General features: G+C 42.5%; 1 protein-coding gene across 3 annotated transcripts; it reads left to right on the forward strand.

The window, feature by feature from the left end:
• Positions 1–14,634: 14,634 nt before the first annotated feature.
• Positions 14,635–42,345, forward strand: TNFAIP3 (TNF alpha induced protein 3). 3 transcript variants are annotated; one of them, XM_061623960.1, is made up of 10 exons: positions 14,635–15,173; positions 16,114–16,191; positions 22,036–22,348; positions 30,429–30,619; positions 32,093–32,240; positions 33,128–33,298; positions 34,046–34,226; positions 36,443–37,362; positions 38,579–38,808; positions 39,857–42,345. In XM_061623960.1, the coding sequence occupies exons 3-10, from the start codon at positions 22,051–22,053 to the stop codon at positions 40,139–40,141; spliced, it is 2,424 nt and encodes an 807-aa protein (XP_061479944.1). In that variant the 5' UTR covers positions 14,635–15,173; positions 16,114–16,191; positions 22,036–22,050; the 3' UTR covers positions 40,142–42,345. The 3 variants fall into 3 exon arrangements, with proteins under 3 accessions (XP_061479944.1, XP_061479943.1, XP_061479945.1); XM_061623959.1 differs by lacking the exon at positions 16,114–16,191; XM_061623961.1 differs by lacking the exon at positions 16,114–16,191 and having other exon boundaries at positions 22,231–22,348.
• Positions 42,346–72,089: the final 29,744 nt, after the last annotated feature.

Below are 72,089 nucleotides of genomic sequence, written 5' to 3' on the forward strand. Positions count from 1 at the left end.
CCCCCTCCCTGCCCTCATGTCCCAAGTGTCCTCCCTCCCACGTGGCTGCTCCTCTTCACTCTTCCAGCTGCTACTGCCTCTTACTTGCTGCCTTCTTTCGACCCACCAAAATGCTCCCCCACCCACAACTTGACATGCCTTTCCTCCCTCTAACTCTGTCCCCTCCCTTCACATTACTTCGATCACTCATAAGAACATAAGAACATAAGAAGAGCCTGCTGGATCAGGCCAGTGGCCCATCTAGTCCAGCATCCTGTTCTCACAGTGGCCAACCAGGTGCCTGGGGGAAGCCCGCAAGCAGGACCCGAGTGCAAGAACACTCTCCCCTCCCTTCCGGCAACTGGTTTTCAGAAGCATGCTGCCTCTGACTAGGGTGGCAGAGCACAGCCATCATGGCTAGTAGCCATTGATAGCCCTGTCCTCCATGAATTTGTCTAATCTTCTTTTAAAGCCATCCAAGCTGGTGGCCATTACTGCATCTTGTGGGAGCAAATTCCATAGTTTAACTATGCGCTGAGTAAAGAAGTACTTCCTTTTGTCTGTCCTGAATCTTCCAACATTCAGCTTCTTTGAATGTCCACGAGTTCTAGTATTATGAGAGAGGGAGAAGAACTTTTCTCTATCCACTTTCTCAATGCCATGCATAATTTTATATACTTCTATCATGTCTCCTCTGACCCGCCTTTTCTCTAAACTAAAAAGCCCCAAATGCTGCAACCTTTCCTCGTAAGGGAGTCGCTCCATCCCCTTGATCATTCTGGTTGCCCTCTTCTGAACCTTTTCCAACTCTATAATATCCTTTCTGAGATGAGGCAACCAGAACTGTACATAGTATTCCAAATGCGGCCGCACCATAGATTTATACAACGGCATTATGATATCGGCTGTTTTATTTTCAATACCTTTCCTAATTATCCCTAGCATGGAATTTGCCTTTTTCACAGCTGCCGCACACTGGGTCGACATTTTCATCGTGCTGTCCACCACAACCCCGAGGTCTCTCTCCTGGTTGGTCACCGCCAGTTCAGACCCCATGAGCGTATATGTGAAATTCAGATTTTTTGCTCCAATATGCATAATTTTACACTTGTTTATATTGAATTGCATTTGCCATTTTTCCGCCCATTCACTCAGTTTGGAGAGATCTTTTTGGAGCTCTTCGCAATCCCTTTTTGTTTTAACAACCCTGAACAATTTAGTGTTGTCAGCAAACTTGGCCACTTCACTGCTCACTCCTAATTCTAGGTCATTAATGAACAAGTTGAAAAGTACAGGTCCCAATACCGATCCTTGAGGGACTCCACTTTCTACAGCCCTCCATTGGGAGAACTGTCCGTTTATTCCTACTCTCTGCTTTCTGCTTCTTAACCAATTCCTTATCCACAAGAGGACCTCTCCTCTTATTCCATGACGGCTAAGCTTCCTCAGAAGCCTTTGGTGAGGTACCTTGTCAAACGCTTTTTGAAAGTCTAAGTACACTATGTCCACTGGATCACCTCTATCTATATGCTTGTTGACACTCTCAAAGAATTCTAATAGGTTACTGAGAGAGGACTTTCCCTTGCAGAAGCCATGCTGGCTCTGCTTCAGCAAGGCTTGTTCTTCTATGTGCTTAGTTAATCTAGCTTTAATAATACTTTCTACCAGTTTTCCAGGGACAGAAGTTAAGCTAACTGGCCTGTAATTTCCGGGATCCCCTCTGGATCCCTTTTTGAAGATTGGCGTTACATTTGCCACTTTCCAGTCCTCAGGCACGGAGGAGGACCCGAGGGACAAGTTACATATTTTAGTTAGCAGATCAGCAATTTCACCTTTGAGTTCTTTGAGAACTCTCGGGTGGATGCCATCCGGGCCCGGTGATTTGTCAGTTTTTATATTGTCCATTAAGCTTAGAACTTCCTCTCTCGTTACCACTATTTGTCTTAGTTCCTCAGAATCCCTTCCTGCAAATGTTAGTTCAGGTTCAGGGATCTGCCCTATATCTTCCACTGTGAAGACAGATGCAAAGAATTCATTTAGCTTCTCTGCAATCTCCTTATCGTTCTTTAGTACACCTTTGACTCCCTTATCATCCAAGGGTCCAATTGTCTCCCTAGATGGTCTCCTGCTTTGAATGTATTTATAGAATTTTTTGTTGTTGGTTTTTATGTTCTTAGCAATGTGCTCCTCAAATTCTTTTTTAGCATCCCTTATTGTCTTCTTGCATTTCTTTTGCCAGAGTTTGTGTTCTTTTTTATTTTCTTCATTTGGACAAGACTTCCATTTTCTGAAGGAAGACTTTTTGCCTCTAAGAGCTTCTTTGACTTTGCTCGTTAACCATGCTGGCATCTTCTTGGCCCTGGCAGTACCTTTTCTGATCTGCGGTATGCACTCCAGTTGAGCTTCTAATATAGTGTTTTTAAACAACTTCCAAGCATTTTGGAGTGATGTGACCCTCTGGACTTTGTTTTTCAGCTTTCTTTTTACCAATCCCCTCATTTTTGTGAAGTTTCCTCTTTTGAAGTCAAATGTGACCGTGTTGGATTTTCGTGGCAATTGGCCAGTTACATGTATGTTTAATTTAATAGCACTGTGGTCACTGCTCCCAATTGGTTCAACAACACTTACATCTCGCACCAGGTCCCGGTCCCCACTGAGGATTAAGTCCAGGGTTGCCGTCCCTCTGGTTGGTTCCATGACCAACTGATCTAGGGAATAGTCATTTAGAATATCTAGAAACTTTGCTTCTTTGTCATGACTGGAACACATATGCAGCCAGTCTATGTCCGGGTAGTTGAAGTCACCCATTACTACCACATTTCCTAGTTTGGATGCTTCCTCAATTTCATATCTCATCTCAAGGTCTCCCTGAGCATTTTGATCAGGGGGACGATAGATCATTCCCAGTATTAAGTCCCTCCTGGGGCACGGTATCACCACCCACAACGATTCTGTGGAGGAGTCTGCCTCTTTTGGGGTTTCGAGCTTGCTGGATTCAATGCCTTCTTTCACGTATAGAGCGACTCTGCCACCAATACGTCCTTCCCTGTCCTTCCGATATAGTTTATATCCAGGGATAACCGTATCCCACTGGTTTTCTCCATTCCACCAGGTCTCCGTTATGCTCACTATATCAATGCTCTTCTCTAAGACCAAGCACTCCAGTTCTCCCATCTTGGTTCGGAGGCTCCTAGCATTAGCGTACAGGCACTTGTAAGCAGTGTCTCTCTTCAAGTGTCTTTGGCACTTGTGGTTAGGCCTGTGGTAATTTTGCTCTTCTGAATTTATATCCTGTGCCCCTGCTCTCACAATGCCTACTTCTAGGCCTACCCCTTTTAAAATTTCATCATTTCTTTGGTTTTTATCCCAGGGGGGAGGTTTATTCCGAACCGGACCTTTCTCAGCTCCTGTCGGGTTTCCTCCCTCAGTCAGTTTAAAAGCTGCTCTGCTACCTTTTTAATTTTAAGTGCCAGCAGTCTGGTTCCATTCTGGTTCAAGTGGAGCCCGTCCCTTTTGTACAGGCCCGGCTTGTCCCAAAATGTTCCCCAGTGCCTAACAAATCCAAACCCTTCCACCCGACACCATCGTCTCATCCACGCATTGAGACTGCGAAGCTGGGCCTGTCTGGCTGGTCCTGCGCGTGGAACCGGTAGCATTTCAGAGAAAGCCACCTTGGAGATCCTGGCTTTCAGCATCCTACCTAGCAACCTAAATTTTGCTTCCAGGACCTCACGGCTGCATTTCCCCATGTCGTTGGTGCCAACGTGCACCACGACCACTGACTCCTCCCCAGCACTGTCTACCAAACTATCTAAACGACGGGCGATATCCGCAACCTTCGCACCAGGCAGGCAAAACACCTTGCGGTCTACACGCCCATCACACACCCCACTGTCTATGTTCCTAATGATTGAATCACCCACTACAAGGATCCCTCCACCCCCTGGAGATATATCCTCAGCACGAGAGGATAGCTGCTCATCCCCCAAGGAATGGGTCCCTTCTAAGGGATCGTTTCCCTCTTCCTCAGCTGGATGCTCTCCTTCCCCGAGACCATTGTTCTCCATGATAGCAGGAGAGCTATCATCGTTGGAGTGGGACACAGCTATAACGTCCCTGAAGGCCTCCTCCACACACCTCTCTGTCTCTCTCAGCTTTTCCAGGTCCGCCACCTTGGCCTCAAGGAAATGAAGTCGTTCCCGGAGAGCCAGGAGCTCATTGAACCGAGAGCACACCCACGACTTCTGTCCAACAGGCAGATAGTCGTACATGCTGCAGGCGGTGCAAAACACTGGAAAGCCCCCACACCCCTGCTGGCTTCTTACCTGCATAGTTTTGTTTAAGGTTTATTACGTTAATGGGTTGGAGACTGCGGTTTAGTTGAGGTCAGGGAACAGACGGGCAGAGTGGGGGGCCCTGGCCTCCTCGCCCTGCTGCCGAACTCGCTCTGCTGCTTAACTCGCCTTGACACTTCGTCGGCTGGGGCTCCCTCTAGCTCGTGGAGCAGAACTTGCACTATATTCTACTAGAATTCCAGAACTGGCTTGTATGTCCTTGTTGAGTTGGGGGTTCCTGGTGATGTCATAGCCTCTCTTCTTAATCCCGGTGGCTTTCCTGGGTGATGGGTAAGGGTCGCCTGAATAGCAGCATCTATTCTGGGGGAAGCTGAAAACTTGGAGCCGGAGCCTGGCCCCCAGCAGCTGAACAACGCGGGCCCCGCCTCTGCTAAAAGAGGGCACCAGCATCACTGCATACACAGAGCAACTGGAGGAGCACCTGGATTTCGTCTGTTGCTCTATAGGTTTGCGTGAACCGTGTGTTTATTACATATTTATTGCGCTTTATTTTCCTGCCAGGCGGATTTCTCTCTTCTGCCTCTGTTTTTCCACCTGCATGCGAATCTTAGTGATAGCCAGAGTGGCAGCAGCAGGAGGAGCAACAATTAACATGTGGGGGTCACTAACTTTTTTTGAGGTTACAGAGGATATCCTGTACTCATAAAGGTTGGGAACCACTTGGTTAGGGAATTTCCTCATACTTCCATGCAAGGCCAATCTTTGGTATTCCTCACCCAGGAAAAGTTGCAGTATTGCCAAGTGACTCCTGGAAGACAAGGCAGATGAACTGTGTTATGAAATTGAAAAACTGCTTTGTCGTCAGAAGGGATTTCCTTTCTTGACTCTTATCTTTCCTTAGAAATGAATCATATTTTTCCCTCTTCCCAGGGCCGTTCTAGACCTAAAAAATCTCCAAAATGTTTGGATAGTCATGTAATTGCAATCAGGATGGAAAGTTTTAATTGTTTTAATCAATACATTGATACATAAAATGCCTCTTTTTAATAAGTAGGGAGGCAAATGCACTGTTAATCAGTGGGCCTGTGAACTGAGGGCAATTGTTTTCATTTTGAGGTTAAATAGGTTCTCGTGAATCAGTGTAAGAAAGAATGAAAAAGAATATATCAAAGGTGCCCTTTCCTTCTACCAATGGTAGCTTTCATTTATCTAGTTGCAACTTATTTACACTCCCTTTAATATTTCAGAATGGAGCCTGTAATGTACTTTAAAAGGCATCTTACCTTTTAATTGATGAATAATTGTTTACATTTAATATATTTGCATACGTAATCACTTATTAATCAACTATTAATCTATTTAAAAGGAAGGATAGATATTTAGCAGGCTTTTCAGTCAGATCAACCTAAGATTTGGTACTGAGTGTAATGGTTTCCAAATTCAATCTTGCGCAACCACAGCTTGTAGAAGCCCATTGAGCACACAAGATACAAATATAAAGTTTAAAAACTTTACTGAATTAGAAATAAGAATAGGAAATAGACATTAGATAACAATAGCACAATTATTATATTTCCTTGTTGCTACAGGCCCAGGTGACTTCGGTGGCTAGAAGTGCGTTTTACAAGCTTCAGCTGGCAAGACAGTTAAGGCTGTTTCCGGACCAGGATAGCCTGACCACTGTTGTCCATGCACTGGTAACTTCCAGGCTGGATTACTGTAATGTGCTCTACGTGGGGCCGCCCTTGAAGTTGGTCCAGAAGCTGCAGCTGGTGCACAATGCGGTGGTATGACTGCTCACTGGGGCAGGGGATCACCAACATGTCACTCTGCTGCTGAAATAATTGCACTGGCTGCCCATTCACCACCAGGTCAAGTTCAAGGTTCTGTTTTGGTGTACTAAGCCCTATACAGCTTGGGACCAGGATACCTGAAAGATCATCTTACCTCTTATATACCCAGCCAATCACTGTGCTCTGCAGGTGAGGACCTCCTACAGATACCTTCTTACCAGGAGGTCCATTCCGCAAAACATAGGAAGCAGACCTTTAGTGTTTTGGAATTCCCTCCCCTTAAATATTTGACAGCACCATCTGTGTTATCTTTTCGGCACCTGCTAAAAACACAGGAATGCAGTTCCAGGATTTTTTTTCAGAGCAGGTGCAATGACATCATCTGTCAGAATAATTGTTGGTCCCTTCTTGTCCTGCCAAGTGAGTGAGGTGATAATGAAGCTTTCAAGTATTTGTTTGTGACAGATTAGCCTGGAGGAAGTCAGAGAATGAGGGGAATAATCAAGCAGAGGCTGGCTACTACTTTCCTTTTATGGGGTCCCTCCCTACTTCATACTTGCAGTTAAAATGGTAACACGACTTTGCAAGATTTTTTGCATTTCTATTTAAAGCTAAAGGCTACATTTCAGCTGACTGAAATTTTTTTGTTAAAGCTCAATGTGTTTTACAAATTGAACCTATGCAGTCAGAAGTAAGCACCACTGAGTTCAAGGGCACTTAACTCCCAGGTGACTATGTATAGTCATGCCACATGGCTGATCAGATTGTTCCAGCCAAATTCAAACCTGCTAACAGCTGCACCCTTTGCCAGCTCACTATTCTGTGATTGTTAGCTGATCCTAATGAACTGGGTATCATGTTTTATGCTGCTGCTCTTTGGATATGTGTGTGTGTGTGTGTATCAGGAAAGGGAACCTATCACCCTCCAGATGTTGTTCGACTACAGCTCCCATCATCCCTGACAATTCACCATGGCCACACTGTTACATTTTCCCCTCAGATATTATACAGCCACAAGAGTAGCTGTATACTGTAGCCAGCGTGAATTTTTCACATTCCGCAATGTTAAATTGAAAATACCCCCATGCCATTCTGATGCTTCCCATAAAATGTAAATGTACTGCCTTCAAGTCGATTCCGACTTATGGCGACCCTATGAATAGGGTTTTCATGAGGCTGAGAGGCAGTGACTGGCCCAAGGTCACCCAGTGAGCTTCATGGCTATGTAGGGATTTGAACCCTGGTCTCCCAGGCTCATTTCAAAACAAAACCTTACAAAACTTATAGTCCTGAACTCAGAAACACTTGCTTAACAACCCTCTCAATTTTCATGGCGATACACAAAACAGTCAGAGAGAATCCAGAGTTCAAAGTGTAAAAAGAGAGAGAAAAACCCCAGAGCGCTTTTGGACTTTTTTCTGTCCGAGTTCTCATAATCTGTTGAAATTAATTAAAAATCAGCCATGTTCACAGAGTACCTGTAATCCTAATACTGGCCTTGCCCCATACTCTGACCTTCATCATTTGCAGTTTAAAAGTTAGAAAAATGTCTGGCTGATTTTTAATTAATTTAAGAAATTACCAAATTCTTCCAAGCTAAACAGCAAGTGGACTGGAGTGTGAAAGACGAATCCAAATTGTGTTTGCATTTTGACAAATTTGTAGGGCAGTACAATATCTCAGAGAGGAGGTCAGGTCTCCTGTTGCTCTGGTGCATTCACTATAGCTGCCCAATTTCCCTGCTTTTAAAGGTTTGATAGAAATATCTGTGGGCTATAGGTACGTTCTTAAACTGCAAGGTTTTTTGCCTGTTCATGAATATATATATATAGCAACACATCATGCATCTGAAAACACAAACTATACTCCATGAAACTCATGCCACAATAAATCTATTAGGCTACAATCAAAACCTGGCTGGACAGTGGCAGGGCTTATCCTAGCTGGGGCGGAAGTGGGGGCAGACAAATGTCTGCATCAGCTTGCAGCTGGCACAGCAATCAGGCCCAGCTCAAGTCTGATGCTATTATATGACAGCAGTAGGCCCAGCTCTGGATCCAGCAGATCAGCCCCTCACCTCATCAAAACACCCAGTTTTGAGGCTTTCTGACAGCAGCACAGTGATGTTGGCATCATTCTGTGAACACAGGCTGGCAGGTTTGGATTGCAGTGCCCGTCTTTAAGGTGCCACAAGAATATTTTTCCTGCAGCAGACTAACATGTTCCCTCCCCCCTGCCTTTTGGGAAAAAGTCTTATATTTAATCTTTCTCCATAGTTTAGATGTTCAAATAAGTTATTATTTCTTCATGAGCCAAATAAAACTAATGAGGAAATGCTACATTCTTTCATTTCTATATTGTTCATATTGCCTATTCAACAGTACATTTATACATGATACCTTTGGGATTATCTTGAGATCGAAGGTTTCAGTCACATGCAATAAAACAGGGAAGAGGCAATTAACCTAAAGCAGAGCGCATGCACACATACACACACACAAAATTCAGAAACGGTCATTTTCATTGGTGATCACTAGTGACTTACTCGAGTAAGATTGTCTTCCAAGATAAGGTCTTTAACAGTGGGTCCATAAGTGACTGTGGAGGCCAATTCTGGATCTACACAGCCACAGTGAGGACATAGGTTTCCAGATGAAAGATGAGGATTTGTTTGACATGCCTTCCGCTTAGCTCGTTTGTCCCGTTCGCCCTGTATTTGTGCTTCTTCAAAGTACACAGCACCTTTGATAATAGCCAACCTCCATCTGGGACGTTCATGGGCCAAGACTTCCCAGTTGTCGATGTTCATGTTACATTTTTTTAGATTGGCTTTAAGGACATCTTTAAACCTCTTTTGCTGTCCACCAATGTTCCATTTTCCATCCTTAAGTTGGGAGTAAAGTAGCTGCTTTGGAACATGGTGATCAGGCATTCGAACAACATGGCCAGTCCAGCGAAGCTGATGTTAAAGGATCATTGTTTCCACACTGGTAATCTTTGTTTCTTCCAAAACGCTAACATTAGTCCGTCTGTCTTCCCAAGTAATTTGCAGAACGTAAGGGATTTGTACCGTAATTTATTGGTCCATAGATGGCCTTTGTGGCATTAGAAACATCAGGATTGGTTTGATGAGAATGATAGTGAGATTGAACATATCATCGACAAGAAAAGGAAAACCTTCCAGATATGGCAGAAAGACATTAACTGTGCTGCTAAGAAAAAAATCTATGCCAGTGCAAAGGCTGAGGTCCAAAGAAGAACTAGAGAAGAACTCCTGGTGGATAAAGAAAGCTCAAGAAATCCAGCACGTTGCAGATGCTCATGATGCACTGGGCTTTTTTAATGCCACAAAGGCCATCTACGGACCAACAAATTATGGTACAAATCCCTTACATTCAATGGATGGTAGCAAACTTCTTAAGGATAAAGACTCTATTGCACTGTGCTGGAAAGAGCATTACCACGACCTCCTCAATCGTAACTCTATCGTGGCTGATGAGGTCTACTCGCAAAAAATAATAATTCAGAAACGGTACAATATGAGAGTCAGTGTGGTACACTGATTAGAGGGACTGAAATCTGGAAGGCCAGGGTTCAAATCCCTATCTAGCCATGACATTCACTGGAAGATCATGGGCCAGTCTCACAGGGTTGTTGTGAGGATAAAATATGGGGGAGGGGGAGCATCATATATGCTATTTAAGACCTTTTGTGGAAAGGTGAGATATAAATGTATTAAATAAGCAAACAAACATTGTGACTATGACATAAGAAATATATTTAATTACTGAATCAGAATATTTATATTTTTTCTCAAAAAAGTATTACCATCATTACAGTCTACATAAATAGGTCTCTTTCCAGTCTTACATTTCCATATCATATATTCCAGTCACCAACAAAACAATTCAATCTATCAGTAAACTCAGCATTATGCAAATTATTGTAAATTACATCACAATATAATTTAAACAGTATTCTCTAGTATTCTCTAGGATGCACCCCCTAACATGGTGAAGGGGTTTGAGAGTGTTGAAGAAACAGAGCAATGCCATCAGGAAGCCTGGTCGGTCCAGTTGCTCAGGAACCTATGGAGCATTCTAAAGCCTCCTGTGACACATTTGCTAAACACTTTGCCGATAAAATCGAGTGCCTGAAGAGCATGATTCCGTACGCCGTGGATACAGGCAGTGGGCCAGAGTCGGCCAGTTGCATTCCGGTCTGGTGGGATCGGTTTCAGCCTCTTCCCTCTGAGGAAGTGGACAAGGTGCTCTCTACTGTGAAGCCAACCACTTGTTTGCTTGATCCTTGCCCTTCGTGGCTCACTATGAGCTGCAAAGAGAGACTGGGCGAAGGAATCAAGGCAGTGGTAAATGCATCCTTGGAACAGGGTGCAATGCCATCAGCCCTCAAGGAGGCAGTGATTAAGCCCATCTTGAAAAAGCCCTCCTTGGATCCCCAAGAGTTGAATAACTTTCGCCCGGTCTCTAATTTACCATTCTTGGGCAAGGTGATTGAGCGAGTGGTGGCCAAACAGTTACAGACACACTTGGATGAAACGGATTACTTAGATCCTTTCCAATCGGGCTTCAGGACTGGACATGGAACTGAAACAGCCTTGGTCGCTCTGGTGGATGATATGAGGAGGGCGTTGGATAGGGGAGAATACACATTCCTCGTCCTCCTGGATCTCTCAGCGGCTTTCGATACCGTTGACCGCAGTATCCTTTTAAACCGCCTAGAGGGACTGGGAATAGGGAGCACTGTTTTACGGTGGTTCCGTTCCTATCTCTCAGACAGGCATCAACGGGTGGTATTGGGGGATGAGGTTTCAGACCCTTGGCCTCTCAATTGTGGAGTGCCACAGGGTTCTATACTCTCCCCCATGCTATTCAACATCTATGTGAAACCGCTGGGAGCCATCATCAGGAGTTTTGGGCTGCAGTGTCACCAATATGCGGATGACACTCAGCTCTATCTCTCATTTAAGTCCTCACCAGAGTTGGCTGTGAATACCTTGTCCAAGTGCCTGGAGTCCGTAAGTGGATGGATGGGAGAGAACAGACTGAAGCTGAACCCCGACAAGACCGAGGTGTTGCTTGTGGGTGACAAGGGAAGTTTGGGAGATTTAGACTTGGTGCTTAATGGGGTAAGATTACCCCTAAAGGACCAGGTCCGCAGCCTAGGGGTCATTCTTGACTCCCAGCTGTCCATGGAGGCTCAGGTCTCGGCAGTGAGCCGGGCAGCTTGGTATCAATTACATCTGATACAGAGGCTGCGACCCTACCTTCCTGTGCATCTGCTCCCACAAGTGATACATGCCCTGGTCTCCTCTTGCTTACACTACTGTAATGCGCTCTACGTGGGGTTACCCTTGAAAACGGTCCGGAAATTGCAGCTGGTACAGAATGCAGCGGCACGCTTGATAAAGCAGAGCCGTCACCGGGATCATATCACTCCAGTGTTGGTAGACCTACACTGGTTACCAGTTGTTTACCGGGCCCAATTCAAGGTGTTGGTGTTGACCTTTAAAACCCTATATGGTTTCGGCCCAGTTTATCTGAAGGAACGCCTCCAGTATCACCAATTATGCCGCCAGACAAGATCAGCCTCAAAAGACCTTCTCTCGGTCCCACCAGTCAAAACAGCTAGGCTGGTGCGGACCAGAGAGAGGGCATTTTTGATTGTGGTCCCCACCCTCTGGAATTCACTTCCTTTTGACCTCCGACATGCCTCCTCCCTGATAGGTTGTCGCCGAGCCTTAAAGACCTGGCTATTCAGGCAGGCCTATAGGATTTCTGGGGTGGATTAGTTTTTATGTTGTATTAATTGAAGGATGGTTTTAGATTAATTGATGATTGTGGTTTTTTATTTGTATATTGTATTTTATACTATTGTACGTTGCCTAGCGTGTCCGTTAGTTTGGACAGATAGGCGACTAACAAATAAAATTGTATTATTATTATTATTATTATTATTATTGGAGTCTAGACCAAGAGGCTAGACTCCTAGCAGGGGCACCCAAGGCAGAATGGTCAAAGCTGAGACACCAGACTAAGATGCATCCAAACTCAGAGGAAGGCAATGGTAAACCACCTCTGTACTTCTGCATAAAATCTCTCCAATTCCTCTTCTTCTGCGTTTGCTGTCGGAGCATAGACTTGGATGATGGTTGTGTTGATAGGTTTTACATTTAATCTCATTGATATCACTCGCTCAGACCTTGCGTAAACTTTTACAACGGTTAACCGAATATAAGAGGATTGTTATCAGTGCAATACAGGACCAAAATTGTTCGGTTAACCATTGTAAAAGTTTATTAACCCCTGATGAAGGCCTGATGAAGGCCTGATGAAGGCTGAAACGCATTGGGCTTCTTTGAAAAATATTCTGCAATAAAACCAGTTTGGGCTTTTTTGAAAAAAAATCTCACAATAAAACCAGTTTTCTATAAAATACTTCAGCATTCTGGTCTTTGACCCCCTTTTAATGAATTTCAACAGATTATGAGCTCACAGAAAAAAGTCCAAAAGGGGTCTGGTTTCCCCCCCGCTTTTTAGACTTTGAACTCTCGATTCTCACTGACTGTTTTGTGTATCACCATGAAAACTGAGAGGGTTGTAAAGCCAGCATTACTGAGTTCAGGACTATAAATTTTGTAAGGTTTTGTTTTGAAATGAGCTTATGGGAAGCATCAGAATGGCATGGGGGGGTATTTTCAATTTAACATTGTGGAATGTGAAAAATTCACACTGGCTATAGTATACAGCCACTCTTGCGGCTGTATAATTGTCTTTCTACTGGGGGGGAAATCCTCCCTATAAATGGTAATGTACACATTCAACTTTCAATGTAGTGAGGCTTTAGAATGAAGTTTGGAAAGTTTGTATACTCTAGATTCATAATTTGCCATTTGTATAACGGCATTTCATTTCAAGCATTTTCTAGTCATTCAGTAATAGCCTTACCTGACCAGGTTTAACAATAACACATTGCCTCTTACTGGTTAGAAAGTCATTTCCTTACTGGTTGCTTGGTTATCTTCATTTCTCATACCCTCCAGAAATAAAAAGGAATAAGGAAAACCCCATTGTGCATGCTGTGGCTGTGCTGTAAGTTGCATGTGCATGGTGTAATGTTCAAAGACCAGATGCACTAATTTAGTGGACCTGACACTTTGTTAATTTAATGAACCTGACACTTTATTGCCTAGACTGGACTTATATCTCTAACTAATTTACTGGCTTCACCAAGTGGCAATTGTAATAAACACTTGGTGGAACAGGTTTGCATGCCAATGACACTTTTTGTCTTGTGCTTCATTTTTAAAGGGGAGAGTGTCCTGTCTGTGTTCACAATTATGCTAGAGTTTTGAACAGTAACTCAAAGTGCCTTTAAGACACACTGCTGTTCTGTACTTTAATCCTGAAAATATAGAGCAAGTCCTCGTACCTTGCTGTGAATCTTGGACACACTAAATGTGCTGCCCTTGTTTTTGAGAGCTCTGAAATGTGCAACATGGCTGCAGCACGGTAACCCCATCAATGCATGTGTTCATTAGCTTACCAATGTCAGGATTCTGGGGTGTAGTTGTTCAGGGTCGGGGGGTGTCATGGACCCCTTCCTCTTTGGGGAGCAGGGTCCAGCCAGGCCTCTATGTACAAGTCAATCATCTTGAAAGGGGAATGTGTTAGCCATTGAGAAGAGTCCTTGTTCTTTCATGCCAACTGGAGCTAATCAGAGTGAAAAGAGGTGAGTCAGCCAATAAGAAGACTCTTCTCAGTAGCTAACACACAGCCTCTTTTCATGCTGATTGGCTCCTCGGGACATCTGTTGTAGTGGGGTGTGCTTTAAGATGACACGGAGAGCAAGGATGATGAAGTGGAAAGGAATTGTGGCTGTGAGGGGACATGGTGCAGCTATCATGTCTATCATGAAGGCACCCTGCACTTCTGAGTTTGCCACTACACTACTGGCCAGGATAAACAACAAAACAAAAAGCTTTGTGGCACCTTAAAGAGTAACACATTTATTACAGTGCAAGTTTTCATGGGCTAGTTTATCAGATGCATCAGTATGTATGTACATGTGGTTTGGAGGGGACTGTAAAAAGTGATCTCAGAAGGAAATTAAATGCATCTTGGCTGTTTGTCCCTTTTTGCATTTCATTTTCCTCTGACCTCCATCCTCTAAATTCACTCCCCCCATCATATGTACATAAGCTTTCTAATTCTGGATTAAATTTAATGCATCTGATGGGCTGTGGTTCAAAATGTAACAGATTTTAAAGGGTGTGTGCGTGTCTGAGAGACTCTGTGTTTTATATGCAATATAGTATGAGAACACATTATTAATATTATTTTGTTTATGTGAATGCTGTTTGGTGAGGAAAACAAATAAAACTTGGGGGGGAGATTAAATAGATTAAAGTACTGACCGGAAATAAAAGAATTAACGGTGGGGATAGGGGAGGGGGAAGCCCAAGGCGAATCATGTGGGAGAACCCCAGCCTATGAAACGAAGACAAAGATTTCTAAGGTCATTCGTGTGCGTGATGACGGCAATGCGGGTAGAGGAAGAGATCACGTGCTGGTACGCTCCTGCGCTAACGTCACTGCTCGCAGAGCGCCACCTAGAGGGTCTGTCCGCCACTCGCCTGGTTGCTACCTTCGAACTGGCAGCAGCTGTTGTTCTGGCAGCAGCTGTTGTCACATGTCGGAAAGTCCCTCGCCCTTGTGTGTCTAAGTAGATGTGGAAATCCCCAACGCCGGGTGGGTTTTTTTTTTTTTTTGTAAAACGGAGGAGAAGAAAAAACCACACACACAGAGGCTGGCAGTATCTTATCCCAGCTTCTAGCAAGCAGGAGGAGGAAAAAGAACCACAACAACGGGGTGAGGGGGCAGCTGACAAAGGCGCCTAATAGTGACCAGACCCCAGCCGCCAACCATTCCAGAGGATTGCAGCCCAAGCTAGCTTTCGTCTTCTTCGGGATGGGTTTCATGGCACCCCCGAGCTGCATCGTCCAAGGCCTGGCTCGTTTGTATTGAGAAGGATTATTAGCGGATTCATTCGAGGGGCTTCTCCCCCTCTCTCCAAGCGAGTGCGAGTAAGTTATTTGTCCGGTTCTTGGTGGCTGTGGACTGCGTTGCAGTTTGGGGCTTGCTCGGGAGGTCGGTGGTGATGATGACGAGCCAGGATGGCTGCCTCGGGCTTTGCCTGTGCATGCAGATGCTGCTGGAAAGATGCACGATTTCCCCCGTCCCAGCCCTGCGGTGCATTTCTCACTGCGGTCTGCTTAAACGACAGGGAATTAGATAGCATTTTACAGAAAATACGTTCGTAGTTAATTTACTCCAATTGATTAGGCACAAAAAGCGAGAAGGTTGATTCTGTTCATGCTTCGGTAGTTTCGGTTATTGTGTATTTCCATTTTGTTAAAAATGCTGTCTTACTTTCAAGACAAGACTTTAGTCTTGTTTTTGTGCACGATATGGTTACCATTTGTGTAACACTTGGAAAGTGCTAGCGTTCCTCGCGTCGGAAGAGCTCTGCGAGCGGAGATAGGTCCTTCATGTGCCGTGGCTACAGATGGGGATCCAAGGCGTAGAATGGGCCACAATCACGACAGAAAAGGGCTCGGACAAGCAGGAAAACGACTCAAGACTATCTAAATTGGGGATAGCTGTGCGATAGTATGGAAGAGAGAGATAAAATAGTTCGGATGCATTCCCCCTCCCCATTTATAGAGGTGTATGCGCGTTTTTGGAGTCATACAGAACTCCTAATCAGGCATAATGGAAAAGCAATTTTCAGCAAGAGGAAGCGCCGCGTTTGCCTGCAAATGCAGTTCAGGCCTTTGGGGAACAAAAGGGCAAGGAGTAATGTTTGCTTGTAAGAGAGTGTATGGGTGCAAGCCATTTGGCTTGGACTCTCTTTTCCTAATGTCAGCGTGTGGGGGGGGGACTAACGGCAATTGACTTTCTTTCCTCACGGTGTAATCTGCACATGCTCAGAAGCATTGTTCTTTATTACTTTACCTATTCTAGTGTTTAATACTGAAAACAACTTCTGGGGTTGAACTCTGGTGCAAATTAGCCCTTGCAACAAGTGCTACACACATACAGGTAATACTTGTTTGTTGCATAAAGTTACATACCTGCATGACAGCATATACAAATGGTTATGAAATATGTATTACCCACTTTTTAAAGTAAAGATTTGGACACTATCATACATGCATGTTTAAAGTAAGACCATTAGCTTTTTAATGTTAATCATTATGTATCACACTGCAAAAATAACATTTCAGGGGGAAAACAGGAATACAATCCATTCATACTAATCAAGAATTCTTCTAGCATCCCTAGGCTGTGATCCTAAACATACTCACAAGGGAACAGCCAGATGAAACACGTTCAGATTTATTTCTGAGGAAACATGTAGGATTGCATTGTCAGGATTTGTGTTCTTGTTTTGGTTATTTAAAGCAATAACCAATCCCTCTAACTTCAGGTGAATTATTTTTTAACATCTTCCAACAGGGGTTACATTCATGAGTCTCCAAACTTTCAATAAAGAGTTGAAATTCCAAACCAGATTACAGATCGCATCCTGCACTAGTGATTCCCAGCTGGAGGACTCTAGAGGTTTTATAAATGGGTCCCCAGCCTTTGCTTTAACAGCTAAAGTGGTGGCGATTTTTCACTTGCACATCCACGGTTGGAAGTGGAAGCTATTATATTCCCTAGTTGTGTTTGAAAATGCTTTCAGGGAAGTGACTAGTATATATTTGCAATGTTTAGACCCAGATTAAGCTGAGGAATACAGATAACTAGGAGATAGCCAAACCATTGGTTGTCCTAGCTCAGTGTTGTCTACATGCTAATTCACACTAACAGGCAATAGCTCTTCAGGATTTCAGCCAGTTTTCCAGCTCTGCCTAGAAATGTGAAAAATCCCATGTAGGGCTTGGTATGTAAAGCATGTGCTCCACTGTTGATGTAAGGCTGTTCTCAGGAGGGCCTGAGGAGATTTGCAAGACATGTAATTTGTAGTCACATCTGACCATTCCAACACCACCAAGATATGCAGCCTGGCACTTTCTGTCTGTTTCACTACTAGCTATGGAAAGATCTGTCAGTTTCTGATCTCTCTGTTTCTCATTTTTCCAGTTTTAAATTCAATTCTCCACATTTCAGCAGTATGTGAATTTTAAAAAAATTCTCATGAAAATTCTCTAGCATTTCAATACAAATTTCTCCTAGTAAACACACTTTGTAGACAGTTTTCACTAATTACACATTTTTGCAAGCAATTTCTCATCATGTAATGCATTTTTGTATGTTATATTCATTTTTATGTACTCGTCCTCTAACATGTATTTTTGCAAATATTGTTTGGATGGCGAACTGCATTGCAAAACTGGACCAGGTATAAATTTCGAAGGATGGCTGTGTTTTGGGTCTCATCTTGTTTTGGAAAGTATGAATTTGATAGATTTGGCTTAAAATGCTAATTGAATTGAATTTCTCACGCATCCCTATTCACAACACACCTTTTCACAACCTGAGTACAAAAATAACATATTGAGGGTAATTTGACCCGAAGCAAAAAAAAAAAACTCCTTAGAAGAAAAAAACAACTTGTAAGCCACTTTGTTACCCACCCATAAACTGCAATCCTAGACACACTGATCTGGAAATAAATCCCATTGATATCAGTAGAACTTTCAGATAAACTTGCTTGGAACCAAGCTATAAAATGTAAAGCCATCTTTGGTACATAATATGAACAGTTACAGTTGAAAAGCAGAGTTTCATCTTGCATGATAAATTTGAGGAAGTAATTGCAAAATGGTGGGGTCAAGACCTTGTCTGGGGGTAGAATGTCTGGTTAGAACTGTACCGTAGGTGTTTGGGACAGTTCAGTGCAAGGACAAAGGCCTGAGGATATCTTTCAAGTGGAGGGATAGGTGTGCCTGGGGAATGAGGAATGTGAGGGTAATCTGGCTTCAACGTATCTCACCCCATAGATTGCCAGGTTTGATTCAGCTGAGCTGGATGGATGGATGTCCCATTACTCCCACACTGATCCATGTGCTTCTCATGCTCAGTGGAAGAGGACAACCATCCCACACAGGAGTGTACTGTTCTTTAGTCAGGGGTAGAGATGTGAAAGCCTGGGAAAAATCCTAGAGGAGGTGGGAGGTTTTCCCCCCAAAAATTTTTTTTTCTGTTTTTTCCCCCCAGTCCTTCAAGGGTATTTGAATGCTGCGCTCCCTTGCTAGAACCTCTAGACAATATGATCCACTGCAGGAGTCAGCAGAAAAATATATAGTTCTGCTACTGAACTACCATAGTAAAAAGCACTGGGAACCACTGCAGTAAATGCTTTGTTGTTTGTAACTGTGTGTGAACCCCAGGTGATTTTTTTTAACCATACAATGAAGTCTTGACTAGTGCTTCATAAATTGAGGGTGTCCCCTTCCAAGGTGTCAGTGGCCGTTTCTACACAACAGTTTATTGTGGACTCAGTGCTGTTCATGTGAAAATATCCTTATCAAAATGCCAGCCCATATCCCCCCTTCATTTAATGTGGATTTATTGTTTGCATGCATGTTTTTTTTAACTTGTTGAATTTTCTGTGGAAACATACAATCCAGATTAAAAGGTAAAGGTGTCCCCGCACTTGTAGTGCAAGTTGTTTCAGACTCTTAGCGTGACGTCTTGCGATGTTAACTAGGCAGACCGTATACATGGGGTGGGATTGCCAGTTCCGTCCCCGGCCTTTCTTTACCCCCCAGCATATGCCGGGTACTCATTTTACCGACCACGGATGGATGGAAGGCTGAGTGAACCTCGACCCCTTTTACCGGAGATTCGACTTCCTCCTTTCGTTGGAATCGAACTCCGGCTGTGAGCAGAGCTTTGGCTGCGTTACCGCCGCTTACCACTCTGCGCCACGGAGATTAAATAGGCCAATAATAATGGACAGCATTTTGATGAGGATGATGTCATGCAGAAACTTGCATGCATGAACACCATCGAGTGCACAATACACTGCCATGTGGCACCCAAACGTATAACAGCTATTTTGCCTATTAGTTTTACATTAGTTTATGGGTACAATGACCTCTCAGGAAAAGGGTTTTGTTGTTGTATTTTAGCTTCCAAAGGCTTCAATCCTGTGCAGGTTTTGTTTATTTCATTCTTTTCCTCCATGGAACTCATAGTATCATGCATCGGGTTCCTAGGCCATCTGGCACTCTGACTAGATGCAGCCCTGCCAAACCTGGCTTTTGAAGTCCAGGCTTTGGATTTGTCTGCTAATGTAAGAGGAGGAGAGGCAGTTTTCACTCATTCTTCTTTTCCTGTGCAACCCTCTGCGCTCTCCCTGTCCCCAAATTCTGTTCCAAAGACTTAGGAGACGATCCAGAACACTGTGGAAGCTGGTATAGTAAAGGGAAGTAGGACTTGGAGAAAAGTGTCGTCCCCTCATTTTACACCAGAGCCATCAGCTGGAACAGAAGCTGTTCTGCTTGTGGAACACTAGTATTGGATTCCACCTCGTATGCCAGATGTAGGGTTGCCAACTGACAAAAACAAACACATCCCTGGGCTGTCCTGCTTCTTGTGCTGTTAGTTATATGAATAAATTTGTGGGGTTAAGATTTCCATAGCATGGAGATAAACAGTATCACCTGCTAATTAATGTATGCACATTAATCTACTAGCACACCTCCAGTGGCTAGTTGAGAGCTTGGTAACCTCAGCCAGTATGCCCCAGTTTTTCACTTGGTTGGTAGAAAAATCTTGAAAATGGCAAGCATTTTATGCTTCCATCTTCTTTGCAAAGTTTGATTTAGTTTTTAAGATGTTATTTCCTATTGGTGAGATTTCTGTAGACAAGCTGGTAAAATATAAGTGGGTAAAATTGACTGGCTAGGAGCCTATGCATTATCTTCAGTAAACATGGGTGGGATCAGACTGATTGTTGGATAACTTCTAGATGTGCTCTAGTCCATGACACAAGATGCACTAAGGAGGAGAAGAGCAGCTGTTGGCAGCATAGGAATGTTAATTAGTGTTCTAATTGAACTTAACAAATTGGATAGTCTATTATTGCTTAATACTGGAAACAACCAGTTGTTGGCCTAAGCTTACATCCTTTACTGATGTAATCGTCCTTTATTGATACAAACTTTACCACTGATTCAAAATTGCACCTCTGACTTGATGTGGGAAGTATATACACATCTGTTAACTTTCACAGTTCAAAACACACACACAATGTATACCTGTAGTTTGGTATGTCTAAATATGCATAGCATTGTACAGAGTGATGACTAGTCCTGGAAGAAAAGCTTTATGGAAAGGGAAATAGCATTGAGATTATAGTTATGGGGCAGGATTAAGACTGGGTCATCACTGAAATCAATGGGACTTAAGTTAAGTGATATCTGTGGGTGTACTAAATCTGGAAACAACCCAGTCTGTTGGTTACTGATTCTTTTTCTATATTTTCTTATTAACAGCTTATTTATTTATTTACAACCTAGTTCTAAGAACATTTATTTGGAAGGAAGCCACCTTTATCTTACTTCATCTGAGTGGCTTGGGATTAATAGTTTGTATAGTTTCAATATTTTTCCACTTTAGGGCAAGTAGTGTACATCCTCAACTGCTTCTATCCCTCCGGCCTTAAGATCTTGTTCTGTTAGACATGATTTAGAACAAAAACAGGTTTTTGTCATTTAATGCATTTAACAAAATAATGCATTTGAAAAGAAAATATTCTGTTAAATTTTTAATAGCCAAAATACTTATGCTTGTTGCTGCTGTTATGCTTTGCATGAGGGGTGGGTCACTTTAGGAAAGAAGAGAAGAATGAGGATAAAGGGTAGGGGAGTGGAAATACATCTTTTTAGCCACATTCTTTGTTACTTTGTTACTGTAGAGAGCAAATGAGAGGCCTCAAAACCTGCAGTTAAATACCAATTCTTACTGTTCTTTTATCATTTGTTTACTACTCTAAACAAATAGCCTTAATAAGAAACTTATTTATTTATTGTAAACATTTCTTAACAACCCCTCACCTGAAATTCAGGGCAGTATGCAAAAGTTTGAATTAAAATTGTTCACATATCATGTGAAAATCATATTTAAAAAGAAATAAAGAAACAAGATAAAAGACAGGCTAAAACATAAAGCTAAGGAACAAAGAAGGCAGTTCAAGCTAAAATAATCTATATCGCCTGGGCATTCTTATGCAGTGCTTAGAGGACTGAAGGACTGAAACATTTTTAAAGATTGTTTGATCTGGTTACTCAAATACCGGATAGGTGTTTTCCTTCTCCGTAAATTGTGACAAGTTATCCATGTCATCTGAATACATTATGTGGGGTTTCGTGCTGCATATTGTAAGGCTATTCATGCAAAAGTCAAGAAGCCAAGCTATGCATGCTGCAGGCAAAGTCTCCCCACCCCCCAAAAAAGATCCAGCAGAAAAAACCCAGGGGCACTAGTCAGTCTGATCATAAGGAGAGTATGGAATGGAAAAAATGCATGGGGGGATTCTAAGCGAAGAGGAAATTCTTTTGTCATCTGAATAGATTTACAGCTGAGTAATCCTGGCTCTCCAGTTCTGCACAGTTGGTCACACCCCAATATATTATCTCTAGAACTGACATAATCTGAATGACACTCCTTAGATCCAGATTTCAGTTCCAGTAGCAGGTGACTGATTGCTTAGAATAAACCAATAGTATATTAAACTGGTAATTGTAAGACATCCATTCCAAAGAAGCTTCCCATTGCTTCCGATGTACTTGTATCAAAAAGGGTGCTGAGGACTAGTTTCGTAATTTAACATAAATCATGAAAAAGTGTGTGCTTTGTGCCAAATTTGTGGTGGGGAAGGGAAGGAAGGTGTTGTTTTAGTTCTTTTACTAGTGTTGTTTCCTCTTTTAGGTTTCTTCTTGCAAAATGGCTGGCTCACAAATCATTCCTCAAGCTTTATATTTGAGCAATATGCTGAAAGCTGTGAAGATAAGGGAGAGAATGCCCGAAGATCTTGTCAAGTGCACCAATGGAATAATCCATCATTTTAAGACTATGCATAGATATACCATAGAGATGTTCAGAATGTGTCAATTTTGCCCTCAGTTTCAGGAGATTCTTCAAAAAGCCCTTATTGACAAAGCAACCCAAGCATCACTAGAACGTCAACGGAAACTGAACTGGTGTCGAGAAGTTAAAAAACTGGTGCCATTGAAGACAAATGGTGAGTCAAGGTTATTTTACCATTGTTCTGACAGGACAGATATATCATTTGCTTTATTTGTTGCACTAATGGACCTTGAATAACTGCTGCTCAGTTAAAATTGCTTTAAAAAATAAAAGTTATAAAGGGTCTGTTTTTCTCTTCTAAGTGAAATGTACGCCTAATGTCAAACTGGCACCTAGATGTAAGTTATGTTGATTTGATGGACCTATGTGCTAGACATTGAATGTTGCCCTCAAGAACCAGAATGTCTTAGGCTTACATGAAGCACTTTGTACTTTCTGAACAGTAGTGCAAAATGTGAACAAAAGGCATTATGAGCACTAATCTGAATTGTGTATATTGCAGCCAAAGAAAATATATAGGTGACTTGAACATCCTCTTTTTTGTGTGTTTCCAGCACTCTCCAAACTAGTAAGCTGTGCATGCCCTCCATTATTGTTCATGACACTACCTTGTACCCTCCAAAGTTGCTCTTATTGACCCAGGAGGTGTAACCGATTGGCTCTTAGTGTTGTTTTTATCCATGCCACTATTAAATGTGTATTTGGTCACATATTTGTAACAGCGTTCTTTCAAGGAGCTCAGGACACTGCATATGGGGATTAATTCGATTTGGATGGCTTTAAAAATTTGGGGCCTAATTTCAGAAAATTAGCCTTTACTGATCTGAAGGTCACTTTAAATTATCCCACATGGTAGTAGTTATCATGTGATAAGCTTTAACACAGGTGGGTCACTATATTCTTGCCTTGTGGTTGTGTGGAGTAAATCGCCATATAATAATAATAATAATAATAAAATTTTATTTGTTAGTCGCCTATCTGTCCGAGCTAACGGACACTCTAGGCGACTTACAGCAATGCAAAATACAATATATAAATCAATATACAGTCAACAAACCATAACATCAATTCATCTAAAACCACCTTCAATTAGTACACCATAAAAACTAGTCCACCCCAGAAATCCCATAGGCCTGCCTGAATAGCCAGGTCTTTAAGGCTCGGCGAAAACCCATTATGGAGGAGGCATGTCGAAGGTCCAAAGGGAGCGACTTCCAGAGGGTGGGGGCCACAATCGAAAATGCCCTCTCTCTGGTCCGCACCAGCCTAGCTGTTTTGACCGGTGGGACCGAGAGAAGGTCTTGTGAGGCTGATCTTGTTTGGCGGCATAATTGGTGATACTGGAGGCGTTCCTTCAGATAAACTGGGCCGAAACCGTATAGGGTTTTAAAGGTCAATACCAACACTTTGAATTGGGCCCGGTAAACAACTGGTAACCAGTGTAGATCTACCAACACTGGGGTGATGTGATCCCGGCGACGGCTCTGCTTTATCAAGCGTGCCGCCGCATTCTGTACCAGCTGCAGTTTCCGGACCGTTTTCAAGGGTAACCCCACATAGAGCGCATTACAGTAGTCTAAGCGAGAGGAGACCAGGGCATGTATCACTTGTGAGAGCAGATGTACAGGAAGGTAGGGTCGCAGCCTCTGTATCAGGTGTAATTGGTACCAAGCTGCCCGGCTCACTGCTGAAACCTGAGCCTCCATGGACAGCTGGGAGTCAAGAATGACCCCTAGGCTGCGGACCTGGTCCTTTAGGGGTAATCTCACCCCATTAAGCACCAAGTCTAAATCTCCCAACCTTTCCTTATCACCCACAAGCAACACCTCGGTCTTGTCGGGGTTCAGCTTCAGCCTGTTCTCTCCCATCCATCCACTTACGGACTCCAGGCATTTGGATGGTGAGCCACTCCATGCAAACAGCTGACCTTGCGACAGAAAAATACAAACATTCATGTATGTTTGAATTTGCTTAAGATGTCCTGATCTCAATTATCTTGAAGGCTTGAAAGGCAAAGTATACACCAACATAAATAAAAGGACAGCCAAACTAGTTTGAAAGTTTCATAAAGCTGAGCCGTATTAACTGCTTTCTGCAGTTTAATACCAATTGAGTATTAAATTAATGCTTGGAATAATGGAGAAGATTCAATTAGAATATTAGCTGGTGTCTTCTGTATGCCTGTGCTGATAGGACTTCATCGTAATAATTTCAGATCAATGCATTGATAGATCTCTTCACTGGAGCCCTCCAGAGCCGCCTCTGATTCATTGGGTCCAAAGCTCATTTCACAACCTGGTCCCTGTTTCCATTGTAGTGATAAATCCAGCATAAAGTCTGAAGCAGCAATTAGCACATTTCTGTGGGGAGACAACGTGAGCTAGGTGCATATCTGGAATGCCCATGCACATGCTGCTTTAGACATGACATCAGAAGCATGGAAAGAGGATTTACGTCGCTCACACATCCCGTTTTTGACACTTCATATATTATTTGTGGCTACCAACAGCTTTCTGAGTAGTCATTCATCATTTACATCTCCCAAATTCTCCAATACCCTAATCATACAAGTGATTATATGTAATTAATATGCGACAAATGCTATCAGGAAGGAGCAGCTAGTGTGGTGGGGAGATGCAGCAGAGCTGCCCTCTCTCAACACTGTTGCTTACCTGAACAGTGCAGGGTGGGAGCAAAATCAGGCTATGTGGGTATACCAGCACAGCTAATCCAGTGCTGCTACCAATGTACCTGTGCAGCCCCAACTGTGCCCCTGCACCTCCCAGGTAAGCAGCAAGATGAAGAGAGTGAAAGCACGCGTGCACATAGGCCATTATTTTTATTTATTTTGCCAGATTTCTAAGCCAGATTCATTTTGCCAGATTTATAAACCACCCTTGAATAAAGGGTAATCCCTAGACAGTTTTTAATATACAACAACTGCATCAATAAATATTTTGTGGGCTCCTTTTGGAGGGAGGGCTGGAAAGAAATTAAATAAATCATCAATAAAAATAATAGTATAAAATCATACCAAGTAAAAGAGCAGTAGATCAGCAGAATAAGACCCTGGCACTAGATAAAATCAAAACCACCCAGCTAATCCAAAAGCCTGAGAGAATAAGTGTTAAACCCCAGAAAGTGGACCAGGTCCTCTTATTGGACTGTGGGAGCCTTGGGATGCTTCCAGACTTGCTGTTTTGGGGTGGGATTCAATAGCATCCCAGCAAACTCAGGTTGCACAACTAAAACCATTTGGCACTCCTGCGTAACAAACCCACTTCCCCCCAAAATTGGACTTTTTGTGATAAGGAAATTGGCAAGAAAATAAACTGGAAAGTGTGGGATGACACTTGCTTTGATGCAATGCTGTCTAGCCTCCCCACAGAAAAATCAGAGTGAATGCTCATTAAACAGCTACGGTCAGTTAATCTCCTGCAAACAGATCAGGATGAATGCTCAATAAACAGGTCATCTGAAAGCGCCCTTCCTGTCAACAGTGGGTGTTGATGAGAACAGAGCCCAAGGAATTACGGAGGCTTTACTTCCAGGTCAAGGGTTAAAACTGACAGGTTAGTCCAAAACAAAGGCAATCTCGTTTCATGGGCTGCCTTATTTAACTGAAGAGAAAGTCACTTTCCTATACTTTTATTCCTCTACTTTCCTTCACTGACAAGTGTCTTTACTGAAGCCGTGAAACACTGTTCTTAGCCTGAATGGTTCTGAGCTCTTCAAAATCTGGACTATACTTGATTATTTCTAGTGTGAGTGTGTATATATTCTGTTCTAACTGTGTGGACTAGTAAACTGTTATGTTTTCCTTCGTTGGCCTGGCTTGCACAACACAGTGAGCCAAACTATGATGTCTGCAGTGTGGTAGGTAGTTTTGATCCTCCTCAATTGTGATTAAGCTCTCTCATCCTTAACCATGAGCTGTAGCCAATAAAAGGACCAGGGAGGGGCAAAGGGACTGTTACTTCCTGTCTGGGAGCCCAAGCATTGCATTCATTGTTTGGCTTGGCATTACAGTCTGTTCAACTGTGCACATATTGGACGAGAGTGTAGCAGTCGTAATAGTATGTCTACTTCGCATAACTTTAACCACTACAGGTGCTTGCAGAGAGAAGGGTGTTTTTTTTAAAAAAAAAACACCGGATTTAAGAACATAAGAAGAGCCTGCTGGATCAGGCCAGTGGCCCATCTAGTCCTACATCCTGTTCTCACAGTGGCCAACCAGGTGCCTGGGGGAAGCCCGCAAGCAGGACCCGAGTGCAAGAACACTCTCCCCTCCTGAGGCTTCCGGCAACTGGTTTTCAGAAGCATGCTGCCTCTGACTAGGGTGGCAGAGCACAGCCATCACGGCTAGTAGCCATTGATAGCCCTGTCCTCCATGAATTTGTCTAATCTTCTTTTAAAGCCATCCAAGCTGGTGGCCATTACTGCATCTTGTTGGAGCAAATTCCATTTCTGGGAATGGTTCCTGGAAATCACAGACATGAATTTGTAACTCTCTAAATTTGTCATGGAACAGTTTCTTGTCCCTCCCGGCCCCCACAATAAGACTTAAGAGAACACCCTCTTCATGGCCCTTTGAGAGTAAAAAAGGAAATTTGCAAAACTGCCTGATCCACCCTCTTTACACATGCAAAGCAGCATTTGCATGCAGCGTTGTGAGCATCGAAATGATCTCAATAGACATTCTACTGAGTCCTGCCCCTTCTGCACTGGCTATGCCTATGCTGCACACCTAAAGCCTGGAGAGAACTTCCCATGACTGACAATGGATGGGCATGTTACAGTGCACCTGGCCTAGAAGGACTTGGGGTAGGGGCTCAGTAGAGTGATACACAGGGGACCTCTGCCATACCTGAAGGGTTCTGTGTACATGGGAAGATATGGTTTCTGCCTTAAATAAATAATAAAAGAACTAATAATAAAAGTAATAGCAAGCAATTTCGTAATAGCCAGTAGTTTTTGCATGTAGCCATTCTTGCAGTAACAGATGCATTCGTAGAGGATGCAGCATTGACCGTTTTGAGAAGAAAAAAATGTATCTATTATGTCAGTACAAATAATTGTAACAAAAGCATAGAAAGATTCCATACAGTTTTGGAAATTAGGGTGATTTTAAACATGAGGTGAATTTTTGGAATTAGAAAGGAACACAGTTGTTGATTTTAAAAAAAAAGTAGAAGAAAAAGATTGAAGGAAACCATGTCATTTAAAAAGATTCCAACATCTACTGACTAGTAATTTCACTTCTCTAATGAATAGGCATTCCAGCTTACCCTAACCACACCCACTTGGAAAGTCCAGTGTGTACTTCACAGTTCAAATGTCTCTTCATCGGAACAAGAAGTACAATAGCTGTTACTCAATTGCTAGTCAAATAGCTTAACACTGGGGAATTCCAAATGCTTAGGGAATTTTGAACTGGTGGTTCTCAATAAAGAACTGAAAGCAAGCACACACAAGGGGGGAAAAACTCTTATCTTTGCTCTAGAACTTGCAAAGGGAAATTCTTTACAGAATGTAATAATTGTCCCAATTGTATGCCATATTTTTTTTTCTGCTTGCTAAGTCATTCGGTTGTAAATTAGGCCTGCAGTGAATGTCTGAGGAGTTTTCTTTTTTGATCCTTGCATTTAATATCTTTTTGTTTTGTTTTAAATATGATTACCCAAAGACAATCCTACAAGCCCACTGCTGTGAATGCCCTTTCTGAGGTGCATCAAGGATAATTGTATTTAAAATAAAAAGAGCATAGTAGTGGTAAGTGAGGACCAGCCCCATTATTGAAAATGTTTGGGCTTTAACACTGGGAGAGATGCTGAGGGGTGGAGAGCAGACAGAGCCATTTGTTGCAATGTTGCCCAACCCTGTGCACCCAAAGCTAGCCTGCTGCCATTGGGTGCAGTGGAAGGCAATGTCCCCTAGCCTATGTTGAAATAAGATTGCTAGCCTGATTGGCTTGTGTACGTGGAAAGGGGGAGAGAGACACCAGTTTTTATCCAGCTAAGTTTTATTCAGATTAGACCCGTTGAAATCAATAGAAATAAGTTAATCATGTTAATTTATTTTAGTCAGTCTACTCAGAGTAGGACTAATGTTCGATAAACCCCACTGTCTTGTCCTTTGCCTCAGACACCAACATGCTTTGGTGCCAGTCCTGGTGCTGGAAAAAAAAAAGAAAAGGAGCCCACTCTGATAGCACCATCTAGTCAGGAGTATGAAACTGGGATTTGTTTGGGTACTATTCACAGGCATTTGGTGCCGTTTTTCAAAAGTGGAATGAAACATTTGTGTATGTTACCACAGCAAAATAAGTTGCCCTTTAAAAACCAGGTGAAGGATCAAAAGGGGATGGTCATCTCTCTGTGTCATAAAGGGCCTCTTCAGTTCCCTGACACTCATGTGCCCATTCTTCTGTCCCACAGCATCCAGATAACCTCTTAAATCTGTTGCTGCTGCTTTTAATGAAACACATTTGTCCTTGCCCCAACCCCAACAAAAAATGGCCATCATTTTGGAGATTTTTGGTGGGCAGGGATGAAACTGAACAAGGGTAAAACGGTTCTCACTGCAGCCACTTTAAAGAAGGCAATCTGCAGCACCATCTGCTGAATATGATCTTCCCCATCTCTTGCCTAGGCCAGCAGCAGCAGTGTGCCGGATCCAGCAGGATCTATTCCCTTTTCTTGGCAAGTTCTTTGCCAACAAATAAAAGGGGATACTAATTCCTCAACAGCACTTTCCCCCCCTTGAAGAGTACAAATTTTTAAGCAAGGTTTGTGTTCTACTGCAATTCCTCTCTCCAAAACAATCCCAGGCAATTATTTCCAGGGTGAGGGCATTCTGCAACGAAGCCCATATCCGGAAATACCTGGCTGGAGTGCTCTCTCCCTGGAGAGAGTACATAGTGCTGCAGCAGTGGATATATTTGGGGACGACTCGTAGGGCATGCATTGCTATATTTTTGTGAGTATCTTCCATGAGGGCTAGAAACTTGTGTGCATAGTATATAGGACTGACAAACCAAACCAGCCATATTCATAAGATGCAATTTATGTCTGAGGAAAATGTAAAATGACAATTTCTCATAAATAAGTTCTCATTTTCTGCAACTCCTCTAGGAAGGAAAATTCAGTGCCTGTAAAACCCAGTGTTGATTCTGTTGAATTATGTCAGTGCCACACACTTTACAAGGAGTGGTGCCTTTTGGGCCAAAATATCCAGAAATTTATCTGATTGGTTAGATCTTAAACAAGTGTAAACGGCAATTGGAATAGGGAAATCCCCCTAGCTATGTCATTAATTAAATGGACTTAAGCTTTGTAATTGTGTTCAAAACTAAAAGCATTTTTCTCTTGAATACAGCATATTAGCTATTGGGGACTAGCTAAAAATTAAACTCACAGAGCCTGGTCCACATCCACAAATGGGATCTGTACACACCTAGCACTCTAGGTTTATTTTTAGATTAACATTATTAGAGGATTAACAGTTGCATTTGCATTGATATTCAGTATTAAGTGCAGATAGCCTGAAAGGAAAGTACATCTGCATTATATACTGTAAACACTATGGTGTGTGTGTGTGTGTGTGTGTGTGTGTGTGTGTGTGTGTGTGTGTGTGTGTGTGTGTGTGTGTGTGTGTGTGTGTGTGTGTGTGTGTGTGTGTGTGTGTGTGTGTGTGTGTGTGTGTGTGTGTGTGTGTGTGTGTGTGTGTGTGTGTGTGTGTGTGTGTGTGTGTGTGTGTGTGTGTGCGTGATTTCTGCACATAGAAGGCAGAGCATGAGAGAGATTTCTGCACATAGAAGGCAGAGCAATGCATCTGTTCTTGCTTCCTGCATGTAGCGGCATCCCATTGTAGTTGCACATTTAGAACTATTGTTACACATTTACAAGATGCCTACAATACTAGGTAGGGGAATGATGGATTAGAAAAATGCTCAGTTTACCAAAATAGGAAGCAGGAGGCAGACAACCATTTGCCCCCAAAATTCAGAGAATGATAAGCTAGAGTAAAAATATATCACCTTTGGAGGGATTCAAGAAACTGTAACTGCTTCCCCAGGGGACTCCCAAAGCATCGCCAATTCATATGGAACCAGAGATTTTATTTTGAAGGAACATAATGCATGTATGCTATCCAGTATGATTCAGCTGGCTTTTATTTATTTGTTTATTCCTATGCATTTTTTAAAAAACCTAACCCTTTTCATTTTTCTGTAGGGGATGGGAATTGCCTAATGCATGCTGCATCACAGTACATGTGGGGTGTCCAAGATGTTGACTTAGTCCTGAGAAAAGCATTGTTTAGTGCCCTCAGAGAAGTTGATACACGCAACTTTAAATTGCGCTGGCAACGAGAGACACTTAAATCACAGGAATTTGTGGCAACAGGACTCTGCTATGACACCCGGGTAAGTCAGTCTGATTTATGTAGCAAAGAATGTTTCAAACCTTGGTATAGTTGGACTGATCATGATTTCCTGTGTACAATTACACAAGATGGAAGACAATTATGGCAGTGAGCTTAAGAAAGTAAAATTGCAGGGCTGTCAACCAGTTAAAACGTTATAGTCCATTAACTTTATTGGATTGCCCAATTTATTAACAAAGAGTTTCACTACTGTGGAGTTTCCAAATTAAGTAACCTCCCTGGAGATGGGTTATTTCCATGGGCCGCCCACATCTCCAAAAGTTGGCATGTCTCTGCTCTTCCTGTTATGGAAAGACACTGTTGGGAATGCTGCTGTACCACACAAGGAAAACAAAATATACCCACCCTGTCTTCTAGGAATATACAGCTAGGCACAGACCTCATCCAAGAATCTACTTTACGTGGGGCTGCCTTTCTTCCTTTGGCTTCTCGATGCAAAAATATGCTGGTTGAAAGGAGAAATCATCCTCTGGGTGTATAATGTCTTCTCTCCAGCACTTGCTAGCCCCTCTCTCTGCAGCCCAAGTAGGCTATAGACCAGTCTTCTCAAGGCTGGTGCCCTCCAGTATCTTAGACTACAACCAAGAGCTGCTCCTGTAGTAAGGTGGAGCCACTCTCCTGACACTGCTATCACTGCTGCTTATCTGGATAGGGTGGCAGCAAGGGAGGGATTGTGCAGTTGTATTGGTGGGAATGCGAGATTGGCAGCGGTGGTCCCGCTGGTTTAGCTGCATAGCCCTTACATTGCTGCCACCTCATCCAGGTAATCTGCAGCAACACCAGCATTGGGAAGGCAGCTGTGGACCACAACATGCACTGTTGCTGGCCCCAGCTCCCATCAACCCCAGCCCGTATGGCCAATGGTCAGCCATGGTAAATGGCCTGCGATAATGGGAGTTATAGCCCAAAATGCCTGGAGGGGCACCAGGGTGGAGATAGCTGTTATAGACTCTTATCTTTCAGCTCACAGAAGTAAAGTGGGAATCAGCATTGCGGTTTCTCAGTCCTGGAACTGGAAGCTTGAAGCTATGGTCTGAAGGCACATAAGGCCAGCTCCTTGCTGAAGCTAAGCAGGGTTACATCTGCTCAGTGCCTGGATGGGAGACCGCCCGGGAATCATATGTAAGCCGCCTTGGGTTTCAATCATGAAAAGAAAGGCGGGGTATAAATGTAATAAATAAATAAACTTACCTGATCGCTTGTGAGAAGTAATATTTGCCTTTAGGAGAACAGGCCAGAGAGCATTTTTAAACTTGAAGAGTGAATACAGCATGAAATCAACAGCAATCTTGCCCATAATCAGTTAGTACTTCAAGTTCTGTACAGCAGGAATGCATATATTATGAATTAACTTTCTCGGTAGTAGTATAAGGAAAAATACTTGTATGGGAAGTCCAACTTTGCATGATAATGACCCAAAGCTATTTACATATATCTTTTTCCCCCACATTAGAACTGGGAAGACGAATGGGAGAATCTCATCAAAATGGCATCAGCAGAAACATCAGTTGCCCAAAGAGGCCTTCAGTATAATTCACTGGAAGAAATGCACATATTTGTCCTTGTTAACATCCTACGGCGGCCAGTCATAGTTGTTGCAGGTAGAAATGTATAGCTATAATTATGAACTTTGAAGTTCTGTTTTAAAGACACATAAGCCCCTTTCCTTTTTAAACATTCACTTCATATAATAAACAATTACATGGGGAAAAGGGGAGTGAGGTTGTGCCAGCTGTCACAACAGTCTTTTTTCCCCCTTGTTGTCCGCATGTTGGTGAAAGTCTGCAATGAGGTAGCCTGCCCAACATGCTTAGACTCTCCCTCTGATCTCGAACCTTGCTCATGCAGTGTTCACACAGAGAATCTTCAGATGCTGGGCAGGCTTCCTGCTGCAGACATTCCCCCAGCATGTAAAAGTCAGGGGCAGGATCAGCTGAAATGGTAGCGACATCCCCCTCACAATATTGATAAAGCACCTGAAAGGGCCTTTACATATGTCTTGGGTCTCACATCTTCACAATGTTTTCACGCAAATGTTCCTTGATGATGCATGCTCAAAAATGTTAAAATTTTGCTTTAGAAGTAACATTTGCAGTGGGTGGTACAAATTTTTAGTGTGTAACAGCCAACCATCCAGGTAGAGCATTCAGATGCTGCTTCAGTGTAGTAGCGATAGAGGTGGGCATGCTCATGGGAACAAAGAATCTTTCAGACCATTTGACATAAATTGCCTCATTTCTACAGATTATCCTATAAATTGAGAGAGCATTACCCTGCTGGGTATATACAACTTTTTTTTTAAAAAAACCTCTCTTGTGAAAGCCACTTAGGCCATTTTTTACACCAACCCTTCCAGCTTCAATATTTTCTCACAATAAGTTATTAGTGTTCTTCTGATAGTTTGAAAATTAAAATGAACACATCTCCTTGCTTTGCTGCTGACAAGAGTCTTGTTGTTTAACTAAGCCTATTTTTTTTCTTAAAACAGATAAAATGCTAAGAAGTTTGCAGTCGGGTTCAAGCTTTTCCCCTCTGAATGTTGGTGGAATTTACTTGCCTCTTCACTGGCCAGCAGAAGAGTGTTATCGATACCCCATCATCCTTGCGTATGACAGTATGCACTTTACCCCTCTGGTCATTTTGAAAGAGAATGGCCCAGGTAAGGATCTGCAGACATTACCCATATATTCTGCACTGTGCTGATATTTTCCTGTTTTTTCTTCCCTCCAAACAAACCAACAATCACAAGTCTATTTTGATCTCATTTGACCACTAGTGGGGAACCTGCAGCCTGGGAAACACAACACTGTGGGGCCACTCTTGCTCTCCAGACCATTTATTTATTTTATTTATTTATTTTATTCGATTTATATACCGCCCACAGCCCAAGGGCTCTCAGGGCGGTGCACAACATGGATAAAATACAATAACATCACAAAAACAGCAAAGTATACTTTATTAAACAAGTAAACAACCTGATATAGATTAAAAACCATCCCTCTGGGAATCGCTTTCCCTTCTGCGTTGTGTGTAGAGGGCATGAAAAAGAAAGAGATGGGGTGGCACAGAGAGAGGAAAGCTATGCAGTGCTGCAGACTCCACTCATTCTTGGCATGCTGCTGGTATGCAATCTCCAACAGATTACCCCCCAAAGGATAATGGAGAAAAAGTTTCACTTGTATGGGAAATACTTGGTTTGGACAGTTTACTCACCTCATCTGGAGTGGTTCATAACCTTTGTTGTTTTGTAATCCCAATCAAATTTCTTAACTAATCCTCTAGATTTAGTCAGGTGCGTTGTTTCTGGTAAGGGTTATCAAGCTTGGATTCTTAATAATTGCTGACTGATATGTTGTGCCTGTCCTCATTTGATTCACCTCAGCAATCCTTTTTTTCCTGTCCATAGAGATCCGGGCAGTGCCATTGGTTAGCTGTGAAAGAGGCAGGTTTGAAGACCTGAAGGTGCATTTTCTAACAGACTCTGAAGAAAGGGAGAAAGAAAAGCTGCTAAGAGACTACCTTATGGTGATAGAAATTCCCGTGCAAGGTTGGGATCCTGGAACCACACATCTCATTAATGCTGCAAAGTGAGTCTGATTCTTCTCCCTGTTCAGCATTATAACTTACTGATAAATCTTCTTCAGTGGACAGTGTATTCAGCCTCACTTTCAGGTGTCCTCTTCAGAGAGTGCATTCTCTGTTTCTTCTGTGGCATTTAAACCTGGGCAATTCAAAGATTCCATCAGAACAAAAAACATTCATGCTGGCTCTGGAAGATACAGAACTGGTGAACATCTGAGCCTCAGTTAGGAAACCAGTGGATGAATTTTCAGAGAATTCATTATTTATCACATTTGTATCCTACCCCTTCTCCAAGAAGGTCAGGCCAAGATGAGGTAAGAGACAGTGAGCCAGTTTGGATGATCATAATTCAGCTTAAGAATGTATTTTCTGAAAATTCGTTCACTGGTTTTCTAACTGAGGCTCTGAAGTAGGATCTTGACCAGTTCTTAGCTAGCTGAGGTATGAATGAGCCTTTCCTCCACACATGAGCCCCTTTACCTCACCCTTGGTGAGAGCCACACATAAAGCAACAAACCTCAAATTACTTAACCAGTTTCCCATTTCATCCTAACGGAAACTATGACTATCAACTTTGGAATAAGGCAGGATATTAAATCAACTTCAAAGCATGTTCAGTATCCTAACTTTGTTTCAAAGCTGTTAACCATAGTTTCCCAGTTTGGATAAAATGGGAAACTATGATTAATTGAAGACTTCTTGAAGATGACTTGACCAAGGCCATCCAGTGAGTTTAATGGTTGAGGAGTGACTTGGGTCACTTCTCAATGACCTGTTTTTTGAGCATTCATTCTGATTTGTTTGCAGGGAGATTATACAGTATTACATCAAGCAACTGTCATCCAACACTGTTTGGGGCATTTTCCCATTGTTTTTCTTACCACGCCAAAACCTCAGATTTATTTTTGGGGGGAGAACTGGATTTCTTTGAATAAGACTGCCAAATCCTACATTGTGCAACGTGAATTTGCCAGCATGCAGTTGAATCCTACCTGCAAAATAGCCACAGTCTGGAAGCAGCCTTGGAACTAGGTCTCCCCAATCAAAGTTCAACTCTGCCACAATCAAGCTGTTCAACCTTGGAGTCGCCAGATGTTGTTGGACTCCAGCTCCCATAATCCCCAGTTATCTTAGCCAGTGGTCAGGGATGATGAGAGTTGTAGTCCAACAACATATGGGGATCCAAGGTTGAACAACAGTGCACTCCAGTATTCCCATTACTAGATCATCCGTTCTACTTCAACTGTCCTTTGCTTTTCTGGGGTAGTATGAAATAACTTCTCACCATTCCCTCCAGTTTGGGAACTCAGAAAATCTAGAGCAAAAAATTCTAAAAAGGCACTCATACAAAAACAGTTTAGAAACAAAGTACTTAGTTCCAATTTAGTTCTCAGGACAACTTTATCATGAAAGAAATGGGCAAACACCCCTAGAGCATATCTTTCCATGGGATTTCAAAATATCTACCAGGAAGGTGAAAAAATGTGGGAAACTAGTGTTATAAAAACAGCTTATGAGTAAGCATAAATATTATCATCCTGATCCAAATCCCTTTGCATTCCCTAGCACAAACGAGGCTTAAATTCATTCCAGCTGCTCATTTGCTTCAGTGAATGGGGTTGCTAAATAGTCTTCAAGGGCAATAATGCATTCCAGTAATCTAGCCTGTAGATTGCCAGGACATGAACAAACCATGGCTAGACTATCTTTGTCTAGGAGGGAGCAGAGTTGATATACTAGCCTAAACCAGTTCTACCAAAAAAAACCTTTTTATAGAGAGCAGTGTTCAACAAAAGTGTGATATGTTCCCACCTGCAGTCTAAAGTGGTCCAGTCCAGAATTCTGCCACTGCTTATTGTGTAATAGATAGAATAGATTCATAGAATGGCTCTCAGCAAAGATTGAGAGTCAGGTTGTTTCCCACTAGGACTGAGACAGAGGGTCATTATCCTGCTAAAAGGGGCATTAAAGGCTATTGTCAGCTGTTTTCTTTTTCCACAAGCATGGGAACAGTACCCCTTTCCCCTTATTGTCACACCCTTTCCCATTGTTCCATATGTCCTATAGCATCGCCCAACTTCTTGCCGTGCAGTTTTTAATTATGCACTCTTGCTGGTGGAAGAGAGCAGCTCTTCCTACTCTCGTTCCCCCAAGGTTGCATAAGTTTGCTGCCTTTTCTCCATCCAGGGATACCCAATTCCATATGTCTTTTGCTTTGAAGGTTGGATGAAGGGAACTTGCCCAAAGAGATTAACCTAGTGGAAGACTACTTTCAGCTGGTGCAGCATGAATATAAGAAGTGGCAAGAAAACGTTGAGCCTGTTGGGACAGAAGCGGGCACGAGGAACCGGCTGGAGTTGAACTTACCCCAGCTGTCGCTCGTGGAGGCAAAATGTGAAACTCCCAATTGCCCTTTCTACATGTCTGTGAGCACCCAGCCTTACTGCCACGAGTGCTTTGAGCAGAGGCAGAAAGGAAATAAGGTGAGGCGGCAGAACCTCCGGATGGGGTCTGAGAACCTCCGGGCAAATAAATCTGCTTTGTCTAAGGGTGAGCATTGTGAGCCTGCTGCATGGATCTCTGAAGAGCCGATGTCGGGGCCTCGCTCTGCGCCCCCCACAGCACCGAGCCTTTTTCTGTACAGCGAAACCACCGCCATGAAGTGCAGGAGTCCCGGCTGCCCTTTCACACTGAATATAAAATACAGTGGGCTCTGTGAGCGCTGCTACAACAACACCATGGAGCTCAGCCCTTGCAGTCGCCGAACTGACCAGGAGCAGTCAGACCAGGTGACCTGCACGTTCTGCCTTAAGGACACCAATAGGACCTTCAATGGCATGTGCAGTTCTTGTTTCAAAAGAACTAGAGACCATTTGTCAAATGCCAGCTCAGGGGTCATGCCTTCAGGCCATCAGAGATCTGCTTCTGACCCCACCCATCTATCGCAGAGCCTCCTTCAGCATTCCTGCTGCACACCAACCAGCAACAGTGCAGCAGAGCCTCCTCCATATCTTCCATCCCAAACACTGGAAGAGTTGAAGGGGAGTAGTAAATGCAGGAAACCTGGCTGTAGCTTTTTTGGGACTCCTCAGAACGAAGGCTTTTGCACACTGTGTTATTTTGAGTACCAGGAAAATAAAGGTGAGTTAAGTGAATGCACTTCTGCTCTACTTTGTCCTTGCAGAGATTTAGACTGGGAGCAGCACAAGTGGTGGAACTAAAAGTGCTTCTGCTCAATCTGAACTTGCAAGGGACAGAAAGGTGCAAATACAAGGAAGCAATGAGATGGAATATAATTCTGAAGCATTTGTGATGTTGTACCACAAGGTGGAATGTAAATCTGCAGTGGAAAAGCTAAACTTACTTCCAGCTGCATGAATCATTTACCATGACATTAACAAATTCCAGTGCCCTTTTCATGTTTTGCTGAAGTACACAGAATGGCACCCAAGGCGTGTGTGCTTGTTGCATTGGGGATACATTTAGTTACTGGGGCAAGTAAGGTCCCCAGAATCCTTTCTGAAGTCTTGCTAGAGCAAATATGCTATTTAAAAATTCACTGGCGAGGGGGAAAAATCACAATAGAACAAGTTTGATAGTATCCTGTGCAGGTATCCAGTATGGCAAAACTGTGACAACTGCTCACTGAACAAACTATTTAAACTTCAACAAAAAATTACCCAGTTTGCATTTTGGTTGGTGGGCCAGATTGGGTTAAGAGAAGAAAATTCTCATTATAGGGAGCTTTTAATAACAGGAAAACAACTGGTTATTGAATAACTTGCTTGAACATAGGAAGACCATCCATATAGCTCAGTATTATCTACACTGACTAGCAGCGGTTCTCCATGGTTTAAGGCAGGAGTCTTTCCTGGGCCCACCTTCAGATGCTTTTACTTTTTAGGATTGTCATATGTTCTCTGTATTTAGCCACTGTGTGACATGCAGAAATTCAGAAAGTGATGCTTTTCTCCTCACTACATCTCAATGCTAGGTGGAGCATCATCTGCTGAAAATTGCTGCATGCTACACAGCGGTGAAAATGCACAGGAGCCCTACAAAATAATAATAGGCAATCCTAGGAGTATATCTCAAAAGGGACCACTTCTGGTTGCTACAGTCCATGTAACATTATATTCAGTAACAGTCAAGTGATGGGAAGAGGTGGCGCATGGACAACTGTCTCTTTCCTACTCAGTTTTCACACTTTAGTTTGATCACTGGAAGCCCTGGCTGAGTGGTAAAGCATCAGGTCCCAGGTTCAGTATAGTCAATACTGTGCTAGATAGACCAAGGGTCTGACTCGGTGTAAGGCAGCTTCCTAAGTGACCATCTCCTTCCTGTGCTTTCATCATAGATGCTTCACTACTTCATCACAGAAGGTCTCAGCAGACTTCGCCTGCCTTAGGGCATTTGGGAACCTCTGCTGCCACGTACCAGAACACTGTTTCCTGTCTGGGTCGAGAATGCGCCACAGTAGGGAGCACGATGCTTGAGGGATACTGCCAAAAGTGTTTTATAAAAGCACAGAGCAAGCGGCTCCGTGAAGCCAGAAGGACTGAAGACCAGTTAGTGAGACAATCAGAGGTCAGTAACTGTAGGGAAATCTTCCTTCCCAATTTAACCTTGTGCCTTTCTCCCTAGAAAAGTCTTTGAGTCCATTCAGAGAAAAATATACACTCCATCCCTAGATAATAAACTAGTGACTTATAATTGTCTAGGATTCTGGAGGCCAATATAAATCAATGGATAACTGCACATTCCTTGGGGAAAAAATTAAATCAAACATTCTGCTTTTGTTATCTAGCCAAAATAATGTTATATTCAAAGGAATGGGGTTATTTCTGTAAATTCTCATTTTCAGGAGAGTTAACTCCTGTTGATATTACATCCCTGTATTTACCTAATTACTGATGCTGCCCTCTCATAATACAGTGGGATGGAAAACATTTATAGGCTGTATATGGGACAGAGAAAGAAGTCTGGCCTCTTTCAGAACTGGAAGGCTTGAGTTTTAGATTAGCCTAACTCTGAACTCTTTCAGAAGATGTAGTCCATGTGGCAGGGCAATTATTCATTCATTCATTCTTCTTCATTTTGAAGCTATCAACATTTTCAAGAAAATGACACATTTTTCAAAGTTCCTGTTCCGTTTGTAACTATAAGAGACCAGAAGTGTATCACCAGGTGCAGTGGAGCTGTTACATTATTAGCTTCCTGGCAGGTGTGTCGCTGTTGCTTATTGTGAAGGAGAGGGAGAGGCAGCAGAGAGGTCGGCATGGTGCAACCACACCAGCAGGAGCACTGGATTAACTCCACTGGTGCATTTCCACTGTGCCAACCTCATCACCACCCCCTCTCTCCTTTCTGGAAAGCTACAGCAACCCACATGGCAAGCCGTTTCTGATGCAGGCTCTGTCAGTGACTTATCTAGAGTGCTTGCACAATGTGGTCAGAAGCAGTATGTTTGTTTTCTAACTGAAAGGATAAGCAACTGCAGTTAAAAGTTCTCTCCTTCTGCATTCGTTTGGGAGCTTCCTGTCAATAATGTGACATGAATAAAAGTAGCTAAAGCTCAGATAAATTCTGGGAGTGTTGCCACAATTAGACCTGACAATGTTTTTAATGTTTTCAGCGAACAGGACAACACAAAGATTTATGCCAGACATCATCAAGCTCTCAGACGCACAAGTGCGCCACAGCCTCTTGCAGGAACAACTTAGCTTCCAAGAACAGGGAACTGTGTCAGGAATGCCTGCATGTTGGGCAACAGGCACAGCCTGGGGGACCTCGGGGAGGCCCTCCAGCAGATGAGCTTCCCAAACAGCACTGCCGAGCCCCTGCCTGTGATCACTATGGCAATAACAAGTGCAACGGCTACTGCAACGAGTGCTACCAGTTCAAGCAGATCTATGGTTAGCAAGAAAGAATAAATGCTGTTTTTTGCCTTGCAAAAGGAAAATGGTGCTAACATCCAAAACACTCAACTCAGTCTCATTCACAGTCTGTGAAAAAGGACATGTGACATTGTGGGAAAAACAATAAGCTGAATATATATATATAGACACACACCTACCAAATGCACATTGTGGCACATAGAACAGTGTGCTCTCCAGAATTCTCTATTCTGGGACAGAAAAGCAGTTTGCTTTCAGTACAGATACAGGACGTTTACACCAAATACTTGACTACAATCTCCTTTCTACAGTACCCTTTGCCTTTGTTCTGTGCGGAATATGCAACCATAAGAGATAGTAGATGATGTTTCTTGCCATCCCCCTTTCTACTGGGACCTCTCTTGCACTCTGTCTGAATAATTAGTGTTCCAAATGCAAGGAAACTTGACTGAGGTCCTGAGATGAAGAGCTTTCTGCGCTGCAACCTGGGGCTAGTTGCCCTTGAAAATGCTGATTTCTCTTCTACACAGAATCTGGTGGAAGCAAAGAATGAAATTAGGGTATTAGCAAGATGTGGGAGAAACCTTTAAAACCTTTGATTGCTTGGATTTTCTTTTTTTAAAGTAATTGGATAATGTTCGTTTTTTCTTTTTCTGAACTAGAGCTTCATGTGTGTAGAAGAACAATAATCCTTAACAATTTTACCACCTACTGTTGATGAGTGTTTTTCTATTTAATGTTATGTCTGAGCTTGAATGAGGGTATAGCTCAGCCTTTCCCAACCAGTGTGCCTCCAGATGTTGTTGGACCACAACTCCCATCTTTCCTGACCATTGGCAATGCTGGCTGAGGCTGATGGGAGTTGTGGTCCAACAGCATCTGGAGGCACACTGGTTGGGAAAGTCTGGTATAGCTACTAACCCAGCTGTCATAATTTAGAAATGTGAAAGACGCTTGGGCAGGCATCAATTCCTTCTAATACAGAAAACCCCTCTAAATATAGATGTTAATACTGGTTGGCGTAGAATGGGGCTGACAGAGTTGAGAAAATGGGTTAGGCCAGCCTTTCCCAACCTTTGGGTCCCCAGATGTTGCTGGACTACAGCTCCTGTCAGCCCCAGCCAGCATGGCCAATGGTCGGGAATTATAGGAACTGTAGTCCAGCAACATCTGGGGGTTGGGAAAAGCAAGCTTAGGCTGTAATAATAATGATGATGATAAAAACCATCATTAGAAGATTCCTAAGGGTGCAGTCCTAGCCCCACTTATCTTGGGAGGAAGCCCCACTGAATTCAGTAAGACTTGCTTCCCAATATGCATGATAAGGTCTGTGCTGCTAGTCTAACTGCATGGAGGACTGGGTCTTGTCATGCCTAACTCCCTCACCAAACCAGTGTAGATCCTGTGGTGGTGGTTGCCATATCAGGAATCAACCGAGCTGCTCTCTCTGCTTACCTGGTATTGCACGTTAGATCCAGATGGGAGCCAAGCTGTCCCAATATTTGCAGAATTCAGTGGGAAGTAAGGCTTTATTGAGCTGCTGCATTCTCAGACTGTGACCCCCTCAAGTGTGGCAGGAGCTGGCTCAGCCCCTTGCCTTTTTCTCCTTGGTTGCTCCTCACTATTATTTGATTTGCTGCTGTGAAGGATGTATGAGCGAATCTGATCTGATATTGGGAGCAGAGTATGTTGAGCACAGCTCGGAAAGTGCTGCTTCTGCACAAACCGTGTTCATTTTCATAGTGTTTTGGATCAGTTTTCAGTCATTGGTTTCTTGCCATTATCTCAAAGCCACTATCTGCCAGATCTGCAAATGCTAGGTGCCAAAAAAATGGTGTTGGTAGCCCTGAGGTCTAGAACTTTGATTTCTTTCCCCACCTGGCTTATGAGTCTCTTCCTTCTGCTGTATGACTTGGTAGCAAAGAGCAAGCGTGCAAATTGGTGCTTCTTCTGCTTTGCATCTGTATATATAATCCTCCAGTAGCCCACTCTTTCCCAGCTCTCTTCTCTTGTTGAACATTTTAGATAACAATTTTGTAATCTTTGTTAAATGTGAAGATGTGTTAAAATATTTATATATTATTTCAAAAGTTTGATTTTTAAATTTGCACATTTTTTTTTAGTATGATTACTTTTTATTTCACTTTCCCTCTGAAACTCTGTGCAAGTGTGTAACTGGGGGAGAGGAAGGGAGAGAGGGAAGGGGAGAAAATCCAAAAGTAAAAATAAATTATTTAAGGATTCATTTGGTTTTTATTCTTACAATTGTTAGGAAATGTGTGTCATTCCAATCTAGCAACAGTTGTCCACAAGTAGGTAAATGTGTCTGCTTATACTTTTGGCCTATCGGTGGGTGGGCAGAGGAAACACCCGAACATGAACATCCAGCATGCTAACAGATTATCAGGGGCAATGGGTCCAAGAGCGCTATTCACCTATTTTGCCTGCAGCAGAGGAAGGTGAGTAAAGCAGCCTTTGCTAATTTGGGGCTCAGTAGCTCTGGCAACGGTAGCAAGGAAAGGACAGGAGAATAGTATGTAACAGACCATGATAGGAACACGGGGGGAAGGGGGAAGCGAGAGAGTGTTCTCAATCTGTTCCATCAAATTATTTGAGCTGCTTTGAGGTTAAAGCTATGTTTTCAATCTGGAGGATATTTATTTATGTATTATTACATTGTTATCCCCCCCCTTTCCTCCAAGGAGCTCAAGGTGGCATACATGGTTCACTTCCCTTTCCATTTTATCCTTACAATAACCCTGTGAGGTAGATTAGGCTGAGAGACTGTGGCTGGCCCAAGGTCACCCAGCAAGCTTCCTGGCTGAGTAGAGATTTGAACCCTGGGCTCCCAGATCCAACACTCTAACCACTACACCACACAGTCTCCAACCTAGGACCCTTTACCCCTGCACTCTGCCCTAAGAACAGAAATGATAATTACATTTCTGTAATTGTAGTGTTACATAGTAGTATTATTTAGGCATTCATCGAACATGGAGGGAGGGCAATATAGAATAAAGGGGGACACATGCATCTGCCCTAGGGTTGCCAGGTTTATGGCCTGAGACTGATCCTGTATCTTTAGGAGAAGAGAAAGTCAGCCAAGTGCGGGTGTTCCTGCAACACAGTAATGGGAAAAACCGCAAGGTGGAATTCTCCCTTCCCCCTGCACAACTTTTAAAGATACAGAAGACATCTTGGCTGCCAGGCCCAGCCTCCAAGAGGTCTTCTGTATCTTTAAAGTTGTGCAGGGGGAAGGGAGAATTCCACCTTGTGGTTTTTCCCATTACTGTGTTGCAGGAACACCTGCACTTGGCTGACTTTCTCTTTGCAAGATACAGGATCAGTCTCAGGCCATGGACCTGGCAACCTTAATCTGCCCACATCTTGTCCCTGCTGCCCCCACCTCACCTTTTCCACACTGAGTGGGGAGACTGGAGGGGAATTCACACAATCAGCCAAGTTTGCTTATAATCTGCCATGTGGTTGGAAACCCTGATTGTGTGAAGTCCCCAGTCATGAAAAGGATTCTAAATTCATTCAGTTGAATGTCTGAAGAATTCCCCTTTAGACTTTGGGCCTCAGTATGAGAAGGTTGGGAGTGGAGCTAGTAAGAGCATATGGAGAGCCTTGCTGGATCAGGCCAAAGGCCCATCTAGTCCAACACCCTGTTCTCGGTGGCCAACCAAATGCCGATGGGATGTCTGTAAGAAAAATCACAGTGCAGTGGTACTCTCTCAAATTCTCAGTACTGCTGAGAATCCCAGCAGCAGGTATTCAGAGATGGGTGTGTTTCTGCCAGCGCTCCATATTTCCCCACACTCCATCATTAGCCCTACCACAGTAGGGTTAAAATATGAAACTATGCATTGTTGATCTTGCAATTTATTGATGACCAATTCATGTCTGCAGGTACATCACTATATAACACATCGCTGAATATAACTACTTACCATTGCAAAGACTTCGTAAGAGGTATCTGTGATGTTGGCTCAGGGATGGCATTTTCACACTGTCATGGGGCTGACACTAGTACCTGGCATCCTTGGGCAGTTGCTGGGGTCTTAGGTCCCTGGCGGTCCTTAGCACTTCTGTTCTAATCAAGTGGATGGATGTAGTTTCCATTATTTCCCACAGTGCCGCATAGTAACACTACATTGGGGTCATTGTGGGAACTTAAAATGGTGACTACACCCAGAAGTACCCAGAGCACTGCAGCCTCCCAAGGCCAACCAGCTAGCCCTGAGTCTATAGCACATTCTGTGTTAATTTATCAGCTTCAGACAGGGACTTGCCTCACGTAGTAGTAAGTTCTACAAAGTACCAGTTCTACTTTGAATTTCCACTTTTTCTAGGAACTAAACGTTCATTTAGCTTTGGAGAGCACATAAGACTGCTTAGAGCAACAGTGGCAGCCATGTTGGGGCTTCAGATCTAAGAGCCAGAATTGTTCCTTTGGTCACTGAGTTGGATCTTAATCCGATTCCAAAGTGCCCTTCCCTTTCTTACAAAGTCCGTGTACAGACACTCAAAATGCATTTTCCTTGAATGCTTTGTCTTGTATATAAAAGTGGAAAACGTAAATGCTTAAAGAATGTTCTTTACATAAATTCTTTATTCATATCTGCTGAGCTTTGCAAAGCTGTTACTCATATTAGTCACAAGAGCTGTTCCGTGTCACGGTGAAGTACCTCATGCAAATGACAAGTCTTCTGTGTGAACCGCAAATCAAGCATTTTCAATACACTGGTATTTCCCTGACCTCTTTGGGGAGGTTCCATTTTGGATTACTAGTGTCACAGATTTTCCTGAGCTGGCACTCCTGTAGCAGAAGGGTAGAGGGATCTCAAATGCAAAGAGGCCTGAATCACACAATTCCAATTCTTCCTTAGAAAAGGGGAGAGGGTTGCACAGATGTACTGCATAGCACAGGTATAGCTGTTGGTGTGGAGTACCAGCTCCATATATTATGTAGGCATGCCCATTCTACACGGTGTTGGACTAAAGTCTGGGAGACCTGGGTTCAAATCCCCACTCAGCCATGAAGCTCACTGGACGAGCTTGGGCCCCCTCAGCCTGACCATCTCACAGGGTTATTGTGAGGATAAAATGGGGAGGGGAAGAACCATGTACTCATGGTTCCTTACAGGAAATGTGGGATATAAATGTAATAAATACATTAATAAAATAAACACCCTTTTGGTAGTATCCCAATCCAGGCCTTTTCTTTTGTTAGTGCTGCAGAAGGAAAAAAAACTTTGGATTGTATTCAACTAAGTCCTACTCAGAGTAGACCCATTAAAATCGAACTTAAGTTAGCTATGTTTATTAACTTCAGTGAGTCTACTCTGAATAGGACTAGCACTGAATATTAGCCTGTGGCTATAAGAAGTTCTTTCTGACAGAATATCCATGCCTCTATTCTCACACAAACCTCACAGTTCTTGGAAGGCATTTTTCTTTTTTTTGGCCATACTAGCTTTTAGGCACACACTGAGCTGGTTATACCAACATAGTGAAGCCAAATGCTAAATTCGGTGTGCCTTATTTGCACGGTCACTAAAACATCTACATGTCTTCAGTGTGCAACATTGCCATACAGTACAGTTGGCTCACTAGAAGTCACTACAAGTTGGCTAAAATTGCTGCTACTGCCACACACAGAGAGGCTTCCACTAGGTATACACCATGGGTTTATAGCATATTCCCACACATACACACACAGTCCTGGGAACTGTAATTTACACCTCAGAGTTATAATTCCCAGCACCCTTAACAAACTACAGTTCCCAGGATTCTTTGGGGGAAGGGGGGAAATGTGCCTTAACTGTAAGGTGTGTATGCTTTTTTTCTGCAAGTCCATTTCAAAAGTTGCCTCTGCCAGGAACTCAGCTAGGTGGCTTTAGTCAAGTCACTGTTTCTCTGCCTCTGCTCCTCTGTCTGCAATATGGAGAAAACACTGATCTGTGTTGCTGAATGTTAGAAGGTTCAGGACGGATGAAAGAAAGTACTTCTTCATGCAGCACATAATTAAACTATGGAATTTGCTCCCACCTGTAGGCAGTGATGGCCACCAACTTAGATGGCTTTAAAAGAGGATTAGACAAATTAGACAAATTCATGGAGGATAAGGCTATCAATGGCTACTAGCCATGTTGGCTGTGCTCTGCCATCATAGGCAGAAGCAGTATGCCTCTGAATACCAGTTGCCAGAATCCATAGGAGGGGAGAATGCTGTTTCACTCAGGTTCTTCTTGTGGGCTTCCCATGGGCATCTGCTTGGCCACTTTGAGAACAGGATGCTGGACTAGATGGGCCGCTGGCCTGATCCAGCAGGCTCTTCTTACTTTACAGACTTGATGTAAGGGTTATTGAAGTGTTCTGAAGACCCACAACATACATTACATTCCAAGCTGTTTTCAGGTTAGAGAATACCAGAATCTATAACTTACATCCACAACAGCAAACAAAAGAGCAGATCAAGTCCTTTAGATCAGGGCTGATATCAGAATGGTCAGGCAGCCACTGAGGCCCACACCTAAGTGGTGCTGTCAGGAGAGGACTTTGGGGCAGAAGCTCAGAACCCCACCCATTGAAATGAGCAGGAGACTCCCCAAACGTAGCAGAGCTGGCTGATTTTGAAGTAAGTGAAGTAATGCACATCTCCTAAAGACACCCCCTTCCAAGAAAATCACCAAGTCCAAATTGTCAGTCTGCACACCTGCATGGTAGGAAGCCTACAACTAAGAGTGCTACCTCTGCTCATCTCCACTTGAGTGTTGCCATCTGTTTGCTCACCTGCTCTCCAGCTCAGGGTTGATGGGTAAGTAAGTAGCGACAGAAGCAAGAATGAGGAGTAGTTCTTGCTGCCACCATTATCCCGCCAAGCCAGCAGCTGGCTGCAATGGCAGGGAAGGGGATGAGGCCCACTGCAGGAGGAGGAAAGCTCCAGCAACAAAGACATCCATCCACATCATTGATCGAGTTTGCTGCCAATAATGAAAGGCGATGAGAACACACTTTATCTGTTCTTTTAGAGGGTATGCACTCAGACGGATAGGTGTTGTTTTTGATGTGCACCTGGAAACTCCAGTCAGCGTGAGATGCCAAAAGATGCATGTAAAGGTCAAATGACAGCCTGCAGTTGAAAAACATTGCACCAGTTTACAGGGTAGAAATCCTTAGGCAGAGTGCCCATTGTTGTACTTTATTGAGGATAGTCCTCTGACTTAAGGAAACCTCTGCTTGAAGGCCTATGTGATCCAAGTCTGATTTAAAGATCAAGAACCCTAAGAAGAGAGGGCGGGGGTGTTGAAGTTGCCCATCAACAATTAGCACTTGGACAGTAGACTGAGCAGAGGTACAGGTCCTCATTGCCCTCTTTTTTGATGATGTGCAAATGGCCAATCTAAAATTAAACTGTAGATTCTTGATGATTTGGCTAGGCTTTAGCAACCAGCAACGTTCAAATTCTTCCTCTGTTTGATGTGTCCTCTAGTCCACAGTTCTTCAACCTTTGGTCCCCAAATGTTGTTGGACTACAACTCCCATCATCCTTGGCCAGTGGTTAAGTCCGACAATATCTGAGGATCCAAAATTGAGGAATAGTGCTCTAGTCAGTGACTCCTTGGTAACTGTAAGGCCTCATCAATCTTTTTCTTCACTTCCCCAGAAAAATGCTCCCATTTTAGGAATGCTTGAACAAAGTAATTAACTAAAAAAACATTTGAAGTGTTTTCACCCTAAGGCACCTATCCTCTGGTTATCTACATGCCTGATCTGGTTTAGACAAAGGGAAACTGCCACTGAATCAAGGGAACTACCTCCTGCATTCCTTAGATAGGTCTGCCCTGGGTAAGAGAAGATATTGTGGGAATATCCTGAGGTGGGTTGGGTGCATTATGAGATCAAAGACCGCATTCCAGTAACATTCCTGAAACAACCTCCAAAAAGAGGTTCAATAGGATGATAAAAATATTACTTCTCTACTCTTTTCTTATACCTAATGCAACCTTCATCAACCTGTCACCCTCCAGATACTGTATTTTGAACTACAATTCCCATCATGGCTGTGCTGGCTGGGACTGATGATAGTTGTAGTACAAAACATCAGGTTGGTGACGGCTAACCTAATGCAACGGAACTGTAGCAATCAATAGTAAGTGCCTTAATTCTGGAACAATGTGCTTAGAATAATGAACCTGGCTTGTTTAAAGTGACACGTTTAGGAAGTATATTTTAGTATATTGATTGTGATGCTTCAGTTGTGGCCCACTGGGTCAAGCGGGAGTTTTCTTTCCTCCCTCGAATGCTTAGTTATGGATATTCCCACATAACCGAAGGCATCAACATAAAGGGACTGTCCCCTTTTTTAAAGGACAAGCTATCCTTGTCCCTGCATTCTTGTGTAGTGAAGAATGGATGTGCAGTCAATAATAGTATTGAAGGAAGACACCTTAGCGCTATCCCCTCTTCTGGTCCTCTCTCCAGCCAGCAAGATTCGAGCTGACATGTCAGCCTACCCTCTGGCCTAATGGTGCTGCAGTATAAGCTGGGGGGGCCATAACAAGCCACCTAGAGTCCATGATGAATCACTGATGAAATGGCTCATCAGGCATGTATCATCAAGGTCTAGCTGGGAGTGGGGTTGATTTGACATTTTACATGTGCAGTTTGGTGTTGCCGGTGTATATTTTTATTTATGAAAAGAGTTACGGTGGGGGGTGGGAAGGGAACCATGATCAAGACTGTGGTGCTTAGGGAAGAGGACTTAGCCCTTCCTCCCCATGGCTCTATTCACAACTAACATCCTCCCCACCCCCATTCCTCAAAGTTGTAATTTGCTTTGGAAGGAAGTTGCCATTGATGCCTCCTTTTCAAGGAAATTTGGAGCTCGGCTGGGAGATTTTTTTCCCCTGTTTATTATTTATTTTTATTATTATTAATTACATTTTTAAACCGCCCTATAGCAACAAGCTCTCAGGGCAGTGTACACAAAAGAAAACCACAATTAAAATACGAACAAGTGTGGATTATAAAACATAATTAAGAGCAGAATTAAAATACAAATTACAATAAAAATTACAATTACAATTAAATTTAAAATTAAGATTAAATTAAGCTTAAAATGCCTGGGCAAAGAGGTAGGTTTTTACCTGGCGCCGAAAAGATAACAAAGAAGGCGCCAGGCGTATCTCATCTGGGAGGGCATTCCATAATTCGGGGGCCACCACCGAAAAGGCCCTAGATCTAGTTGCTGTTCTCCGGGCCTCCCTATGAGTTGGGACCCGGAGAAGGGCCTTAGACGTCGAGCGCAGTGAACGGGTAGGTACATAGCGAGAGAGGCGTTCCATCAGATATTGCGGTCTGATGCCGTTAAGGGCTTTATAGGTAAGAACCAACACTTTGAATCTGGCCCGGAAACATATTGGAAGCCAGTGCAGTTGGGCCAGAATAGGTGTTATATGGTCGAATTTCTTCGTCCCAGTAAGAACTCTGGCCGCAGCATTCTGCACTAGCTGAAGTTTCCGAATCGTCTTCAAAGGTAACCCTACGTAGAGTGCATTACAGTAATCCAATCTAGAGGTTACCAGAGTGTGAATAACTGAGGCGAGGTTTTCCCTTTCCAGATAGGGTCGTAGTTGGGCTACCAGCCGAAGCTGGTAGAACGCATTCCGTGCCACCGAGGCTACCTGAGCCTCAAGTGACAGGAGCGGATCTAATAAGACCCCCAAACTACGGACCTGCTCCTTTAGGGGGAGTGTAACCCCATCCAGGGCAGGTCTGACATTAACCATCTGGGCAGAGTGCCCCCCCACCAACAGCATCTCAGTCTTGTCAGGATTGAGTTTCAGTTTATTAGCTCTCATCCAGTCCATTATCGCGGCCAGGCAGCGGTTCAGTACATTGACAGCCTCACCTGAGGAAGATGAAAAGGAGAAGTAGAGTTGCGTATCATCAGCATATTGCTGAAAACGCACTCCAAAACTCCTGATGACCTCACCCAGCGGCTTCATATAGATATTAAAGAGCATGGGGGACAGAACTGAACCTTGCGGGACCCCATATTGGAGTACCCAGGGACTCGAGTAGTGCTCCCCAAGCATCACCTTCTGGAGACGACTCCCAAGATAGGAGCGCAGCCACTGCCAAGCAGTGCCTCCAATTCCTAAATCCGTGAGTCGCCCCAGAAGGATACCATGGTCGATGGTATCAAAAGCCGCCGAGAGATCAAGGAGAACCAACAGAGTTACACTCCCTCTGTCTTTCTCCCGACAGAGGTCATCATACAGGGCGACCAAGGCCGTTTCTGTACCAAACCCCAGCTGAAAGCCCAATTGAAATGGATCCAGATAATCAGTTTCATCCAAGAGAGCCTGGAGTTGGTGAGCGACCACGCGCTCTAGAACCTTGCCCAGAAATGGAACATTTGCTACCGGTCTATAGTTGTTAAAATTATCGGGGTCCAAGGAGGGCTTTTTTAGAAGCAGTCTCACCACTGCCTGTTTCAGGCAGAGTGGGACCACTCCCTCTCGTAAAGAGGCATTAATCACCTCCTTGGCCCAACCAACTGTTCCATTCCTGCTAGCTTTTATTAGCCATGAGGGGCAAGGATCCAGAGCAGAAGTGGTCGCCCGCACCTGTCCAAGCACCTTGTTTGAATTGAAGCAGGGGGGAGGGTCACCCAATTCCCATCTGCTGTAGTCTTGACTACTGATTGGTGAATCTGTCCGTTTTGGTTCCTCATTTTTCCAAGCATATGTTCAGATATCCACATTTCCACACCAGTTTGCGGGGTTTGGTTTTAAGTTCTCATGAAAATTATCAGCATTTTAGTGTGAGTTTCTCCTAATACACACATTTTATTTTTGCAAAGCAATTTTTCCTAATATAATGCATTTTGTGTGATATTTTCACTAATGTATGCTTTTGTATGCACACTTTACTGTCGTACATGCATTTTCCTACACATTATTTGGCTGGAGAACTATATTGCAATATTCAGAGAAGTGTAAATTTTGAAGGATGGCTGTGTTTCTGTTCACAAATTGTTTAGGAAAGTACAAATTGAAAGGTTTGCCTTTAAATATGAACTGAATCAAATTTCTTTCCCATACTTGACCCTGATTCTTCTCTCCCCCAGCTGCTATTTTACAAGAAAAGCACACCAAAATGACACATTTAATGTGTAGTTTTGCCCTAACTACACAATACAGCAGCCCTCATTGCTATCTGTTACCCATTTCATCAGGGATAGCAACCTTCTGCATTTTCAGGGGATATTCTCTTCTCCATTCACTGTTCTGGAACTATGGGAGGGCTGCCATCATCATCATCTAGCAGAAAGGGTTTCATAGATTAAGAATATAAATCTTAGATGGCATGAGCTCATCGACTGCCAATGGGAGGGGTGAGAAATGAATGAATATCCTGAAAGTGTCCCTCAGGAAGCAGATCAGTGCCTTGTCTTTTCAGAAGACAAGTGACTTAACATTGTACTAAAAGGTATGTGAAATATCTCTGGAGACTTTGATTCTTTCCCTTACAAGCAACACTGGGTAGAAATATTATCATACGGTCACTTTCCATATTAGCGATGGGAAATTAAGTGAAATGCCTTGGCATCCCAGTTCATTTCTAGTATTGGACTTTCCTGGAGTTTACTGGTAGAAAACAAAATGACAAAATGTTATTAAAAACAAAATTGCTACAATCACGGGAAATTTCCCTAGAACACCAGAGTGATATTGTGACTTCCAGTTTTCATCATCCTAAATGCAATACTGATTTGACGTGCCCTGACAGTTATCGTAGGACAATTGCCTTTACACTACCGCCCCCTGTTTTTGGTGAAGTCCTGATATTTGACTTCAAGTCACAAGTTTCTCATACTCTACTGTGAATGAAGTGTCATCATTCTACCGTCACTAAAGGTGATGGTGGTGGTGGTGGTGGTGATGGTGATGAAAAAGAGTAAAAGTAAATGGCTGAGGAAACTACCTGGCAATTATCCAAGTGGAAACCCCACTAAAACAAAACAGAGGCGCTATCATCATCTTTTGAAGGCCCCATTTGCTGCAGTGGGATTTGTGAAGGGAAATTCCTGGGGTGTTTATCCCGATATTGGTTCCTGGAAGCCATATTTAGTGGAGGAGTCATGGGCAACAACACATAGGATGAGTCTAAAGGTGCTCTTCTGCTAGTGGAAAACCTCTTTTACTCATGGAAAGGCCATTTCCAACTTAGCAGAAGAGCATAGCATGTGCAAAATAAGCCCAAATGTAGAGGAGTTCCTCTGTGCGCATGGTCTTGTATAAGACCTTGCACATACACATTCTCTAAACTTTTTTATGGTCATTCAGTGTGTGTGTGTGTGTGTGTGTGTGTAGATAGATAGATAGATAGATAGATTGATTGATTGATTGATTGATTGATTGATTGCAGGGTATATTTTCTTTTATCCTCTGTTTCTCAGGGCCATTCCTATTTCCCAGGGTCATTCCTGAGGAGGGGGGTGGAGTGGGAGATCACTGAACCTTTTCAAAAGCTGAACATTGTTACAGTTCACACTTCCCAAATATTAATACAATCTGCAGGGATATTATCACCTTCTCCCACCTGCCCGTGCCCCCAAACTTACAAAATTCAGTGGTGCCTAGTGCGCTTAACAGAATAAAGTCTTGAGCTTCACAGAGCACACTGCCAGGCCAACTGAGAAGATTCCCACCATCAAGGCATAATTGATTAAAGCAGCTTTCACCAACTTGGTGCTCTCCAGCTAATGGCAGTTGCAGTCCAAAACATCTGGAGGGCACCAGGTTGGTGATGGCTGGATTGCTTCCAACCTTCTCTCAAATGCAACTGAAGTAGCATCACCTGTGCTTATTAAGGCCTGTGCTTCTTGAAGATTTCACATATCACGGTAGATTTAAGCACAGCAACAGTTTATATGTTGAATTCTTTGTAGGTTTTGCTCTTGTAATAGTAGCTGCATGACAAATGGAAATCCAGCAGATGGGGTCTTTTTAAGTATGCAAATACAGTGACAGCTTCCCCTGATGAATTTCTGGCTGTTATGTGGGATACTAGCAGAGGGGAGATTGCAACCCTGTTCTTTTGCTGTTCCACAATCTTTTATCAAAAGTCATGTCCATACATGTATGTTTTATTTCCAATCGTTCCTGTTTCTATTCACCTATAAGTTTCTGTTTAGGTAAAGTAAGATGACACAAGGAAATTTAGGACAAGGGAGATGAGATTATACCATCCTGTACTCTCCCTTACATTTCACCCTCTCTCCTTTCTTAGCTCAGCACTGCTATCTTGTGGACAACCTGAGTTTACATAATCGTATTTGTAAAGCTTATTGGATGATTAAATATATTATTATAATCATTACATACTGTCAATTATATTTGTAGTGTCACTGTTGTGCTTCTTAATTCTGCTACAGTGTTCATTTTGAAATAAAATATATCCCTAAGCAACATTATTTAAGACAGCAGTGGCTGGCTTCCAGCATAACGTGAGAAGGGCATTAGACATTCTGTTGAGATGATTAACATTGCCTTGGCCCATGTAGGAACCTCTAAACCCCATGCAGTTCAGAGTCCACATGATTTAGTTACAAGGATGCTGAACAGATAATGTGAGAATTGGGCCCAAGTATCCCCTTTCATTCTCCATACATCCCATCTCACTGCCTCCGTTCTGTGTCTCCACAGGTTCATCTACAGATCATGAACTGAATTATTTGTTCGGTACTAGTATCTTTCTCTGCTAATAAAACAATCAAAGCATCCAAAGCATCTAATTAAGTCCTACTTAGTTGTGCTAAACAAGTGACTCTTAAGAAGGGGCTTAAAGGAGAAGGAGATGATTTGAGGGACAGTGACCACGGCTATTCTTCTGAAATGTGATCCAGTCGTTTTATGGAATAGTAATTGTACATCGATAGAAATGGTTTTACCATTTCTAGAGTTTTATTCATTGTTTTTAGAGTTGTTATTTTCTCTCATTTTATCTTATTGGAAACCACTTCAATGGCTTCAGGCTGTGAAGTGGTTTATTAATACATAAGTAAGTAAAACAAATATGGAATAAACATGGAAGAAAGTCACAGAGACAAAAAAAAGTGATGTAGAAATACTTTCATAGTACCCAGCACCTGCTGTGCTGGGAGGCTTCGCAGGTGTTTTGGAAGCCTAAAAAAGGCTTGGCTTACTCAGGTGAACCTGTCTAGAAGCAGAATTAAAACACTGAGACAGGTTGTACAGAGAAAGAAGAGGGAGATTTAAGCCCCCATACTCAGCATCTTTGTGAGCAAATCATGTTGGGTCTGTCTGAACTGCACAGGATTAATGTAAGTGAGGAGGATTGTGCTGTGTGTGCTTTCAGCACTGCTGCTTTTTTGTTGCCCATGAGTCACACATCATTCCATGCATTTACTCCAGTTTTTCTGCCGCTTTATTCCTCCATGATCAGAGGCAGCATGCTTCTGAATACCAGCTGCTGGAAACCACCGGTGGGGAGAGTGCTGTTGCGCTCAGGTCCTGCTTGTGGGCTTCCTGCAGGTACCTATTTGGCCAGTTGGAAAACAGGATGCTGGGCTAGAGGGGACACTGGTATGATCCAGGAGGGCTCTTACCTTACCCATACTTACTTTAGCTGTACTTGTAGTGGTTTTAAAATTGTATACTTCAACTTTTTGAAGGTCTTTTTGATTTGTTTATTTATGACAATTCCAAAATAAAAACATATTGTATAAAAAAAATTGCAGCCCTATCAAATCAAAATATTACTAGTCCCCGTTGATCTGTAGTGAGCTAGGCAAAAAGCAAGTGTCTGTAACCTTTTTTTCCAAGTTCTACAGGTTGCTTGAGTACTAACTGCAAAAATTATCATCCTTCAATTAGTTTTAAAATATGTTTTTTCAGTTTCCACTTTGATGTCATTTGCACTAGGTAAAGATTAGTGGGGTGTGTGAGTCAATGCCACCTAAGATTTCCAGGCAAGGTGCCACTGAAGAATAATTTTCTGTGGCAGTTACCACAGGGAAAGGTGTAGGTATGGTGTGAGGCCAGGCCGTAAGGGAGGAATCCTAAGTGAGTGAGTAGTGGAGATGGCCAGCAGCAGGCCACAGCCAGAAGATCCGTGACACTGAGCCCCAGGAAGCAGAAAGAAACTCTGCCAACAGGGAGTTGCAATTTGGAGAAGGTACTCAGGAGAAGCACAACCTGATCTCTATTCCTTTACCACCATGTAAGAAAAAATGAAGCACATCTATCATTCTGCTTGATCCCAGGACAAGAACTGTCAACGAGAATTCTCATATGTTGCCCATGCCTGCAATTATTTTTGCATGTGGCCCACATGCATGGGTCCTTGTAGGGAGCAGCAGCAGGGCCAGCAACCTCACACCTGCACCAGGCCTCATAAGCCCTCTGGGTGGCCCTGCAAAGCCCCCAAACAGGCGCTGGGTATGCATATTATGAAAGTCTTTCTAGATCACTTGTTCTGAGTGGGCCTCAAGGGTTTGTGTTATTGACGAAGATGGATGTATTACCTGCATCAAAACTGTTCAAGTTAATTGGTACAAGAGACATAAGCCACGGAGACCAAGATTAAGACAATATAGTCAGTTATGAGTTTTGTTTGCACAAGATATACTTTGAATGCATAAGCATTTTGTCAAATGTTTGTTTGAGGGGGGAAACCCTCAGTGTATTTTTCCTCATTTTATCCATTATTCCTTTCAATATTGCTTCACTTTTTAAGTTCTGTAATAGATCTCCTCCAGGTGGCATATGTGTGCCTAACCCTGAACACAGACATCATCATAATCTTCAGCCACAGAGTTTGATTTGTGGAGTGGGGTGTGTGGAAAGAGACCTGCAGATCATACAGTATAACATTCTCAAGCAAAGGAAGTAGAAAAGTGTAGAACAGCATAATCCAACAGGGCCAATTCTGCTACTAGCTTTTTCCTGTTCACCTGTTTATGGCTCACATCTTTTAAGGAATATGTGAATACTTCTGCATGGTTGCACTTTATACTAGCTGGGTTTAATATATGACTGCAGTGTTTTAATATTCCTGCCCTTTAGACTGTGCATTTGAACCTTTGTACTATGGCACTTTATACCAGTAGTGCAGGTCTTTTTTATTAATGTTGCTTGTACTTTAGGATTACTGTTTGGGTCCAGGGAATGTGTGCTTGGGTGGAGAAGGATGGGGGGAGTTCAGGGGTTCAGAAGGGTAGAGTAGGGGGAAGAAGAGTGTGAAGAGGGGGCCATGTCACTCTAGGAGATGAGGTGACAGGCAAATCTATGTCACCCCTTAACAAACTAGGATTGGCAGCCATGCTGACCCACCCTCCTAGCTGATGGTATTGTTAATGAATACAATATTAGTCCACAGCTCTTGCCCGTGATATGATTATGGATGAGGTAGCTGTCCTGTCGTGCAAAACTGAAACCTGGGTGGGGAAACTGGGTGGACCAGATCTGACCCAGATCTGCCCACCTGGGTTCTGCAGTACCAGCAGAGGCTGGAGGGTTGGGGTAAGAGAGGGACAGCAGTCATCTATTGGGATTTCATGTCTCTCACCAGAAAACCAATGAGCCAGATGTGAATGTATGTATGTGGTGTTGGGCCAGAGAGACAGAACAGGGATCTTGGTGGTGTACCACCCCACCCCTAACCCCACTGCCCAACAAACCCCCTGTCTGAAGTGGCAGAGGCAGTCTCAACTGTGGAGCTGAAGAACCACTTAAATATCCATGTGGTGCCTACCTTGTGTGGGTCAGCGTAGAACTTCATGGCCATCATGGCTCATGGCTAAAATGCAAGTGATGCAAACATGGGTAAGAGTGCACAATGGTGCCTATCAGGTGGCAGTGATGATGATGAAGAAACTTTACTTTGCTGCCACCTCTGTGCCCTCAGTGAACCGCCCAGTAGAGCTTTCTCAAGTGGTGAACAGGCTGGTAATATTTAGCACAGGAGTAAGACCAGCTCGCCATCTGATAGCTTCCTATGATAGATTTGCACAGTACTTCCAAACCTCATACCACAATTGTTGCAGGTCCACTGGAGGCTACTAGAATGCTGTCTGGTCACATTCTGTGTGTGGAAGCAGTTTCACTTGTTATGACGTGAGAATGTGGACAGGAGACTTATAGGGGTCAGGTGAACCAATATGTTACGGCTACATTTTACTACCATTTATTTATTTACATTTATATCCCATCCTTTCTCCTAGGACCTCAAGACAATGTATATGGTTATCCCCATCCCAGTTCTTCCTCATAACAACCCTGTGAGGTAGGTTAGGTCAAGGCTCAGCAAGAATTTGAACCTTGGCCTATATGTTGTGCTGAAATCTGAAGCCCGGTTAGGTATTTCTTATACCCAAGTTAGAAATGTTGCGGTAAAATCTTTGTCTCAGAACCAAGGTAGAAACTTCAAGAACATGAACTTTCTTCTTCAAATAATCAGTAGCATTTGGTGTGGCTTTCAACATCTGACTAGCTGCTGACACAGAACCAGTTTCTCATGATGTCTTTTGTCTACAAGGTATATAAAGTCTCTGCCCTGCCCTGCCCTGCCCTGCCCTGCCCTGCCTGGGCAATCTTTCCACAGAACCACCCTTTCAATATCCTAAAATAATTTTATTTATTTATGGTATACATTTTAAAGTGTTGTCTGAATGGTTTGCCTTGCCTATATAAGATTAAAAAATTGTAATTTTTCCAGTACATATTGGTGAAATTATATGTACTAATAGTTATCTGTTCTTCAAGTGCCAGTTTTTATGTAGTCGAAGGAATCATCCAAGCAGAAGAGGTATCAACAAGTGTGAGGGAAACTCCAAGGTCTGCAGCAGTACAAAACAAATCTTGGGTGTGGAGGCAAAATGCCCAATGAGAACTGAGCATGCCTAGCGACCATGGAATACTGATTAATTATTGGACAAAGAGAGGGAAACAGAAAACCAGGGCAGAAAGATAATGAAATGCTGTATCCAGAAGAGGACAGAGTTCCATCCAGCCATGAATTAAGAACACTCCACGCTGCAATGTTTTGTTGCAGTTCCCACCTGTGTTAATATATTTCCCAACAGAAAACGTATTTATGAGAATAGAGTTGATTATATAGAGTATCACTGTGGCATCACAAAAAGAGAGCAAATATGACCACCATTTCAAAGTGCTAGTGTTTCATTATCGCATATATTACATTCTTCTACCGGAAACATTGCATGGGGGTGTGAGCTAGTGCTGTACTCAGTGCAGAGTAACCCAAGTGAGTGTCATTCTGGTCTGGGGCAAAAGTAGTGAGCCATAGTTGTTGAAATAAATGATGTTTTGTCTGCAAAGCAATTGATGTTTGGTTGTCATCCTCACTGTTTTTGTTTTTTTTTAAGAATGTTATCTAACTATTAAAAAAACAACAGTTCCTACATAGGCAGAGCAATCCTACTGGCAGGCTGGGGGTCTATGACAGAGGAACCATTGCTACCTGAATCTTGCTAGGTTTACACCAGTCAGGGCAGAAAGAGGGCTGGTGGCTTTTTTCCTTTTATTCACCTTTATTTTGCTTTTTAAATATTCCCTCTGGTTGGTTTTAATAGGAAGAAAAATAACTACACCAGCTGCAGGGCATCATTTTTATCCCTTGTCAGGGATGTGTTGAGGGAATAGGAGAGGATCCAGGGGTGTAGTTGTCTGGGGTCATGGGGGGTCATAGACCCCTTATTTTGGGGGGAGCAGGATCCCAGTGGGGTCCCTGTGTACCAGCCAATCAACATGGAAAGGAAGCATGTTAGTCACTAAGAAGAATCTTCTCACTTGGCTAACACATGCTTCCTTGTCCTCTCATGCTGATTGGAGCCAATCAGAGTGAAAGGAGGTGAGTCAGTCACTGAGAAGACTCTTCTCAGCAGCTAACAAACGCCTCCCCTGTTATGCAGATGGGTGAAGTGAGCTTCATGGCAAAGTACCATGGTCTCCCAAATCCTAATCCCACACTTGGCTTAATTTCAGAATTCTTAAAATCAAAATGTTCCTGGCAATGTTTAGCCCCCAGAGAGAGGGAGAGAGTGGGCGTGGGGAAGCCTATGTACACAGCAGTTTTATTCTGGTTCTATAATTCTGTAATTGCAGAACAGATGGTGAATCTTGGGGTGTAGCATGACTGTCATGAAGGATCCTGCACTTCTGAATTTACTACTACACTACTGTTTGGATCTTATAGGCTATTTTGGTCAGGAAATAATCAGAAAATGAAATGGGGGAGAGTAAAGCACCCTCTTTCCTCAACTTCACTCCAAATAAGTTGGTGGCTCCCACAGGTCCATTTCAGTTATATGTGTATTTCAAGAGATAAATGATATATATGAAGATAGATCCACATGCTCTATGATTCTTTTACTCAGTTTATGTGATTTACTGAAGAGTTCAATTTTTTTTTGTTGCCTCATGAATTTCTTTCACCTCTGGAAAGGTAGAGTCAGGACACTGTTGCTAATTCCAGAGGAGGAGAGTGGAAACACCTGCAGCTAATTGACTGCGCCTAGCCCACAGATTAGCTATGAAGGTTGCTGCAATGCAGAACTTTTGGGGTCTCCATGGAGGGTATCACCCCCTTTAATATTGTACCGTTGAATGCATTATCCAGGAGGGAGGGGGAGAGAGACAGTAATGTTGTATCATTGGGTTATAGTTGAATTGTGCATGTGCTGCCCAGAGTGAGAGTCTGGGTTGTAATGTTTTTGTATGCTTCAAAGATGCCCAATATCACTTAGTATGAGAAACTGAACAGGTATTGAGAGAGGTGAGAGATGGGGAGGGAGTGGTTGCGTTGGATGCTATGTATTTTTGTAGGCTAAGCATTTGTTCCTTATGGTGGTTTGGCTTGAGATAAGTTATCTATATGGTTTGTGGGGATGAATCAGAGTGGGATTTAGATATGGAGGACTGTTAAGGATGTATTTGGGAGGGATTATTGGGGGGGGTAGCTCCTAATATAGTTGTTTTAATTTAATGATGCTGTTTTGGAATTTTGTATTTTGTATTTGATTCTTAACTCATAATGTTTACGTTCAAGAGAATACTTTATTTTTCTGTTAATTATTCTGTTTTGAATGTGTTTTTTATATTTGGCTTGAATTTGTAATGTTTTCTTTTAATATTTTGTGATGTTTTGTTCAATATTTTAATCTAGGTTGTATATCGCTTTGAGATTTGTTTCCCAAATAATATAAAGTGGTATAGAAATGACACAAATAAATAAATAAATAAATGTATCACAGACCTTCTGTATAGCTTGTATTTTAATGTGCCAATGGATGCCCATGGATAACATGTCATTTCAGGCATCTGTGATGTTTTATCTGTGAAGAGATGTAACATTCATTTAATGGTGGACATATATGCATGAATGAAGTAATCCTATGTGTGCAAATGGATAAGTGCAACATTTCCTCTTCTGTGGAAGAGAACGGGGAAACCTGAATATGCTGCAACTCCCAGTGTTCTGTGTTTGTTTGTTTGTTTGTTTGTTTGAGAGAGAGAGAGAGAGAGAGAGAACAAGGAGGGAGAGCAAATGTGCGTATTTATATATTTATTATTTGATTTATATCCCACCCTTCCTCCCAGCAGGAGCCCAGGGCGGCATATCTGTGTACATGCTGTTTATTCTATCCTCTGATTCTTTTTCAGATAATCTTATCTTTAGCTCCTGTGTTCACTGTGTCTTATTCTTGCCACACTAAAAACCAAACTGCTGCCTGGCCTACATTTTTCCTTAATAACTGCAAACAGTCATGTGTAGGACCACAAAAGCGCCTTACATCATCAAAGAGCTGTGCAGATATTTATCAATTAGACACATGTGAACCTTCCTAGTTTACTTGTTCTTTTTCTTTGGTGGCTTTTGCTTTCCACTCTAACATTCCACACTTTATATTTTCATATAGAAACATAATTTAGGATAATTATGCCTTTTGTTCAGGTGTGTGAAGCAAAAAGTAATGGGTATGGGCTGACTTAATAGCTGTGTTCTCTGAAGGTTTTGAGCACTACAACTGCCTATCCAATCTGTGCTGGGTATCTGTGAAACAGTCACACTGAAGATAAGAATCTCGTTGCCTGTGAATCTTGAAGTGAATTAGACAGATAGCAAAGAGAATAAGGGAAGGGCCTGTCAAATTGTAAAACATAACTTGCAAGTTGAAACAGAAACAGTTCTTTTGCAGCTTGCCGGAAGTGTTTGATGAACAGAAGTTAAGCTGAGAAACTGTACTAATTACTTGGACACCTTGATCACAAACCCGTTTATTTGGCAACTACACTCAAGATTGGCTTTCTCTTCAGAATGATTGGATATATACACACATTTGCAAATGATCTGCAGCCTTGGCCTGCTCAGTTAGGCTACTTCCATCCCATTGAAATGAGTAGAATTTGAGTAGTGGAATTACATGCAGAATTACAGCCATAGTAGATCAACTATATTGTTTGTGAGCCATATTGTTTACTTCTCTGTATGCAAACTAGACTGACTGGTTGCCAGGTCAGAAACATCCCAAGCCCGGAGATTTCAGGAGCAGGCCCTAGTGATGTCATGGGGTGGGTACTAGTGATGTCACAGGGGCAGGACCTAGTGATGTCATTAAACATGATACATGAAGCATCAACCACAGTTGCTTGGAGCATACAATTCAAACAAAAACATTTCTTTTATTGGTAATTAAGATAGAAATCTTAGCTAAAAGATGGTGTTCCCAAGTCCAGCTGAAGTGATGGAATCATTCCTTCTCACCTGCTTAAGGAGCCTGGGTAGGGAACATTTAATCTAGCCTACTTGCTTCAGCAAGAAAGGTTTAAGTGCCCTTAGGCCAGGCCTGTCACCAGAAGGCCATTGTAGGAAGAAGGGAGCCTAGTGTTGTGGAGATGTTAGACGGGAGCACTCAAGAGTAAAGATGGATGCCCCTGAAGGCTGAAATTCTAAACATGCGTACTAAGGAACTAAGCCCCCTGGAACTCATTAGGACTCACTTCTGAGTGAATATGGTTAGGATTGCGCTGTTCGTAAGGCTTGACTAGGGATTCTCTGCAAAGATATCCATATCAAAGCAGGGTTGGCAACGACACCCTACCTGGAATACCTTGCCCCTCCCTTTTAACATGGCTGCTCCAAACTTCTTTACAGACTTGACCCTTCACTTCAGAAAGAGGTCTGAGAAATGAGTAAGCGTTAAGAAGATTTTCGTCCTTTTCTGCCTACCATGTGGGCTGCTATAAACTCACTTTGACAGCCAACCCAATTCCAGTGAGTAATAATTGACAGAGAAAAAGAACACATGGTCACAGGCTGTAGCTTGGGGACAACAGCAATTGCAGCCACACTTTCCAATATGCGAATTCTCTTTTACCACTCCTGGGCAAGAAAGAAATTGTCATGTAACCAACAAGGTGCATCATCAGTGGGTTTAAGGGGGTTGAGCAGAGCACATGGAACCACTTACCAACCACAATAAGAATCCTATGAGTAAGGCAGAAAACTCAGCATCCCACAACTAGTCAGGATTCCTAACCAAAAACCCAAACTAAAAAAATCCTGGCAGTCAGTCAACCAAGGAGTCAGACTTGGGTGCTGCAGTTACTGCAGAATGTTGTGGCACGATTGCTGACATGAGTGTGACCCCATCAGCACATAATACCTCTGCTCTGAAATCTGCACTGTTTGCTGATTTGCTACCAGACCAAGTTCAAGGTGTGTTTTCTATGTTATGGGTGGCACATAGTACTTGTTCTGCTCTTGTAAGAAATGAGTCCTTTAGTGCGGCAGCACCTATGCTTTGGAACTCCCTGCCTATTGACATTAGGCAGACACCTTCATTGTACTCTTTCGGCACCTGCTAAAAACATTTTTGTTTAGGCAAGCCTATCCAGGCATGTAGAAGCTATTATGTTTTTAATCTGTTTTTAACTCATTCTTGGTTTTATTATTCTTAATGTTTTTAATTACCTGTCTTTAAATAGTTCTGCCAGTAATGTTTTGTTTTAATTCCTTCCCTAAACTGCTTTGAGTTTTTTTTTTACAATAAAGCAGTATATAAATGTTGTAAATAAAATACATACATAAATTTTGGAGTCACTGTGGCCCCTGGGTCTCTTTCCACTTTTAGGAACAAAGGAATCTGCCTTATACTGACTCAGACCATTTGGTACCATCTAGCTCAGTACTGATGACATGGACTAATATTGGCAATAGACTTTTTCAGAAATTGAATTTTGGACCTTTGCATGGAAAGCATATGCCCTACTACTGAGCTACAACCCTTTCCCTGTTTAAAAAAGTATATTTTAAAATAGTTCTTTTCAATTCACTAATGAATGCACATCATACCTAGGGCAGATTGACACCATTCATTTAAACCACATTCAACACACATTTGAAACACATGAATCACACCACAGAATCATGGGAACTGTAACTTCCCAGGATTCTTTAAGGGAAGTTATGCACTTTAAATGTGACCCCAGGTTCTAGTGTTGAGAGAGCGAGAGCGAGAGAGCGCCTCTCTATTCACTTTCTGTACACACTGCATTATTTTATATACTTGGTCATGTCCTCCCTTACCCACTTTTTTTCTAAACTAAAAAGACACAGGGTCCTTCTAGACTCGTGTTTTATTGCAGGTGTATTCTGCAACATGTAATTGACGCAATAATAGTGCATTAGTGGTAGAATTATTCTGCTTTATTAGTTGTCCTGTGATGTTTCCTCAATGCTTCCACCTTATTGCTGCCTGGAGGAGTTATAGCTTAACAAAAGTGCCCCCCCTAAAAAAACGAGAACATTTGCGGTATGAAACATTGTGGGATTTCAGTAGAAATTTACAAGATATGTACTGATTGGAAATGAAGCGAAATGACTGACCCAGAACCTTTGCAGGCAGGCACAAATAGTATTGAAAGTAGAATCTTGTATAACATCCCCAATACTACTGTGAGCACAAATCATCACGAATGCACAATAAAAAGGACATCTGGAGGAGCTCCTAGACATTGTAACCTTTTCTTATTGAGGAGTTGTTTCCCAATTTCATTTTTGGTTGTCCTTCTTTGAATCTTTTCCAGCTCTACAATATCAGGCATATGGCTAAAACGTTCTTGTTGCAGCAGGCATTTTTAGGTAATGTTTGGTTTTAAGATGATTTTATTGTTCTATTGTTTATGTATGGCTTGTTTTTATGTACACCACTTAGAAATGCAAATGATTAAGTGGCATGTAAATGTTTTAGATAATAAATAAATAAAATAAATAACCATTTTTGAAGTATGATGACCAGAACCATAATGTACCATAAAGGCATTATTATATTGACAGTTTTGTTTTCAATCTTTTTCCTAATGATTCCTAATGTGGGGACATTCATATTTTTCACTGTTGCTGCATACTGGCTCAGCATCTTCATTGAGCTACATCAACATCTACATCCATTTTCTGATCAGTCACCAGCAGCTGAGGCCCCATTTGTGTTTATGTAAAGTATTTTGCCCCAACGTGCCCCACTTTGCACTTGTTTACATTGTACCACATTTGCCATTTTAATGCCTTCACCAGCCTTTTGTTTTTACCACCCTGAGTAATTTGACTCATAGTCATAAAAGTTATATATGCCTGTGTATTTGATTGGAATGCACTCAGAAGCTTAAATGGCTTCCCCACAGAAGATAAAGCTGTGAAAAAGAATGGCCTCATGTAAGCCTCTTTCAAAAGCATTTAAAAAAGAGAATAGAAATCTGCTACTTTCAAAGATTCATGTTCACATACACTGTGTACTTTAGATTCCTTTAATCCACAGAACTTCTGGGAATGTCCCATTTCTGAAACTCTGGAGAGCCATTGCAAATCAGTGTAGACAATATTGTTATGAGCATGGGGGTTAGAATGGATGATCCCTGTGAGTCCCCTTTCCACCCTCTGATTTGGAATCCTATGCCTTGGAATGAGGAACTCACTGAGCCGGTCAGATGAGTCCTTTGTTAAACAAATAGAGTGGCCAGGTAGGATTATTTATTTATTTATTTATTTATTTATTTAATTTATTTATTAGTCGCCCATCTGGCTGGCTGTCCAGCCACTCTGGGTGACATACAAAATAGGCATACAATACCTAGACATTAAAAATCTAAAAACGATGAAGATAAAATCTAGCCAACGCCAAAAGCCTGCCTGAAGAGCCAGGTCTTCAAGGCCTGGCGGACACTCATCATGCAAGGGACATCATTTGGGAGGGAGTTCCACAGGGTGGGGGATTATTGGTTGCCCAGCAACTGGTGAATGGGCCAGGAAGACCCTTTTGTCATTGAAACTCTTCTGGAGAGCATCCACCCCTTCCTGGAGCCCAGGAGAGGCTTGTAGTTTGAGTTGTGAGGAAGAATTGCTGGGGACTGGAGGCAAGCAGAGAGGCTGGCTCTCTGCACCATGGCATTTGGGGTGCCTCCTGTAACACTGATGGGAAAACTGGATATTGGGCTGCTGATCCCTTGAACCCTCCTCCATCTTAAGCTCAGGTTGGAATGTCTGTAAATAAATAAACCATATTTCATAAAGACACCGCAGTCTCCGCTGACCTTCTTTCCAAAGAAAACCAAACCCTGGATGAGCGCAGGGACCCCGGAGATCTCACCGCTCAGAGATTGGGGAGGCGCGCAACAATATAGAGCTAGATGGCCCAATGGTTTGGCTCAGTATAAGACAGTTTCCTATGTTCCCTGCATTTGCAATGTACTTCAACGCCTTTGTTGTAGGGTGGCTTTTCTTGTTCTATGATTTTCCTTTTGACTGTAGAAATAAAGCACATTTTGTTCCACCTGTTTTACAGGTCCTAAGCCAACGCCCAGTGCCTCACCCTGTGTAATTCTGGGGCTCTTTCATCAAAAGAAACAGATCTCTCATGGCCTTCTCTGTATAGATTTCAAAAGACAGTAGCTTCCAATCAGCAGCCAGTGTCAACCATGATCCATTCTGTGTGACTGGAAAAAGGACCAATCACTCAAAAGAGGTTAATTATTAACATCTGCTTATTTAGTCAATGCAAACCTATGTGGGTTAGTATTAAAAGAAACACAGTGTCATTTATACAGCTTTTATTACTGTTGCTTTTAGTTTAAATCTCTCTGGAGAGCTTCAGGACTCTCTTTTTGATCAAGCTAGTAAGTCTGAATGATTGCTTCAGTCAGAGCTGATGGCATAATGCAGCCTTTCTCAACCTGGTGCCCTCCAGATGTTTTGGAGTACAACTCCCATCAGTCCCAGGCAGCATGACCAGGTTGTAGTCCAAACAACGGAAGAGCATCAGGTTGGGGAAGGATGTCGTAAATATGGGAACTGAGAATTCTCTGGCTCAAAAACTCACTTCAGCCATATAAACCTGCTAGGTGGCCTTAAGCAGGGCACTGTCTCACAGTCTCAGCATCCTCCACACATCTGCAATATGGGCATAATACTATTGACCTTCTTCACAGGGTTGTTTCAAAGACTGCTGATGCATGTGAAGTGCTTTAAAATTAATATATAGAATCTGATGTATGCATGGCAATAAAATCAAATTTTATTTAATAAATCTTCAGATCATATAAAATACAATAAATGCAACAAAATCTAAATCTAAAATTTAAAATATTAAAATATTAAAAACATGAATGTCCCACATGACTTAAATGTATGTATAGAGTTGATGGTGACTATTGTGATCTACTTATTCATGATAACAATCCTGATGAAACAATAGTATGCAAATTAATTTTAGGATGGGTCCTTCTTGAGACACTTTTTTGTTATAGAAAGTATGCTTTTATTCTTTACCCATGTATATGAGAAAAAGAATAGGCGTTTATAATGCAAATTAGTATTCTGCCCAATGTAGGTTTTACATTGATAAATTGAAGCAAGAACACGCATGTGTGAAAATGCCCTATGGTTGATCCTATTTACCTTTGCTATAATTCTTCTCAAAGATGAATGGCCCTATTGAAAAGGAAGCCTTACAAGTGCTTGTTAGAACAGTATTACTTATTCTTTTTTTCAATATTTTTATTAATTTTCATTTGTAGTCAATTATTGTAAAGTAATTCAAAGGGCTAACAGAGCAAGCACCCATTACTTTGTTTTAAATATTTTAAATTAACCTAAAATATGCTTCATTGTAATTCCTTAAAAATAGGATTATAATTAAACATGTTTCACATTGCAGGCTTCCCAAAGACATCTAGTTACCCACTCTGAGAAGAGGACTAGATGGGTTTTTGGCCTGCCTTAGCTGGGCTCTTATTATTTTTGAAGAGTCTTGTGGCACCTTAAAAGTTGCACTAAAATGTAACAACGGATCAGATGCATGAAATGGTCTGAAAAATAGGCTTATTATGCACAGTGAGACACTTTTACACATTGAGATTAAAAGGAAAGCAAAAGATACAATACACGATCCGGCCAGAGGCACATGATTCTACAGTACTGAGAAGCATGAGAATGCCGAGGAATACTGAGTACAAATAAATGTATGCTCACAACAGAATTAGTTGCGCTACTTTCCCACAGGAGACTAAGGGCATAGCTGTTACTGATTTAAAAGGGATTAACAATCTTCCCTCACTCAGAGATCCCTGGGAACTATAGTTAGATAAAGCAGATCTCAGACTCCTAACAGAATTCTCAGCACCCTCACAAATCTACAGTTCCCAGGATTCCATGGAGGAAGCCATGACAATTAAATTGATATATGTCAGCAGTGTCAATCTACTCTAAGACCCAAGATGAAAGCTTCATTGTAAAGCTGCTGCTTCTCCACAGTAAATAAAATTGACAAGCTTTCCAGCCCACTTCATCCATCTGGTAAAGCAGCTGGCTCTATGCATCCAAAGGAAGCTCCTTCCATAACAAATTGTTCAGTCTTTCTCCTCCCCCCTTTTCTTACTGTTAGAAACTAACACACAGTGCTGGATTTAGGCATAAGCTAAACAAGCTACTGCTTAGAGCCTCACAATCCACAGGGGCCTCAAAAAATTTCAGAATTTTTTGGGGGGGCTTTTAAAATTTTAGCTTTATATAGCTTAGGGCCTCACCAAGTCTAAATCCGGCACTGCTAACACAAGCCACGTTTACCCTACATTTATTCCACTATTATTCCAGCTTAAACAGTGATGGCTTCCCCAAAAGAATCCTGAAAAGTGTAGTTTGTTAAGGCTGCTGATAGTTGGTAAGAGACCCTGTTCCCCTCACAGAGTACAATTCCCAGAGTTCTCTGGGAAGAGGGACTGATTGTTAAACCGCTCTGGAAATTGTAGCTCAGTGAGGGGAACAGGACTCTCCTGAGTCCTAACTCTTAAAATCTCTTCACAAACTACACTTCCCAGGATTCGATGGAGGAAGGCATGACTATTTAAAGTGGAATAATAGTGGAATAAATATGTGGTGTGAATGTGGCCACAGTTTCCCTTCTTCATATCTTTTAATTTCCTGTTTGTTGTCATTGTGGGTGTTGTCTTTGCCATGCTAGCACTTCTTTGGACTCTTGCACCCTACTTTAGGGAGTTGGGTGGTTCTTTCTTAATAAGATGGTATAATGGCATCTGGAAAACCATCTGCTTCAATGATTAGTTGCCATCTTTGGTGACCAACTACAGTTTAATGCTGACCCCATTTGGATCTTCCAAGCACTTTACAGATATTATGATTCACAGTTCTTCTAGATTACTATATACAGAGTCATAACTGATTAATGGCTATCACAGTTTTGTACTCACAAAGCATCTGAGGTTTCCCAACAGCTATGCAATGAATCCCTGAAGCCTAGGCCTCTTGGATCCTTAGGTGACCTTCTGAGCTCAGCAGCATTATACCTGTCTTCCTCTCTGCACTCCAAAAGAGCTTGCAGACTAAAATGCATGTGGGGGCATGTCTGCAACATCATGTATCCCACAGCACTCACGTATAGGTTTTATGCTGATGTTCAGCAAACTGTACAATCTAAACTGTGTTGTGGCTTCAAGCTAGAGAATTGAAGCAGGTGCTGTGCTGGGAATGACATGGGATCTGCTCTGGTATGTGCAGTGTGGTTTGAACCAACCACCACCACTACCACTAGTTGAGATCTTATTGGTCCACACCTCTCCTATGGCTTTTGGCCTTTTCCAGACATTATATATTTTACCATGTTGAAATACCACCAAGAGAAGAAGACTCTTCCTTTTAATTATGGATTGTATATACACCTAATAATTTCTTAATTGTTTTTATATAATCAAGAAAATAGCTATAAAGTTAGAGTATCATCACACCCAACCCTCAAGAAGTTCTCCCCTTAAGCATCTGACTGTCAGGGTCAAGTTGGAGCTGTGAAGCCATGCATAGTCTAGAAGACAAGAGAATGTTTTCCAGCCCATTTGTTGTCCATAAGGTCAATTGCTTGCCATGGAACATTGAGATGAAGATGACAGCTGGAGCCAGACTCTGGAGCAGGGGTAGCCAATATGGTGCCACCAGATGTTGTCAGAATGACTCCAACAGCCCCAGCCAGCATGGACAGTGGTCAGAGATTATGGGAGTTAATGTTCACAAATTCTGGAGGCTCCACATTGGCTCTCCCTGCGCTAGAGCAAATACTTCTGCTGTAGCTGGACTCAGGAAGGAGAGCTTCTTCACAATTGATATGTATGTTGTGTTTTACTGCAGCCACACCAGTGTAATATATCAAATTTGCAATGAGCAATGGAGTGTGCCAAGAAGCTATAGTCTATCTGAGGACTCCAGCTGAAGTCCCTGAGTGCTTGGGGATGCCTGTCTAGTCTGTTCTTCAGAAAGAAGTGTTTACCATAGGAAATATAAGTGTGACATCCAAATTCTACCCTTTCTTTTACTTGATGTTCTTCCATGTCCACCTCATATTTTGATTAAATTTAAAATAAAAATAATTAGGTACATGGCAAATGATATTGCAAGTCTATTTATAATGAATTTCATCCTATTAAGTTCCACAAAATGGATGTCTTTGGCTTACTTGAAATGTCTGTGGCATGGGTATGTAATAACCAGTTGGGAAAGCATGCCTGTCAAATAAAAAGCAGGGCAAGAGGGTGGGGTTGTTAAGTGCAATTATAAGGCTTGTACATGCCACTACATTTCTACCATGGGAAAGAGTGGCATAACTTTAATTTCCATACTGGAATGGCTTCCCCAGCAATTGTCTAAATGCCCTCCAGCAATTTCAGGAGATCAGCTTCATGGTGTGCCATACAAAAACATTGCTTATTAGTGAGATGTGGCTTGCTTCATCCAGCCCTAGCTTAAGGCAAAGGCACAAAACAAGTTTCAACAGAGGTCTGAAATTGTCATAGAGAAATTTTCTGCTGATTCAGGTTTTCAGTTTGTAGCTTTCATCTTGCAGTATTTTTCAAATCCCTTTTAAAACACTGAGCCAAATAACCTGGCTTCTTCAAAGTTTGGACCCTTTCATAAGAAAGTGTTAATCTACAATATGTGTGCATGTAAAGTTGTCATCAGCAGGTAGTTACACTATTTCTAATAAAATAAAACATAAAATAAAAAATGTAAATGTACTGCCTTCAAGTTGATTCCGACTTATGGCGACCCTGTGAATATGGTTTTCATGAGGCTGAGAGGCAGTGACTGGCCCAAGGTCACCCAGTGAGCTTCATGGCTATGTGGGGATTCGAACCATGAATCCCAAATCCTTATATTTCTCTTTATTTTCCTCTCATTCCACTACCACACCACTTTCTTTGTGTTTCTGCTACCTTTATTCCTCATTGCTTTGTTGCTGATACTACTCAAGAGCCAAAGGGAGCTTGGGCTCTAGGCCATAGGCAACCAGGGCTGTTTCTGTTGTGTGGCTGAGATGACAAGCTGTCATTTCAAGACAGAGATGAATCTGCCATATTTGTCTCCAGTCCTCTCTGCCCACACACAAACCTGAGTAGAAGTAGACAAGTTAGAAAAGAGAGAAGGAAGGGAGGCCGTGATGCCTAGACAATGTGACCAGCCAGGGGGGTGAGGGAGAGGTGAGTTTCTCCCTAGCTTTTTCTTGCTCTTTCAGCACTAGATCAGGAAACACAGCATGGGGGGGGGAAATGACTGAACATAAGTCTTTTTAGTGGTGTGACAAGAAGTAAATTTACATCGCGCTGTCTGTCTTCTCCTGAATAGACCGAATCTTTCACAAAACTGATAACTTGTGGTATGAGTACAGAATGTTTGTGTTTCATTTGGCTCGGGTTTTAGATGAGTAAGAGCCACACCTGAGGAGTGTCTGTGGGAGAGCAGAAACACAAGCCTAGGCATATATCCCATTGCTTTGATTTTCATCCGCTTACATTAAAAACCCTATCCAAACTTGCAGCCTGGTCCCTTTTTTGTTTGTCTTATTATCATTACCACAAATTCAGAAGGACTCTTGACAGCTCTTTATAAAAATCTATCCGCTTGATATACAGAATGGACTTATTATGTCATCTGAGACATTTCCAGCTTATGTTATATTTCTTGGTTTCATAATATGAGGTCCCATTGGTAAAGAACTGCCTTCTTTCAGGCCCCCTGTTAATTTGGAAAAAGTAATTCTGTCACACCCAAATTCATTTCAGATTCTTGTGAAGATAAATGGAACAAATGCAGTGTATACCAAACATTGCCATAAAAATGTGTGGGTGTATAACAAGAAAACTGAACTTCTATAATTGAGCCACATTAGTGTATACACAAACCCAAAAATATCTAATGTGGGTTGGGGGTGCAGAGCAAGGTGCTAATCAGCATCACTAATGGCTATGGGATTGTCTCTCCACACAGATAGAGGTTACCACAGGGAACTAGTCACCACAAGTGGTGCAAAGGTGGCTTAGTTGGGCTGACCATTGCTAAAAAGGAACTCCTGTTCCA

The sequence above is a fragment of the Rhineura floridana genome, chromosome 4 (assembly GCF_030035675.1).
Source record: "Rhineura floridana isolate rRhiFlo1 chromosome 4, rRhiFlo1.hap2, whole genome shotgun sequence".
In the NCBI taxonomy this organism is placed as follows: Eukaryota; Metazoa; Chordata; class Lepidosauria; order Squamata; family Rhineuridae; genus Rhineura; species Rhineura floridana.

Bases quoted from the DNA above. Each gene is read 5' to 3' on its own strand.
- TNFAIP3 (XM_061623960.1), top strand. From the start codon at position 22,051: ATGGCTGGCTCACAAATCATTCCTCAAGCTTTATATTTGAGCAATATG. The intron at 22,349-30,428 runs GTGAGTCAAGGT...ATTTTTCTGTAG, and splicing joins GGTGCCATTGAAGACAAATG to GGGATGGGAATTGCCTAATG. The intron at 37,363-38,578 runs GTGAGTTAAGTG...CTTTCATCATAG, and splicing joins TGAGTACCAGGAAAATAAAG to ATGCTTCACTACTTCATCAC.